The following is a 72,089-nucleotide window of genomic DNA, read 5'->3' as shown; positions in this document are numbered from 1 at the left end:
GCTGAACACTGGGTTAATTAAAAGGCATGATATAAATTTGATGAGAGGATGAGAGAAAGGAAAGTGCAGGGTATAACGGTGGTAGTTGGGGGAAGCATGATATAAATCCTCATTTTTAAAGTATGAAGCCAACAATATTCCAAACTTAAGTGAAATAGGAAATAACACAATACTCATGCCATCTAGGAAAATAGAAGTAAATATCCAAAGAAAGAGCCTCACATGTCAAAATATAATTACCTGTCAAAAGTGCAAATGAGGAAGAGGGACAAGGGACTATTTGATTAAAAACTATAGCCATATGATCAATTAAATATAGTTCTATTTTTTAAAAAATAAAGAGAAACTGAGCAAACCAGGATCTGGCTAGGTAAAAGAAAGGCAGTTCTGTTCAATCCTGTTATACTTAAAGTAAAAGTTTTGGGAAAGATGGATCCAGCTCGAAATGATGCCTCAACAGCATGAAAGAAGAAATGACTCAGCAATGAGTCTGGTGAGTGGCTAGACCCTAAGAATTTCAGCCTGGCCAGAGCATTGAGTCGGGAACTAACATTAGCAAGGGGATGGGAGGGCAGATTCCAATCTGAGGGGTTTGCCAACCCTGGCTTTTCAGCTGCCATCTAATCTGTGGCTCCTGTGGATGCTGATATCTTAGAGCCACGCACTGACCATAAACTTAACCATAAAACCTCTGAAATTAGACTGGCAGACCCCTCACTTCACCTATCATCCTTATGTTTTGTGTGGTCTCTCTGCCCCCAAACTCAGAAATTAATTGTAAAACTACCCAGATTCCAGCAGGATGAATTCTCAGCCATAACAAAACTTCTACACCAAAGTCAGGGCCCTGACATGGAAGGAGTAGAACCCTGAGACTTGGAGTGAGGATATCTGGGTAGACACACTTAACAATCCTCAAATTTCAAATGTCCCTGAATCCTTTGGGCCTATAAAAGTGGTCATTTCCCCAATTAGAAGGTAGCAGCCACCCCTTGTTTAAAAAGACTGCAGAATCTTCAGTGGAGGCAGGTACTTTAACAGCAGTCCCCAACCATTTTGGCACCAGGGACCAGTGCTCCTATGAGAATCTAATGCCTGATGATCTGAGGTAGAGCTGAGGTGGTGATGCTAGCGCTGGGGAGTGGCTGTAAATACAAATGAAGTTTCGCTCACTCACCCACTGTTTACTTCCTGCTGTGTGGCCTAGTTTCTAAAAGACCACAGACCAGTACCAGTCCCTGGCCCAGAGGTTGGGGACCCCTGCATTATAGGACAATGCTCACCTTCCCATATCCTATCTTGGACCAAGAATGAGGGTCAAATCTCTGCATGACCGAACTGGAGAAGTTCAATCCTGCTGAGGGATGAGAAGGATTATACACTGAAGGGGCTGCAGGAGCTGGCAAAGGTATACCAACAAGAAAGGCAAAAATGTGACTGAACATGGATCTTGAAGATGCTGTATTCAAGGGCAGTAGCATATAAATCTGGATAAGAGAATTCATCAATATGGGGATACTTTTCTGTGACATGAGAAATATCATGCTGATAAGGCCCCAGGGGCTCTTTCCTAATCTCCTGTTGGAATGGATCCTAGAAGCCTAGAAAATGTAATGGTCCACAATAGATGAAGAAAAGATATCAGATCTACTGTGGCAGACTGTGGAGGAATGATTAAAAGACTCAGGGCATGCTAGAATGGATTTATTATAACACATTATACCAGAAACCTACTATATTCCTTGCAAAAGCCCAGATATTATGCTGGTTATCAAGACAACATGAAGTCTGCTGGTGAAGGACTATCACAGGCGTAATTAAGAAGCTTAGCAGTTGCTCTCCTCTAAGGGATCCTAACAGGGGCTGTTTTAATACTGGCTTCCTTACTAGCCATCGGGATCATAAAACCTCAAAATAGCAGAGGCCTGGTAGCAGCCCTTAATTGCCAGAGGCTGGGTGGTCATAATTAGCATCATGGGCAGCAGTCAGAATGGAAGTCTGTGATGGCTGACTTATACGGATTGATAGAACATGGTGTTAACTGAGGCAAGCTATATGAATAGCCAAGAGAGTATTGCTTAGTATTGAAAGAGATCAAGCATGTATAAGCAGAAGGTTGAGATCAGCTGCCCCAAAAGAAAGTCACGATCCTTTGCCCAATTTTCAGACCCAAGTCAGTTTTCAGATCCAGAATTCACTGATTAAAAGAGGTGACACAAATCAGGGACAGTTTGAACATTAAAACAGTGATAGTAAGGGATTATTTAAGTAAAAATCCAATGGGGGCTACTGTGATATAAATAAGGGAGAAGGGAAAGCTCTATCAGTAGAAAGCCAACTGACAAATGTAGAAGGAATGAAATCAAAAGCACCATTTTACAAGTACCTTGATTAAGACAAGATTCACCAATGATTGCTAAAATGGTAAATGCAAGTTTGATAAGAATAGGAGATAATATTCACATAGTCTTAAGTATCACTCCCTCCCCAAAAATATTTATTAATCACAGCGTATACACAACAGTAACCTGGCAAGTACTACTTTAGCCAAATTTCAAACTTAACATTGCCAATAATGGGACTAATCTATAGCACGTGACTCTTGCTATGATGCAGCTTGAATCCGACCATGAGGCAGATGAACCCAAATTGAGAGACACTCTACAAAATAATTGGTCTGTGCTCTTCAAAACTGTTGATTTCATGAACTATAAATATAGACTCAGGAACTGTTGTAGGTTAAAGGAGACCACAGAGATATCATAACTGAATGCCATGCATGACTTTGGATATTCTTTTACTCTCAAGAATGTTATTGGAACAATGGGTAAAATTTGAAGAAGTTCTATAAGGTCTCGTTTCTCAATGCTAATTTCCTGATTTTGATGACTGTATAACAGCTATTTAAGAAATTCCTTGTTTTTAGAAAATTCACACAGAAGTGTTTAGAAATGAGAATCATGCTGCAACTTAGTCTTAAACAGTTCAGGAAAAAATGTGTGTATATATCTATTCATCTGATAAAAGGATATAGCAAATGTAGTAAAATGTTAACATATGGGGGATCTGGTTAAAAGATATCTAGGAATTTTTTGTACTATTCTTGCAATTTTTCTGTAAATTTTAAATACTATAACAGTTATGTGTCTATAGACACACATATATGTATGTCTATGTGCATATATTATATATATATGTATGTATGTATGTATGTATATAGCAGTGATTCCCAGAGTCCTTCCTAAAAGATATCTGTGGGTCATTTACACAGATAACCACATATTGGAGGGAAGAGAGAACCCAGATCTTTAAAGGGCTGCTGTACACAGGGTCTGGGTGAAACTGATACCCAGAAAACCAAATCACCATTCTGACTTCCTGTTAGAGTAGAGGTATTTGGGATTTCTGATTTAATGCTACCCATCTCAACGTCTATCTACTGGGTCCCCGGAGCTACCTACTAGTCATTTCTCCAGTTCCTAAATGTCTAAGTAGAATGCACGTACTTACCAATCTACAAAACTGTTACGTTGGACATTGGCTCCTTAAACAGAAAAATTGTAGGAAAGCTCAAATGGGAGCCTGCCTCTAAAGCTACCCTCACCTTTAGTCAAAATAATAAAATTGAAAAACCATATTGCTTCCCTATTTATAGTCTCATTTAATTCACCCAAATGGCCCTACAAAAATCATGTTGGGTAGCAGTGAACTATTATAAACTTAATCAAATAGTGACCTCAATTGCAGTTGATGTGCCAGATGTGGTTATCTTTACCAGAGAAGATTAACACAGGCTGTAGAACGTGGCATGCAGCTATTGCTCTGGCTAATGCATTCTTTCTCATACCTATGAGGATGGTAGACCAGAAGCAGGTTGCATTCCTACGTGTTAGACAACAACATACTTTCATGATCTTGTCCCAGATTGTTAATTCTCCTGCTCTCTGTCACATCGTAGTCCCAAAGCAACCTAGATCAATGAGACATTCTGCAGAACATCACACCGATCTATTATGTTGATGATATCATGTTAATCAGACCTGATAAGCTAGACTGGCAGTATCTTTGATGTCTTCATAAGGTATAGGGTTCCATGGGTGGAAAATAAATTCTACAAAGATTCAGATTCCTGCTACCTCCATTGAGTCTAATGCTCTGGAATATTCTAGGACATCACCTCCAGAGTAAAGGACAACTCATTATACCTTGTACCCCCTTCCACTGAGGAATAAATAATGCTTGATAGACTTCTCTGGATTTTGTGGGTAGTATTGTTCATACTTATGAACACTGCTCTGACTCATTTATCAAGTGATTTTGAAATCTTCCTGTTTTGAATTAGACCCAGAAAAAGGGAGAGATCACTAGCTAATTCAGACTGCAGTAAAAGCAGCTCTGACAAGTGGGCCATGCTATTTGGCAGATTAAATGGAATTAGAAGTGGGAAAAGGTATCTTGTGAAGTTTAGGGCAAACTCCAAGAGGAGAGTCATAACACAGATCATAGGGTTCTGAATGTATAGGGTATAAAGGGAATTATACAACATTTGAGAAATAGCTCCTAACAGGCTAGAGACATCTTACCATGAGATATCAAGTGACCATGTACCATAAATCCCCACCATGACCCACATAGGCTCAGAAGCAATCCACCATGAGATTCAAGTTCACACTTTGGATCAGGCTCAAACAGGTCTAGAGATCACAAATAAGATGCAAGAACAGGTGGCCCAGATTCCCAGACACCTACCACTATAGCACTGATGCCTTTTGCTTGGCTCACAACTATGACATTCTGGGGGTGTTCTCTATGATCAGAGCTCACAAAAGGAACACATAAGCTTAATGCTTGGGCTCAGATCGCTCAGAAATGAGAGTTTGGATTATCCTACCAAATAAGCCATCTAGACCACTAGAAGTGATAGCTGAGGGTCAGAAGTCTCTAGAATGAATAGTAAAGGAGGGAGATGATGTGTGTTAGTTGTGAATTCGGGCCCAGCAGCATCAGTGAGACTATACTTTTCCCACGAACTCTCCTCTGAATGTTTTTCTAGAAACAGTGACCAACCAAAATCCTGGAGAATCTATTTTTTTAGCTAGATGAACTTCATGTGAGAAGTAGTAAATCTGAATAGGGTGGACTATAGTAGACATTGTCACTGTCCCATTCAAATTTGATTACTGGGCTGTGTACTCATTCCCTCAGCAGCTATTACAAGTATTTGCTGATATTAGCTCATAGGCACCCATTTTATGGAAACTGGCCCTCAGCCAAGGAGAACTATCTTGCCTAGAAGGCTATGACCCTCATCTATTTACCTCTACCAATATTGCTAAAGATTAATAGGGTATGAGGTACAAAACAGTGTCATTTATAACCATTCCTCACCTACCCTGTGAATAAGCTACAATTTCCCTGAAATTACATTCCTTGATTTGCCCCTTTCTCTTCCTCATTCCACTCCTCTGCTCTTCTACAGTTTTCCCCTGAAGAATACTCTTTAATAAAACATGTGCACCTGAATCCTTGTCTCAGGCTCTGCTTCTAGGGTAGCCAACCTAAGACATCTGGGATACTGATATGATTCCAAATTTGAAAATCTGTGGACAGCACAAATTTTTGCTTCCAATTTTTATGCAGGTTTTACCGTAGTTAAGATGTTAGCTGTTGAACAGCATTAGTTTATGGTTTCTCCCAGTGCTATTTGCATATTTTTAAGTGAACTTAAAATCAAACAAGCCAAAGATGGGGTTGAACTCGACTAACATGCCAGAGTTGTCGAGTCACATTTCCTTTTGTTTATCTGTGAGGCAATGGTGAAAAGATGATAGGAGAATAAGGTCAAAGAGTTTCCATACACCATTCTCATCTCCTCCATCACTTCTATCCTGAAGCTCCAATGAGTGTATCCATCTTATTCTCAAGAGTTTCTGTTAACATGACAAAAGACTTTGAGAGGGATTTGGAACAAAAATTAAAATGGAGCAAAATGGATTGGGGCAGACTAAGACAAGGAAAAGGAGACCAGTGGAGAGCCTGTTACATGTAAGAGGCTAGATGTGAAGTAGCAAAAGAATAGACATGAGTTATTTTAAGTGAATATAACCCAAATGTTCTCAGACTCTACCATCCTGTGGGCACCATTAACCTTAAGACAACATTAATATCTCAATTTCCCTGAATCATCACCGTACCAGCTAGTGCAAATCTCATCTTCCCCATTCATTCCTGGACAACCACTGCCTAAAGGGAGCCTCATACATGCTCAGGAACAAGCGTGCTCATGTCCTTTTGCCTCAGTCTCCTCTTGCTGTTGGCTTCCTATACACCACAGGAGGATGCTGCTACAACACTGTCAACCTGAGGCTCCCAGAAAGCCAACTACTTACTGTTCCCAAAGCTTCAAAAAATTTGTGGTGACAAAGAGTGCTCCTTGATTCCCAGCTGAAATCACACCAGAGCCACACAGTGTTTGAGAGGCACTGAGGAGACTAATACTTTCCCAACCCCAATTTGTTCTTCATGAAGGTTTGGCACAAAGAACACTGATGAAGATTTTTAGAGTCGTCAGTAATGTTGATTCATATACCACCATCTCATTCTTTGACTAAAGTAGTCCCCCCTTATCTGAGGGGTTGCTTTCTGCAGTTTCAGTTACCCATGGTCAACTATGGTCCAAAAATATTAAATGAAAAATTCCAGAAATAAACAATTCATAAGTTTTAAATCGCATGCTTTTCCGAGTAGTGTGACAAAACATGCCATCTGCTCCATCCTACAAGGAATGTGAATCCCTTTGTCCAGCGTATCTACACTATATATGCTCTCCACCTGTTAGTCACTTAGTAGCCATCTCCATTATCAGTTGGACTGTCATGGTATTGTAGCACTTGTATTCAAGGAACCCTTCCAGCAGCCTAACACTACATCACAAGGCCTACATCATTCACCTCGCTTCACCTCATCACTCAGGCATTGTATCATGTCACATCATCACACAAAGTGTTAAGTATAGTATGAAATATTTTGAGAGAGATGACATTCACATAACTTTAATTATAGTATATTGTTACAATTATTCTACTTTATTATTAGTTGCTATTAATCTTTTATTGTGCCTAATTTATCAGTTAAACTTCATCAGATGTTTATATGTATATATAAAACAGAATATATATCTCTGCTGTTTCAGGCATCCACTGGGAGTCCTACAATATATTGCCCCCGTTTAAGGGGGAAAGCACTGTATTTCCTATGGATATATGTTGCCTAACCAACTGGACTGGACATTCCTTCAGGGGAACCTACTTTTTTCTGTATTTTCTATAGTATATGTAGTGGTGCAAGGCATATTGATCATGCTAAAAACAATCCCAGTTGAGTAATTAAATCGAGACCTGAATGAGGTTCCCAAGTCACTGCCTAAAGAAACTTCCATTCCATATGTGATAGCACAAGTGACTTTACATGTAAGTGGAATCTTAATTTGATCATATGATCATCTATTATTTTAGGTGGCTATAGTGTGCTGGCACTCAAGACCTTTGACAGAGTTAAGCTTGAAATATAAAGTGTCTGAGACTAATGGTCAAAACAATAGAATGACCCTTGGACCTACACTGTCAGTAGGTACACAACCTACTTGTTACAACCTACTTGTTGTTACAACCCAACAAGAAAATAGTCCATCAAAAGAGGATAAGCCATGGGAAACAGAAAAAGGGAGTTGCAGAGGCGCATGTTTGCAGTTTTCACTCGTAGCCCTCAGATACCTGGAAAAGGAACCCCATATCATGTTTTAAAACTAAACCAAAGTTTGTTTTTTTACACATACACACAAGTCCTAAGAAGAAAGCAAATGAAAATATGCTATTTCATCCAGTGGCTGATTAGGCCAGATGGTGACAGTAAATTGCTAAACAGCAACAACTATGCAACAACTATGAGACAACTACTTTATAAAAGATATTCAGTGAGGTACTTTGTTTCCCCAAAGAGGTATACAATACCAAGCAACATAAAACATGCTCACTAATAGCTACAAAAGCATAGTTGTGATAGTTCCTTGAAATTTATAACATAGTGTAATGGGAAATTAAGACAAAGAATAAAATGGAGATAATATTTAATTTCGTGTTGAACAGATAAGGACAGATTTTTCTCCTGAATTGTTTTTCAGATATACTCTAGTTTCTAGATCGAGACTAGGGAAGAACAAATCCATGACCACGACTGGATCAACGGTTCAAAAAGACAAATCCAGCTGATAGCAGGCCAAGGGTGTCATTGTTATACGAAAGAAAGAAAAGAAAGAAAGAAAGAAAAGAAAGAAAGAAAAGAAAGAAAGAAAGAAAGAAAGAAAGAAAGAAAGAAAGAAAGAAAAAAGAAAGAAAGAAAGAAAGAAAGAAAAGAAAGAAAGAAAGAAAAAGAAAGAAAAGCAAGGACATACGCAAAGAACATAAAGCAAGAAGAAACGACAAGAAATACACTCCTCCCTCCCCCCCTCCCCTCCCTCCCTCCCCCGCCCTCCCCCCTCCCTCCACTCCACTCCCTCCCTCCGCCCACCCTCCCTCCCCGCCCCTCCGCCATCCCTCCCCACCCTCCCTCCCCTCCCTCCCCCCCTACCTCCCCCCCTCCCTCCCTCACCGCCCTCCCCCCTCCTCCCGCCCTCCCCCCTCCCTCCACCCCCCCCACCCCCGAAAGAAAGAAAGAAAGAAAGAAAGAAAAAGAAAAGAAAAAAAAAAAAACAGTGTCCGCATGGGAATGAAAGTTCAGAGCTTCACAAGAGAAAATCTGGAGGCAAATCAGCTCCTTCCACTGGTGCAGTACCAAACCCTACACTAAGCAACCTTGAAAGTCCTTCAATTGAGGGGATGGCCTTCAAAGCAGGAGGTTCAGCACAGGCAGTTAAATGCAAAAGTTGTGCTCCCTTGATTTTGCAGCCTTAGAAAACTGGGCCATTCCATTACTACTAATAATGTAGGCAGAGAAACAAAGACAAGAACACTTTGCTTTTAAAAAAAAAAAAATTCCCACAGGAAAGCTGCTTTGCTCAGGGTAGGTAGAAGCACAAAGAATTGCAAGAAAACAGTCACATCCTCTAACACTTTTATCTCCTTGCTGCCTCGCAATTTTCACAGGTAGAGTGCGAAGAGTGAAAATTCTCATGGAAGCCCAAGAATAAGCAGGCACGTGTCTACAGTGTCATGTCTTGGCGCTTTGGTAACAGAACCTCTGAAGAGTTGCCCCGTGAGAGAGCAGGCTGCCCAAACCAGGAGGGTTTGGGAGAGTGCTCTTACCTTTTCATGTGTCTTCATGCGGATCTTATTTCTAGTTGGTTCTCTGGGCTTCCTCAGGCTGCCAAGAGGAAGAGGAAAGTTGCTATATTATTTGAAGCCAAAGGAATATTGTGGTTTAAAAATAAGAGCAAGCTTAATAGCGACTTTCTACTACCCTCTTACTCCAGTATCTCAACATGACAGTCCATTACTGTTGATGCCAATCCAGTGACAGGCAGCATATCTTTCTCACTCACTCCAGCAAGGGCTCCTCCAGCTTCTAGAAATAGCTTCCTAATCTTAAACCAAATTTCAACTCTCAGGGATTCTGAGAAAATAGTAATAAAAGACAAGAGGAAAGAGGATGATTGTATAGGAAATTATCTCCCTGAGCAGAGATAAGGATTTCACTAACTACAGAGCAGTATGAAAGAAAGAAAAGAAAGAAAAGAAAGAAAAGAAAGAAAAGAAAGAAAAGAAAGAAAAGAAAGAAAAGAAAGAAAAGAAAGGAAAGAAAGGAAAGAAAGAAGAAAAAAACCTAAATTCAAAATAAATACACGTATTTGGAAATATTGCAAAGAATTTCTGATTTTCAGGTCTAGTAAACTAAAACATATAGAAAACTAACATTAACAAAAATGATTTAATAGAGATCTATGTGTGTACAAACTATTCTTCAGAAAATAGTCTCAAATACTTCTAGAACAAAATTTATTCATGTACTAAAAGAAATTCTTTTAAGACTTATAATATGCAATAATACTGGAAATAAGTAAAAACAAAAAAAAATGTGTATATTTGTATATGTATAGTCACTTAAATATTTTGACCAAAAAAATAATTCTTGATTCAGGAAAAACACAAAAGCCTAGAGACTATTCGGAAATAATGAAAATATTAGTCACTAACAGCAAGCATTCAATTGTTTCCTGTATGTTGAATACTTTAACTGCTTTACATGTAATCTTCCACTATCAGGTAGATGCTGTTATCTCCATTTTTCAGGTAAAACTGGGGCACATAGAGGTTGAATGACTTCCCCAAGGTCACATAGGAAGTAAGAGGCAGAGTCAGAATCTGTGTCAAGAGAACCTGGTTCTAAGGCTCACACCCTTAATCACTATACTATATAACTTCATACAAAAATCCACAGGAATGGTCAAAGCCATTAAGAGGCAAATTCGTACCCATAATAGCTTTTAATATTTTAAAAATAGATTTGTTAACACAAGATTGCAATATGATGGCAGACTAGTAAATGTCTCCTTCTGCACTCTACATCTGGGGGCAGGGAATGGAAACGGTGATGCCACCCATTGATGTCCCAATGTCTGTGTTGATTGTGTGGAGCGGAGATATGCAGACCCACATAGATACATAGGCACGAGGTAAGGATTGGCAGGAATCGTGGCTTTGACTAGCAATGCTTTGAGTATTATGGTGTGTGCACACACTGAGTAAACATTAAATTTTAAGTGATTCCATCTCTAACAATTTTGATTCCAGTAATTTGTGAAACTGCTGTAAATGGGGGCTTCTAAGATGAAGTGTTAAGGGCCCAGGCTGTGATGTCAGAATTTGGTTTGAGGCTATGGCTTAAAGTTAAGAGATGTGGATAAGTTAACAGTAGACCAGGCACATTCATGAGGAGGGATAAAAATCAAAAGAAGGTATCTAGGATGTAGCCCAGAGTGACCCACAGAAAATACAGAAGAGCTGATAAGAAGGAGGTCCAGATATAAAGTCAAGGGTATACAGCTGGGTCCCTACAGAGGAAGACGATCAGACAGAAACCACATTTGAAGAGATAATGTCTGAGAATTTTCTATAACCCAATCCAGGTTCAATAAGCTCAATGAATTCCATACTTTAAAATAAAAAGTTCATACCTAGACACCTCATAGTAAAACTACAGAAAACCAAAGACAAGAAGGATACTCCTAAATAAAGTCTGAGAAAAATTAACATTTTCTTAAAAGAAGTGTTGGGCTGACAGCAACAAGAAAGAAAACAGAATCTTTTCTTTTGGGGTGTTAAAGATTATTGTTCACCTAGTGAAAATACTTTAAGTATCAAGGTGAAATAAAGACATTTTAAGAAAACAAAAATAGAGTTTGCCACCCAAATACAGGAAAATCTAACAGATGCCCTTCAGGTAGAAGCAAATATGATCCAAAATTAAAGATCAGGGTTGAGAGAAGGACTTGTGAGTTTATCTAAACAAACATTATATACATAAACTAGGTCTTGCAAGTTTAAATATAGAAAGGTCGTTGCAGAAGAGAGTAAAGTTAACTTTAGACTTTGATAAATGTTCTAATTTTTAGGATAACATCTAAAAAGGAATGAAAAAAAGTATAATGTCTAAACTAGTAGAGGGAAAATAAAGTTATAAAAAAATTTTTTACATGTACATGAAAGTGCAACAGAATAAGTAAAAAGCACAAAATAAGATGTTAGATTTAAACCCAAATGAAACACATCACACTTATTTTAATTGAAATGTACAAAAGTGAGGAAAAGCTCCATGAGCTACTATAGGGTGATTTTCAGAATATATTTTTAAGTGAAAAATACACAAAAAATTCTATGTCATTTTTTGTATAAAAGTCAGAATACATGCATTTATTTTTGTAAAATTAAACAGAAAGGATAAATGAGAAACAAAATCAGTGGCCTACAGGGGTGGAGGAGGTTGGTATCCATGGAGCAGAAGGGATAGAGAAGGGAATGAGACTTCTAAGTATACCCTTTTATACAGTTTTGACTTTTCAACCATGTTAATGTTTTATGCATGCAAAAAATAAATTGAAACAAGAATGTAGAAAACTCTAAGACTGAATGCAAATAGAAACAAAAGAAACCAACCATAGCTTCATTCACATTGATATATAATCACACAGAAGGAAAAATTAAATTTCTGAACACAGTACCCTAACAATACACCCTCAATAGAATACAGTTTAGTCTAAGGGGGAAAAAAATGCAAAGGACTTCTACAGAGATTTTGAAGAGATCGAAAAGGAAGGGCAGTCTGCTGCTAAAAAGGTTGTGACCCAGAAGAAATTTTAGGGTAAATGGACTGCTCCAGCTCCCAAATGTTCAACCCCAGATCACAGACTAGTCTGTAGGCTAGTCGGCGGTTCCCTTCTAAAAACTGGAGCACTCAGCCTGCCACTGAAGACTGGTCCCCAGCTAATGGCAATATTAACATAAATAGGAGCTTCCAGTCAAGATGGCAGAGTAGGTAAACACTGTGCTCGTCTTCCTACAACCACCTAAAAATTACAACTACATAACAACCATCATTGACAATTGCCTAAAATCTAGCTGAACAGAAGTCCTATATCTAAGGATATATAGAAGAAGCCACCTAGTAGGAGGGGCAGAGACACAGAACAGGCTGGCCTCCAACCCACATGTGGTAGTTAAAAATCAGAAGGGCTTTCTAGGCTGCAGAGGTCCCCCCTGAGGAGTAAGAGATCTCAGCCCCACACCAGGCTTCCCAACCCAGGGTTCCAATGCTAGAAAGAGAAGTCCTCATAACTCTAGCTGTGAAAACTGAATTGTCTGGCTTCAGGGTAAGGGCTGGAGGAGCAGCTTACTCCCTGACAGAAGTGCTGGCAAAGCCATTGTTCCTTTGTTAAGCCCTCCCTCACACCCAGCATGCAGGCACAGGCAGGAACCATGTTTGAGTCTCCATCAACCTGGCTCACACTGATCACCTTGACCTGGTGATTCCCTGAGACCCCATCTCACCCAACTTGCAGGCCCACCCAAGCCACTTCCAGTGGCTTTTCCATATAGACAGCCTGTCTTGGTTCATGCCGTAGACTTTCCTAAAATCTCTTGAAAGTTCACAAATTCGAAACAAGAAACATCTGGTCTTGACATGCCCCGTACCTCTCGCTAAGCAGCCCCGAGCCTGGCACTAGCAGCAGCTGGCCTCAGTTCACAGCTTAGCCTCTCCCAGGCTTCTCTAAGCCCAGAACAAGTGGCAATCATGTGCAAATCATCTTCGAATCTTCTGCAAGTGGTCCTGGGCAGGGCACAAGTAGTTTACTTTGGCCTTCACTAGAGCCTCTTCCCCAAGAGGTCTCAGAACCAACACACCCGGTAGCCAGCTCCAGACCATACCAAAGCACCATCCAACCACCTCCACAAAAGACATATGCAAAAAGCAGACTGGGCATGCACCAAAGTCCCTCTAAAGCAAATCCTGCTCAGTAGGGTCAGACTCTACACAATAGCTCCTCCATTGTAGTCACTAGCCAGTCTTCACAACCAATCAGCCTGAGGGCTACTTCCTTTCATTGATGTTCCAACAGCAATCAAGGCTCAACTGCAACAAAACCCACACAAGGGACGCAGCTAGAGCACCCGGCTCAGGCATCCAGGGAGATGCACCACTGGGCCCCACAGGACACCTACTACATAAGGCTACCATTCTACCAAAACTGGAGACATAGCAGCCCTACTTAGTACACAGAAGCAAACACAAGGAGGCAGCCAAAATGGGGAGAAAGAAATATGTCCAAATGAAAGAAAAGAACAAAGTTCTAGAAGAACAACTAAAAATGGAGACAAGCAATCTGCCAGATGCAAAGTTCAAAACACTGGTTAAAAAGATGCTCAACGATCTCCGTGAAAATTTCAACGAAGAAATAGGAAACAAAAATGGAGATAGAAAACAAAGTGCCAGTCAGAAATGAACACGATAACTGAAGTACACATTAGAGGGAATCAACAGATTAGACAGAGAGGATTAAATCAGCTTTTTAGAAGATAAGGTAGCAGAAAACACCCGATTAGAACACCAAAAAGAAAAAGTTCCAAAGTGAAGGTAGTTTAAGGGGCTTCTGGAACAACAGCGAGCATATCAACATTGCATTATAGGGGTACCAGAAGGAAAAGAGAGAGCAAAGAATGAAAACCTATTTCAAGAAATAATGACTGAAAACTTCACAACCCAGTTAAGGAAATAGATATACAAGCCCAGGAAGCACAGAGTTCCAAACAAGAGGAACTCAAAGAGACCCACACCAAGACACATCGAAATGAAAATTCCAAAGGTTAAAGACAAAGAGAAACTTAAAAGCAGTAAGAGAAAAGCAGTTAGTTCCCTACAAAGGAGTTTCCCTAAGAATGTCACCTGATTACTCAACAGAAACTTTGCAGGCCAGAAGGGATTGACAGAAAATATTCAAAGTGATGAAAAGCAAGGAGCTACAACCAAGATTACTCTACCCAGCAAAGCTACTATTTCGAATCAAAGAACAGATAAAGAGCTTCCTAGACAAAAAGCTAAAGGAGTTCATCACCACCAAACCAGTATTATAAGAAACGTTAAAAAAAGACTTCTTTATGAAAAAAAAGGTAAAAAATGTAAGTAATAAAATGGCAAAAACTACATATCTATCAACGATTACTTTAAATGTAATAGATTAAATGCTCCAATCAAAAGATATAGGGTGGCTGAATGGATATGATAACAAGATCTTAACATATGCTACCTACAAAAGACTCACTTCAGATGGAAAGACACACAGACTGAAAGTAAAAGAATGGGAAAAAATATATTTCATAGCAATGGAAACAAACAAAAAGCTGTGGTGACAATGCTTATACCAGACAAAACAGGCTTTAAAAACAAAGGCTATAACAAGAAAGAAAGAAGAACCCAGTAATTCCACTTGCGGGTATTTAGTCAAAGAAACTCAAAATGCTAATTCAAAAAGACATATGTATCCATATGTTCATTCCAGCATTATTTACAATAACCAAGATAAGAAGCAACCTAAGTATTCATCAATAGATGAATGTATAAAGCAAAAGTGATACATATATGCAATGGAACATTACTCAGCCATAAAAATCAATGAAATCTTATGATCCAAATGATATGAATAGATCTAGAGGATATTATGTTATGTAAAATAAGTCAGACAGAAAAAGACAAATATCATATTTTTTTCACTTATATGTGGAATCTTAAAATCAAAATAAACAAAACAGCAACAAACTCAGATCTAGAGAACATTTTGATGGTGGCCAGATGGGAGGGGCACTGGGGAGATGGGCGCAGGGGGAAGGATTTAGAGGTGCAAACTGATTACAAAATAGTCATGGGGAAGTAAAGTACAGCATAAGGAATATAGTCAATAATATAATAACTATGTGTGGTGTCGGATTGGTACTAGATTTACCAGGGTGATCACTTCATAAGTTATATAAATGTCTAGTTAATATGTTGTATACCAGAAACTAATATGATATTGTATGTTAACTGTAATTGAAATTTTTTTAATTTTTAAAAAAGGAAACAGTCTATGGCCATGCTACCCTGAACAAGCATGATCCCGTCTGATCTCAGAAGCTAAGCAGAGTCAAGCCTGGTTAGTATCTGGATGGGAGACCATCTAGGAAGACCAGGCACTGTAGGCATAAAAAATAAAAAATAAGGGATTGTAAGCTGACAAAGTCCTTGCAATATGTGAGGTCAACCAAGGGTTGCCTCGCCTAAAAAAAAAAAGAAAAAGAAAAAGAAAAAGCTGCAAAGAAACCTTAAACTTGACTTAGTAAGTCTGTTGCTAATGAAGCAATCTCATGAGTTTGAAATCACAGGACTGAGAAAATCGTTGGGAACCCAGGATCTCACTGTGGGAGAAGAGAGGTACAAATATCAAAAGTGAGCAGGAGAGAAAAACCCTGTGGTGTTAGAATGAAATTAGAGACATCTTCAGTATAAACTCAAAATTTCTTAGCTCTTTCCATAGAAAATGCCTCGAAGCAATTACGTCTCTGCCAAGGAGCAGTTCTAGTCTCCAGATCTCAGTTTTGAATACTGTTCCTCATTGTAAAGGAACATTATGATGTCTTGGAGAAATGACTGATTTCAGGGCTGAGACATGGGAAGTAAAAAGGAAGCCTAGAAGGTTTTGTTGTACTAGAAAGTAAAGAAATACTCGAAAACTAACAGGTACCATCAAAGGAATCAGGATCTCTTTACACAGGAGTGCGAAAGAGCTCACAATGGCCAAATCTAGGATGACTTAAACTTCAAAGTGAATAATATCGAGAATAGGTTATAACACTGAATAAACAAAATAATTCATGAATCCATCCTGATTTTAAATATTTATTTTAACAGGGTGGGGCAAGAGAGAAGGAAAAGCTTTTCTTTAGAGTAGAATGCCTACTAATAAGTGAAGGATAATAGAAATAGCAAGTCATTATTTTACAACAAGAAAAATCACCAATGGATGATAAAATTTGGGGTAAGAGCTTGTTGGGGAGCGTAATGTGGGGAAATCTGACAGACGCTCACCTTAACCAAGTGATCAAACTTATTGGTAATAATGGGACAAAATGTATCATGTGCCCCTAACATACCACACTGAGAACACACTGTCATTTTCTGGACAGAATGTTTACCTGGACCTAATCGTGAACAAGGAAGGAGTCAGACAAATGCAAATAGGGGGATGCACTGCAAAAAAACTGAGCTGGATTTTTTTTTTTTAAAGAAAAAAAGTAAAAGGAAAAAAAGAAAAAAGAAAAAGAAAAAAGAGGCTTGGGACCTATTCTACATTACATGAAAACTAAATGCAGTTCATGACCCTTGGTTGGATCCTGCATGGAGAAAATATTTTTAAAGACCTTTTTGGAATAATTGGGACTCTCCAAATGTGGCCTTTGTGTTAGATGATAATATTGTATCACTGCTAAAATTTCAGAAGGGATAATTATATTGTGGTAGGAGAATGTCCAAGAGAATGTCCATGTTCTTAAGAGAAAAAGGCTCAATTTTAATCCAGTTCAAAAGTAGCTTTGGGTATACATGTGCATATATTTGTGAATTTTAGGTACATATACATATGCATTTGTATAGATAATACAAATCATATCGAGAATGTAGCAGAGTATTAATGATTGGTGAGTCTAATTGGTGTTTATTCTTCTAAATTTTCTGTAGATTCAAAATTCTTCAAAACAAAAAGTTGGGGAAAATTTGGCTGAAACGCTTATTCATTTAAAAGACAAAAATTTTTATACTAGGTTAAAAGTCCAACTATATGCAATACATAAGAAAGCCACATTTAAACCTAAGGATACTAAAAGATTGAAAACATTAAAATAAGCTCAGATGGCTCTATAAATATTAGACAAGACAAATTTTAAACAAAAATATTACCAGAGATTTATCTCTAAATGACTTTTCAAAAATTTCAAAGAAGATGTTTTAAATTCCATGTCTGTCTACTAAAATGGCTTCAATATATAAACCAAAATTGACACAACTACTAGGAGGAATAGACAAATCCACATTCATAGTGAGAGATTTTAACATAAATCTCAATTATTGATCGAGAAAGGAGCCCAAGTAGCATTCAAATGAGAGGAGGTAAATTCCAATTTAGCACCATAAACACCTTTGGAAACACTATAGGATGTTCTCTTGCCAAAGAAAATGAGTCCAAAAGAAAGACACGAAACACACAAAAAAAATGACAACCAAGAAAACAAAGCCAAACAACAACAAAAAAACTCAAAATTTTTCACTACAAAAAACAAAACAAAAACAAACAAATAAGAACATCTGAGATTATCTTAATGTGAGAGGTAGATGAAATAGAGGAAGAAGTATAAACATGATTATTTTGTGCAGAAGAAAGCTACAGATTCTGATTAACTCTGGAGGATAGAAACATTATCTCTAGAGGATGGATACATGTCGAAAATGTAACATTAATTACTAAAATCTACAGCGTAACATTTCTGAACCTCTAGAGTAAGAAAGTGGGGGAGAGATAAGAACAAAAGCAAACAAAAAATTAATCAAAGACAGGAAAGGAACAAAACAAGAAAATAAGAAGCATTGTAAAATATGGCATGTCAACCCAAACACACCAGAGATAATAGTTTGTGTGAAGGAGAAAAAAAAGCTATGGGCTGTTTACAAGAATATCCCTAAAATAAAATGACTATAAAAAGTTGAAAATTTATTGTTAAAGATACACATACCAGAAAAACGCTAACTAAAAGATGAATAAAACAATATTAATCTCAGACAAAACAGAGTCCAAGGTGACAATCACTAAGTGAAAACAAAGAGGGATATTTCTACTTTTGAAAAGTTACAATCTACAAAAATCATTATAGTCATGAAGAGTTGTACATTATCCCCAGAATTTCAAAATGCATAAAGACCTTGTAAAAAAAAAACATAAAAGGAAAATCCATAAATCCAATAGGTCTGACACCCTTGGAATCCACTCTCATACATATTCTCCAGGTTTCTCCTGATGTATTAGCAAAGTCTTACAATTTTGCTGTGTAAGTTATTTCTTCCCAGGTTATAGTAGATCCTGTCCCTGAGGCACACTGAGAATTGACCCTACTTATAGGACTATTACTGGTAACAATTACTGGTAACTGGCCTTGAGAATGATCCCCTTTTAAGGCATCTACCACCACATGAGATAATCACAGTGTTTTCAAGCAAAGGAAGGTGTGTCTCTTCCAACATCAGAAGGCGAGCTTCCACTGGCCAGGAAAGCTCAGGGTGAGTTGGGATCTCAAGATTAAGTTTTATCAAAATCTAACCAGACATTCCCATTCCAAGTTTCAGAATCCCATTCTTTCCCAATGTCCTTAACTTTAACATAAGAAACAGCAACTCTGTAAATTTAGCAATCATAATTCAACAACCTACACAAGTAAATTTTGAATCTGATTTCAACAATATCAGTCCTGTGGCTACTGACATTCTACAGTCAGACCATAATGAGCTGAATTAAAGGGCCTGAGCTTATCGTTTCCTCTGTAGATACTTTAGTATATGCAGGACAACCCACCCCACGTCTCAGTCCCTGTAGTCATCATTACTGCCATAAGAGTCAGGCTCAGCAGTCACTTGCGAGTCTGAGGCATTTGTTCCCATTGACCTTGCATTCCAATTAACCACAGGTGATAGCTTGAGTAATTATGACACCATAGATTACCAGCATCCCATTTTCCATTGGCAAAGAACTGAGCCCTGCACTTGAGCCCAGTCTAATCCCTGAACACCATTTTTGGGTTGATGTGTTGTGTGTTTGGGGGAGGGGAAGAGGAGGGAAGGAGAAATTATCTTCTGGGACCATTCCTGGTACCACTTCTGTATCAGTCAGGGTCCTGGTGGTAGACAGTAATGACACAGGAATTTCAACATGAATGGTTAATATGAAGATTTCCAAGGGAGTCTATACTAACAGATAAAGAATATGCTGGAGCTGAGGAAGAGCAGCCAAAGGAGGAACAAATTTAGAAGGGTGGCCCCTTTCCCGGGCTGAGGTTCACATCTCCTTCCCGAGGACGAGGCTGCAGCCCTCCGGATGGTGGAGAAGCACTCTAGGCGCCCAGGGCCACTGCTGGTCCAAAGTGGGTGAGTGGAGGCTGGTGGTCAGCAAGCCTCCCCGTGGGTGCCGCAGGCAGAACACATGAGCTGGAGACTGGCAATAAAACTTGCCAGAGGGTAATAGGGCCACTCAGTGTCCTCTACATATTCCACAGGTGACCCTGGGGCAAGCAGAATAGGAGCAAACTACAGACAGGAAGAATCAGCTTTCTTCCTGCAACGCCCCTCCAGCGACCTGTACTGACAAAGTTCATCATGTGCCGATGGCAGAGGAGAAATGTTTACAGCATCTAGCTCCATTATTAAGGCAATGAAGGGCGGATTTGGAGCTGAGAGGCAGTAAATTGGTAATTTTCTGACTTATTTACTTTCCATTGCACCCCCTTTTCCTCCAACCAGCTCCACAGCTGTCCAGGGCTCTTTACCTGGAACAGTATCCTGAACCCTCAATTAACACTGGAGCTGAGCCCCGGGCAGTGTTGCCTGTCGACCTTTATTTGGAGCACGGTAGTCTAAGGACGACCTGGGAGAAACCGTGGATGTCCTGCATTTGTATTTCCCTGAATCCTCCTTGGGCAGCATTGACCCCAACTCTTCCTTGACAGTTTCAGCGATCACTCCAGTCTCCACTCAGTACTGAGCTGTGCTGTTGTCATTCACGTTTGCCCATTTACCTGACAGTGACTCCTAAAGCCACAAATAACCAAGCAGCTCTCTCAATATCCATATTTAATACAAATATCCCGGTGCATTTGTCCTGTGGGCACTAAAACCTCTAAGCTAGCAGAGCCCAGACTCATGGTACAGGAAATGCTAAGCAGATTATCATACAATCATGAGAGTGGAGGCAAAAGGGTACAGAGGTGGAAACTGAAGCACAGACGCCTTCCAGAGGTTGCAGTTAGAAACGGCTGACCTGTAATTTAAAACCACCCCTGACCCCAAAGTTCACATGATTTCCTAAATACTACTTCACCTCCCTACCATTTGCCGAGCTGCTACAAAGTATTGGTGGTCGAGTCACACCCAAGCAACCAGTGCTCTCTCGGCATCTAAGAGAATTGCCCACCTCTCACAAATACACAGCACCCAGAGCGGTGCTCAGCTGCTCACAGCATTCCGTGCCCGTTTGTGCTGTTTATCACCCCAAAAGCAGCACCGTTTACCCAAGCATGTCCAAAGTGCCTCACCTGTGCAGCTAGAGTTTCCTTCCTTTATCTCAGAGTTGTACCTTTTCCAAGCCTGAAAATATACAGCAAGACCTAGCTCTTGGGTCCAGACCTTAGGCAGAGTATTGCCACACTTCCTACATAGTCTGGACAGAGGGCATAGTCTGGCTCACGTGTGGTGAGAGTGGTCTTGCAGAAAAAAAAGCATGCCGGAGACGAGTGGAAGGAATTTAAGCTTGCGGGGGAGGAACGGCTGACCTTTAAGGACGCGCCAAGCCCGAGCGTGACTATTTAGAAAAGGAGCAGCAGCTGTGAAGGAGCTCAGCCCTTACAGGCAGTTAGATGTCAGTAATGCCTCTCCTTCAAGAGATGGTGGGGCGTGGCTAGCATAGCCTCGAAACATCTATGATGCCCTCTACCTCCAAGGCATGCTACTGGGAGCGGGAGAAACACCTGGCTGGGAGACCTGGGGGAAATACTAACTAGTACCTACAGTAAATGCAGAGATCTTATTTCTAAGAAGCAGCTGGTCATAATCTAATAGAGAAAGAAATGGCCATGATGTAATTATTCTCCCTGAAGATGAAACTTCATAATAATATCACTAACATTTGGATAGGTCACCCCCCAAAACCAGGCTGTGATGTGGGTTTTAGAGACATTAGCTAATTGGTATAGCTCAAAGTGCTCAGCCCGGGTCAGGCATTACTCATCCACTCATTCTGTTTTACCAACGAGTCAAGTGAGTTACGAGGCAGGGCTCACCTTGGGAAATAATGTGAAATGAGCAGAGGTGCCTTCAGCTGCTGCCACCCAGCAGAGTGCTACCCCCTTCACCCCTTCCTCCAAGCTCCCTCAGCCCAGGCTTCATCCTGCTCTGCTTTCCCTTGACCGAAACTCACTTCCTGCGTCTCATGTTCCCAGAGCCAGGATGTCAGGTGGCGAACCTCATTCACAAATCAGCGCACACGTGAAGAGGCAAGGAGGCAGCCTACCGCTATTTATGTATATTTTTTTTAGTAAAACATAGCTATCACCTCCTGTTTAAGTGAGACTAATTGCAATTACTTCACTTCTGCTTTTAACAAAGACCAAATGAGTGAACGTGACCCTGTGTCATCTGGAGGGTTCTGCCCTGACCACATCCCCTTCTGAGAGAAACAGCCCTATAGGGAACTATGAGGCTCCTTCTCCCCTCCATCCACACATTGGTGAGCACCTGACCACAGGGCAGTCAGTTCAGACTTCCAGTCTGGCCCAAACAGACAAACTTTGCAAATCATATTTTTCTAGGAACTGGAAAACTGAAAGCAGCTGGAATGTCATATTACTGGAAAGTGACATAGCAAAGTCACATAGCTAGGTTGTCATGGTCCAAAAAAAAAAAAAACTCTTCAGCCGAGAGAAGGAGTAGGGTGAGAGAGAGAAAGAGGTGGATGGCCACCCTGAGAGTTTCCCCAGTCCCTGGCTGCTCTCTTGACTTCCACTACTAGTCCAGTGAGGCGGCCACTGTTCTTGGCCTATTCTTGGCTGTCCATGCTTTTCCTCTTGAATCCAGACACTATGAGAGCATTATCTAGAGGATGAGCATGGTGGCCGGCTAGTTAGCAGCAGAACTTGGTGCAAAATCCTGTCCTCCAAATCAAAACTGACATGTCTGTCCTCAAAAACGGCAACGATTATGAAAACACTTGACAACTGTAAGGCAGAGGCCCCACTCATCAGAATGGAAGTCTGTCCTGTCAGATGCCAGCAGGTATGTACTGGTGGCAGTTTAAGTCAGGAAAGTTATGGCAGTTGGAGGAAGGCCATCAAAAACGGCTTCACGCCCTTCCATAAATAAGATAATGCTCAAAAGCTCGCTATAAATTTTCGAGGGAGAGTCTTTGAATTATTCCAACGCAGACTTGGCTCCTCAAGCTGCACACCCTGCCAGACAAAGGAATCACCCTGGTCTGGCACACAAACCAAATCCTTGAGCAGGACTAAAGGAATCATTTCAAATTTCGGTTGCTCTGTATCCACATGAGTTAGAATGGGTCAGGGTGTGGCCATCTGAGCAGGAATGAAAATCTCCCTGAAGCTCATGCAGGGGATTTTGTAGGTCTCTGTAAATAAAGGAACACAGTTCTGGGGGCGATGGAGAACGACACAGGCATGCCACCTCCCCAGTGGGGGAGCAAACCCTCACTCCTTCGAACAACCCCTATTGAGCACTCAGGCTCCACCAGTGATGTTCCAACATTTTTGCACACCCCGAATGAAATTTGTAAAAATAGGTACCCCTTGCATATCTTTAAGCTGATATCTCAATTTTTCGTCTTAAACTTTTGCAAAGAATACAATTTTCAGTTAAATATCCACATTTTAAAATAAAACTGTTCCATTACTCTCTTAAACATAAAAATAGAACTGGAGAGTGAGATAGAATATGACCGAAGGGTAAGATGGAAGTTACATTAGGAGTGAAAATCTTTAAGGAGCTGAGATCTAAATGACCCATCATCATCCAGACAAAGCACAGGAGGGAAAACACTCCAGGCAGAAGGAACAAGGGCAAAGGCCCTGAGGCAGGAACAAGCTTGAGTTGTTTTGAAGAACAGAAAAATGCTAGTGTAGTGGGAACGTAGCAAACAAGGCAAAAAGCAGTAAGACATAAGCTACAGGTGGCGAGAAGGGAGTAGGCGGGGCTGGAACTTGTAGAACTCAGGAGACCATTTGTGTTAATTATCTTCTTTTTGCCCTTTCACACTCTCAATCCTTATGGCCCTGCTCTAAGCCACCATTGGCATCTCTGCCAATGGGCTCAGTTGACTGATGATTTCTACATGTGCTTAGCTTAGGCTGTGAGCTCCAGCAGGTCTGAAGAGGGAAAAGTAGAGGATGGGGTGTTTATTCCCTGGCTGCCTTCTTGCAGGGTCCCATAGGCCAGCTGGGTTCCTCCTGCCAGGGAGCCTCTCTACCCAGCCTCTGTTTCTGGTTATGCTTCTTTCTCCTCATGCCTTGGGTACTATAGGATCTCTTATGGCTTCCCTATACCCTCCCAACTTTGGTAAAAAGTTCCTTTAGTTGACTCTCCTCCAATTATCCTAATTGGTGGGTGCCATCTTTTGCTTCCTGGGATCCCGGCTGGTACATGATAAAGTGCTTACATTCTAGTGGCAGTATTCTTAGACCCTTTGATATTCGTTTTCCATCTTGTGAAGCAACATCATGGATCTTTTTGTTTGCTTTTAGCTTTTGTTTCCAAGTGCCTATTACAGTGTTATAAGAAATGCATAGTGACTATATACGTGACACATGACAGAGCTAAGTGATACTTGAGAGACAACTGGTCCACTGAGAACAAAATGCAGTTGGAGGCCACGAAGTTCAAGAATCAAGCATGTTCCCATGCACAACCCTCTCTGGGGAATGCAGCCAGTCACAGCAAACTCCATTTCCCTCTCAGGTTAAAAACTTTCTCTTCGCCCTAGTATTAGTTGGAAAACTTTAAGCCATAACCATATTTAGTCATATTTGGGGTAGGGGGAGTGGCAGAGCAAAGGCTAAAAAGAAAAACAAAGAATGTATATGTACTTACATAGCTGCGATCAGTCTACTCCTAACATACTTGTCTGGGAAAGCCTCAGTCAGTGGTCACGTGACACACAAAGCAAAACAAAACCCTTTCCCTTCTCTTGGGTGGACACTGGCTGCTTTCATTCATCTCAATCCAAGAATCACCAAGTCAAGTCGTGGCTTTGTCACACTGTGGGAGCCCAAGTGGCTGCAAGGCCACTGCATGGGAGAATCCGTCCATGCTAATCACTGCAAGTCACAGCCAGTCTTGTTTTCTTAGGCATGTTTCCTTCATCAAGATAAGATAAATTTACTGACAAAAGGAAATTTACAGATAACCCGGAGGGGAAGGAGAAGATAAGAGTGAATTGCCCAATTTAAAACAGGCAGGAACCTGGGCAGAGGAGAAAGTTACCCTGACCTTAAAAGCTGAGCCAGGTTCCCAGCACCCTGAGCGGCTAGCTGCTCAGAGACCAGAAACTCTGATCTGGTACAATATATTATAACCAGACGTTCTGCTCACACCTTCTGAGGAAGCCAAGAAAGGCCTAGGAAAAAAAGGCAGAAAAAGCTCATGAAAATAAGATGCAAAGAGGAAAGGATGCAGAGGTTGGTTAAAAATAAAACGTATCAGATGAGAATTAAGTCCTGAGAATGTTATCTCTCCCCACAGGAGGATGGAAAAAAAAAATAGGCATGTCAAGGAGAACGCAGGCCACAGGGTGAATAAGCATAAAAATAGGAGGAAATGACCGAGCAAACGTGCGTGCCAGCCAGTCACGCAGGCGGACAGCCTTTCTTGAGGTGCCGACTTTCCAGGCCAAGCAGATAACTCTGCAGGGACACATAAGAAACTAGCCAAGGGGCTATTTTGGTGGAGACATTTTTCCCTCCATACATTTCTCAAACTGTTTGCTCTTTGTTTTTCCCTGTGCATTTACTGCTTTTCAGAAAAAATAAAGGGCTTTGGGAAAGGTTCTTGGGGAATTCCTACTTCCTAGCATTTTTATAGCAGGTAACCTGGCCCCCAGTGAATTTTTCAAATTCCAGATAGTCAGCAAATACTTAAGCCCTTCCAAGCTGCTTGCTAGTTCTTCCCTCATACTCACCCAGCCCTCTGCCCTGGGAACAGCTACCCATGCCCACTCGCCACTCCCACCCCCACGGCCCCCACAGCTTTTCTAAGATCTGACCTAGTTAGGGCTGCTCCATAAGCTTTCCTCAAAACAGTCCTACCACACCCAGATCCTGTTCTTTTTTAACTCCCTGGAAGCTCACAAGTGATAAATGAAATGCTCCTTCCATTCCTCTGTCCCAATTCACCTTCTGCGTCTCCATCCACTAGGCATCCATCATAAGGGATATACTCTTTTCCCCTAAAGAAATAGGCACAAAGACTACTTGTTAAATTAATTTTTAATAACCCAGTGTCTATCTGCTCCTAAAATAATGAATTTATCTCCACAACTGCTCTTAAATTTGTATGCGAAATTGTCTGATCTTTGATCAACTTAGAAAAACAGGATTCAAGGAAGAAATCTGGTGCTTGCTCAGTGCTCACAGTCTCTCACAGTATTTCAGTTGGCAAAACACTGCATTTTAAAGAAATTAAAATGACGTCCTCCTGCAAGCCACCTACAAAAGATTAGGTAGAGATCACCCAAGTGCCTTTAAGAATTAAAAATGTTTGTAAGTCTCCACTCAATGTCACTCAGAGATGATAAAAGTATTCCCTAAGATGACAGGGCCTTGCTCGGTCTCTTCTCTTAGTTGCCATTTATCAGATGTTTCCATTTGTCAATTACAGAACTCCACTGACATTGCAGTTCTAACTCAAGCCCAAACTGGTAAGTTAGGTGTACCGAGAAAAGAAATCTGTGTCCTTTCCTCCTCTCATATTGCATCGACCTAGGGACATGAGGGTGGCTGTTTGCACACTGTCTAAATGTCCCAGTGCACTGTGGTCTGCTGGGACGCCTCCAAATTGCACCCAGGAAATCCAAATCTGTTTTCGCTTCCAGATGGCCCACAGTGTTGAACTCTGCCACGTGGGTGACAGCACCCCGACACAGCTCATGCCCAGCATGAGCCCAAGAAGCCACTGTTGGACATAGACGTTCCTCCATGATCCTAGGAGGCAGGCAGGAAAGATACCGTTGCAAAGCTAAGAGAAAATTCAACTATGAAGTTGGTGTTTTCTGCTCGTGTGGCTTACATTGAAAAACTGACATTCCTTTAGGATGCTGGGCATGAGCCCCTTGTTGATAACCAAAACATTATGTAAAAAATCAAGTAGCAAGGATTTAAAGCACCCTGTCTCCCAACTCCACCAAATTCCAAACTCCAACTCCAAAAAATTTCAGCTCTTTGTTTGGCATCTCCTCTGCAGGTAGGAGACACTAAATGCAACAAAGCCTGAGAAGCTGGAAGTCTTGATTCAAATCCTGGTGCTACCCCATCCTTGGTAACTTTTGACAAGCCAATCAAGCGCTTCCAAGTACAGTTCCTCATCTATAAAGAGGAAGAGCTATCTCAGTGGCTGCAAAGAATAAACATGTAAGCACATAGCACAGGCATGGCATAGAGGTATTCTCTGAGTACTTCGAGTCATTTTACCAATTGTTTTATATCATGGCTCTTTAACCTCTGAACTTGGCCTTGCAAATGTAAAAAGATAGGCCATGGTAAATCCAGCCTCTTAAAGGGCCTAACCTATCAATGTGGTAAGACAGCAACATATTAAAAGTCACTTTTGGACAGGAGTAGTTTGGGTCTTTAATATAAACCTGGTGCTTTTTCCAGTGGTCTCAACTTTATCCAATGGAGTTCACTATGGCCAGCTTCATCTTGAAAAGAACTATTTATTTCCACTCTGTTTTGACAATAGTTTCTAACCACCTCTCTAATCAGTATTCTTGTCATGCCATTCGAAAGATTCAAGACTGAAGCTAAGTAATTTTGTATTATTTTCATTTGAAATAACTTTAGCAAGAACATCGCTCGTGCTTGTCCTCACAGTTATCAAATATAAAAGTACCTGACATGTCCAAACTCCTATTTTATACGAACTGCTGACCCAGCATGGCATTTCCCGTCATTGCTTTCTAAAACACAGGAAATTTCAAGACTAAATGGCCAAAAGAAATTAGGATGACCCAGCCCCTAAAAAACCCGAGTTATTTAAAGTAGGAAAAACAAAATCACTTCTGAATGGATAATTCGTGATTCAGACAGCCTAGCATTTAATTGGTATTAACTACCCTACTGAAGATCTATTTAATGCATTTAGGTAAGACTTTTTATTTCCATGAAATTGGATCCTTAGTTCAAAATTTAATCTCCTGCTAAGGACTCTGCATTATATAGGTGACATAACAATGAGGTAGGCTTTTACTATTCCATTGCCAGGAATATAAGGGAAATTGATCAGATTATTTGCCAAATAATACTGCTTCAGCAGGGCTAAGTCCTCCCCTAAGTGGGCTGTCAAAGAAAGAGAGAAGCAAGATAGCAGACACTATACTTGTATTTTCCAGGTTAATCTTCTAGGACTTAAATTCAAGCATGGAAAAAAATCAATGCATTAAAAGTTGATTTGGTGTATAGTTTATTAGTTTATAGGACATTCATCTGGAAGAAATAAGCAAGGCCTAAGAGGTCTGATCTTTTCGCAAGTCAAAATATAGACTGAGATGAAAGATATAAGATAGACCATTGGAATGACATTATATTCCTTCAGAATATAGTCAGTCATTCTCATGACATTAGTAATCATGGGGGAAAAAACTTAATTACAATTTTATAGAAAACAGAATTCCTAATAAACAATCTTCTTTCTCTCTTAATAAAGTTTTTCAAAATTGTTTCAAAGGAGGAATGTGCTCCATCCTACGTGAAGCTAATAGTATGTTACACCTACAGTCCCAATACACTGAAGGGCAGAATTCTTTGTTCAATTTTCAGATTCATAGTGGTCAATGACCTATTCAAACAGGTAAACAAATATGAAATGATGCAATGACCAATGCTTTCTAAACTATTAGCTTAAATTTATAAGTCAACAATGAAAGACGTGTGTGCAAAAATTCTAGTGAGACCTTCCCGCCAAAGGTGAAGGAAATTAATCAAACCATTGAAATGCTAAGGTAGGAGAGTGAGTTTATTCAACAAATATTTTACTGAGCCCTTGCTGTGTGCCAGGCACTATTTTAAGTGCTGGGAATACATTCCATTGATTAAAAACATACAAAATCCCTGTCTTCTTTGTGCTTACACTCTAGAGGAAGGATAAAAGACAATAATCATAATAAATTACATAGTAAGTTAGAAGGTGATCAGTACTATAAAAATAAAAGAGAGAGAGAGAGAGAGTAATGATGAGAATGCAGGTAAGTCTTGTTTGGAAATTTTCTAAAACCATAGAAGGAAAAAACTAAGCTTCTTTCTTGGAAAGTCTATATATCTGCAAATGACAAAATATTTCTGCCTCTTTAATGTCCATGAGATTTTTCAAGCAAGAAATTAAGGGGATTTTTAAAATATGAAAATGGAATTGAAAACCAGGAAGGGTAACTTTCATAAAACAGGCACTGATAAGAGTTCTTTAGGCAGTGGATTCTGCGCTTACAGTGTAGTGGAACCCTCCACAGTTTTAGCAAATTGATGATTCTGGCCACACTGCCAAACACAGTGGAGAGTCAAGTCTGTTGAAAAAGGGAACTAGGGGTAGAAAATGTGAAAGAACTCACACGGCTTTTCAAGACATTTGTTTTATTTCCATTTCCTTTTTAAAATATAGCACCCTGTTTTTTTTCCATTTTCTTATTTTCTAAAGAAGGATGAGCTCATTAGAAAAGAAAACTGAAAAATGAGAGTGCCCACATTCCCTCTCCATTCTCGAACTGCTCAAGGTGCGCACATTTGTGGTCCATCAGTACACCCAGGTCTTCTAACACCGTCATCATCATCAGAGGCTGCTGACTCTAAATGACCTGGCAGAATTTTTTCCCCTTGATTTAAACACAAATTCCATTCCAACAGAGCAACCAAAACAATTAATGTCCAGTTCTTGCCTCTAAGGGATTAGGTTCTCCAAGTAAGAAGTGAAAATAGAAAATAAATGATGTCATCTTTAATCAGGAGGTCATATTTTCAGCAAAACGGGGCAGAGGCAGAAGGTCCAGTTTACGGGACCAGAAAAAAGGAGTGTCTACCCACAGGACACTTATAAATTGATGACCATGACAGCAGCCCTTTCTAGAGGTAATAATGTCATTATGTCGTGATAATTCTCCAGAACGCCAACAGCCCTGGATTAAGAACATCTGGAAACTGTTCAAATGACACAAATCTCCGTTTCTTGCTGTTAAGTCTTCAAAGATGCCTCTCTATGACATCTGTCACCTTTTTTTTTTTTTTTTTTTTTTTTTTTGTCTTTGCAAACCTCCTTCTTTCAAATTAGGAGGTGTACATAAAGTGCAAGTAAGATTCATTCCCTCGCCCATGCTTCCGGGCTCTCGTTTTGATAGTATTACCAAATCTATTAGTTAAATCACTGGCCAGTGAGGTTGTCTGCAGGTATTTTTGGCATTAGCAAATGAGTTCATCTGGCAAAGACAGTGTCTGCAGGTAGATACAGTCTTGGCAAGAAAACACAGAGTACCATTCGCAAGACAGGGATATGAATGATGCAAGCAGCAGGGGGGTTTCTTGTCACCGTGTCACTGAAGAGGCCTTCTTTAGATCTCAACTCTTAAAGGGATTCATGAACCGTTGCTAAAATGAATAAAGGCCAGTGATTTCAGAGACGGTCAGTCTTCAGTGAGTGCAGATTCTGTTTTCCCTGGGTTGGGGACAGAAAATAAAATGAAATGGGTAAGGAGCTAGATCTGATCAATGTCATGTCACAAATGTCATCCAAAAAGCCTCCAGTAAACACTTCCCACCTTACAGAACAAAGCTGAGCGGTGTGCCTCCTGATAGGGCTTAGCAAAATGTGTTTTTGTAGGTGTTCGATACATATATAGTACAAATGGGTCATGAGTTAGGCAATGTTACATATGTCATTACTGCAGGATTTCTTAGATTAATTTTTCTTGATTAATATGCCAGTGAACACTGTGACTCTTTGAGAGAGGAACAGAGTATGTAACACTTCCCACATTTTAGGGGCCAGAAATTTACCTTCTCACAAACTGCCTTGGCATGAGCGACAAGACTAGTGTTCTCAATGCCTTACAATACCAGTTAGAAGGGACAGGAATGGTGTTAAGTCATATTCACTTTATAGAACATGAGTCCAGTTTTTATACTGAGAGTCGCAGTCCCACACCAATATAATAAATTAACCATGATGGCTGGGTTCCAGTGTATTTCCTTTGCAATGTACCAAAATCATGGGCAAAATTTAACGTTATATTTGATGGGTGAACATTAATGATAAAAAGTCAACAATCTCCCATCTATTAGAAACTGTCATGCAATCAGTGGGCATTCACAAAGGATGCCCTTTGCATTTTTTTTCTGATTTTTTTCCAGCAGAGCTAAGGCCAGGGTTTCAGGATGAAGCCCATCAAGATGCCATTATATATGAAGCTAAGCCGCAGCTGAGAGTGAACAGAGTAGATTAGAATATATATAAAAATTTTGAATAAAAGTCATGGATTGATTTGATGGAAAGTCACAGAAAATTCTCAAACACATACTAGTTAAATTCCTGAATTTCTTTTTGGCTTCTGCCCTTTCATCAGCATCAAAGTACCAAACAGTCATAGCATATCTGTAAAAGATAAGCAGATAGTTAAAAGAAAAGAGGTTAAAAAATACTACCAAAAAATGAAAAGATACTTACTAGAAATCTCATTTCTGAGTCCTCTGTAAAGCCAACATTTAAAGTTTTCCCCTAGTATTAGAAGTCCATCCCAATTTTAATTTAAAATAAACTTCTCTGGTTTCAATTCTATTTAAATGTGATAGAACACGGAAGGAATTCCAAGTATGCACCAGGCATTAGAGTGGGCAATGGAAAATCAAATGATCATATGAATATATCTGCCTCTTCCTCAAGGAGCTCATGCTCTAGCTAAGGAGACAGGCGATTTAACAAATAGTATAACAGGCCAAGATAACCTACGCAGAAAAGACCAAATGGGAATCATTCTGCTAAAGACTGGGAGACCCAAGTTGTTGGGGAGAACACAGAGAAGAAGAGGTGGTATCTAAGTGAAGCTGCAAATAATAACTTACTTAAATGACAGGACGCTTAAAACTCTTGGCTTTCTTCCTTTAGTTCGGGACACTGAGGCAAAGATGCAACAGAAGGATGATGCCTTCGAGCTCTCTACTGCATTCTCATTAATTTGCTTTATCCTATCTACAGGCTAGACTGGAATAGGAATCCTTTCATGCCCAAGTTTTCAAAAGTTTCATTTTATGATTATTATTAGCTACTGGAATTTCTATAGCACTCGACTTTTTTCAAGGGCTTCCTTCCCATCAACATCTGCTAACATTCCCCTTGTGACTCCGGCCATCAAGGGACTGAGGAATAACAAAAGAATTCTGGAACAAATGACAGGATCCAATCATAGAACCCTATCAAACCAGCCACAGGCAGGCTTTGGAGGTTGAATTTGTGACCTGGTCACCTAGGGCACATTCCAATTTGACATTTAATAAGCAACTCTGTGTGGGCTCGGATCTGTGATTTCTAGAAGGGGACACTTAAAAATCTTAACCACTTTACACATGTGATTTTAATTTAATTAGGCGTTGTAGGGGTTAGTAATTATCCTTCAACCTAAGTTCTCACCCTCTGCCCCCAATTGCTATTCCCAGTTCAAGCTGTGCCCACAGCACTCCAGTACTGTCTGGTTGACAGCTTTGGCCGTAAGCAAAGGCCAAGGAGAGGCAGAACCCCAAATCAAGATTATATCAAGGTTTTCTAGATTAATACTAAACAACACTTGGTTATTCAGTTACCCTGAAAATCTCTCCAAGCGTGAGCTAAGGAAAGGATTTTTAAGAATCCAGCTGTTGGGATATGATCAGTACAGTGAGCCCAAACCAATTTTACGCTAAGGAAAGTGTAAAAAGGAATAGAAGTCAGAACAAATTCCTCTTTCTTTTCTGCAGATTCTTTCTCTGCTTGCAACTGGCAACTCGTAAACTCATCCAGAGTTAATCAGACAGAATTCCTGATGTGTGGCAGCCAACATTCTCTAGAATTAGTTCAACCTTCGGTTTTTTAAAGGAGGGATGTGGATGAAAGGAGAAAAGAGAAAATCACTCTGGGAAATTTGGAATCCAATACACTCACCTAACTGAAAATTATTCATTAATAGTTTAAAGTGACGCTAGGTTTTGTATACTAAAGAATACAAAATTTCATCTTTAATTTTTGACTCTGAACAGGTTTGCTATCAGCTTTGGAGTGTAGTTGCTCCCTCGTATGCAAAGTACATAAGTTTAGAGAATTCTCTGGGTACTGAGGTTTGAACAAGAATCTTCTCAAGAGGCATCATGGCCTAGGCTGTTACCTGGTCGCAAAGGAAGGTTGGACTTCATGGGGGTTCCTTCGGTCTGACCAGAAGAACAAGAGTCTGTCAAAAATGGGCTCCACATCTGCTACAAATGACTTCCCTTCTGGAAATATCCGCAGGACCCCACCATGTATCTGAGGGCCACAAAAAAGGTACATTATTTCCTGGCGTCACACGTAGTTAATTAACAATGATATTTCAGACAAAGGCATCTCCAACCTCCACTCCAAGTATATACTGCCCCCAAATAGTTACTTCGGCCTCATACTTTATATTCATTTTTATTCCAGACTTAGCTAGAAATATCTCCCTATTCACCACATCCCAAAGGACGCCTTCCCACCCCCGCAATCGTGAAGCCCATGGACACGAAATAGAGTCTTATTAGATCATATAATACAGAATTGCCAATATTCAACTGATTTTGACCTATACACAAAACCCCAGCAATTTCACATGACTTTACTCTCTCTCCTATAACACCACCTTCCATGATTTTAAAAGACAGCAGACAGATACATTCTAGTCATTTTACCAAACGGGGAGAAGGGACAAGCCTTGCCACTGATTCACTGATTTCCCAGGTTTAGTTCTTCTGACCCCAGATAAAATATCCTAGCTTTATGATGGCCAGTGTCTGCCCTAACGAACAGGAGATGGAAATGCAAAAGGTTCAAAAGCCAAATAAGCCTGAAAAGTTATCTGACCTCTCAGACTCCTAAATCATCCTTCACTTTCTGAAAGCACACAAATTCTAGACAAATGTTTGTAAGCGTGGAACCAGACTTCATATCTCTATCTATCTATATGTTCAGAAATACAAAAATAAGCCATACAGCCTTTGGCATTCATAGACCATAGTAAGCAAGCAGCCACCAATGAGATATATCACCCAGAGAGAGGATTGTGTGGGAAACCTTGCTCGAGGGTGGTTTTATATCCTACAGTTCTATTTTTGTAGAATTTTCTCAGTATTGCTGCTGGAAGGGAAAAGTGTACATCTTATTCTACACTTAAGAGTCCCATCAGCTCTGGACTAGACTAACCCTAAAATAATCCTAATCCTAAAATAATAAATTACTTTCTCTTCATCAATCACTTCTCCCATATCCTAATAACTAATAATGACCCTACCTACTGCCCAACAAATTATCTTCATATCCATTATTTTCATCCCATCAACTTTAGTACTAATACTGAGGGAGGGGAGGAAAACATGAAACAAAAAAGATTCATCAGTGGGAATTATGAACTCTCCAAACTCTCCTCTAAGTCATGTGAATTTTTTCTTCTAGTTTCTCACCACATACTCTATGCTCATTACTCCAACATACCTTGGAATCCCAATTCTTGTTCAGATAGTAGATGCAGGTGATGCAGCGGCCGTCACCGTTGGGGTTGTCTACATGCCGAACATAACCTGTTCCATTTCCTGGGTAGCAAGCCACCATTGCCTATGGAGAAATCCCAAGAAAGCTGGTTAACAAAACTGAGATGATCTTCTCACACTGGTGAACAGCTGAGTAATACAGAATCCTTCAGTACTATGAGACATTTATAGGAAGCTGCTGGCATCTTAATTGCATGTACAGTACATAAAATTAGATTCTTCAGTATATAAGATTTAATGGCCAAGTCATACCTATGGCTCACCCCAGTAGAAAGTGATTCAACAATATTTCCACAGTCGTAGAACATTTTAGACAGTAACCCATCTACGTCAGCATTAAGATGCTCCTCCTTTTTTCAGCCCTCCCTTTTGAAAATGCAGGTTGTAGGTTCCCACCCTAGACCTGCAAAATCAGAATCACTAGGTTTGGAGTTTAACGTTTATGACCGTTTAACATGTGTTCCTGAATCACCAAATCACCTGCTGTCCTAGAACAGGGGCTCAAGATACTTGCATTTATAAAGAAGCAGGAACCAATCACCAAGGAAGAAAAGGTCGGGCTTGCTCAATAAAATGCTTAGGAAAGAAGGAAGAGGGAAGGGTCAATGGGAAGCTGTGTTCCAACTTGTTCATATACAGCAGCAGTTCCCATTCTTTTTGGCACCAAGGACCGGTGCTCCTATGAGAATCTAATGCCTGATGAGTTGAGGTGGAGCTGAGGTGGTGATGCTAGCGCTGGGGAGTGGCTGCAAATGCAGATGAAGCTTCACTCGCTCGCCCGCCGCTCACCTTCTGCTGTGCAGCTCAGTTCCTAACAGGCCACAGACAGGTACTGGTCTGTATAATGCAGGATGGGGACCCCTGGAGATGACACAGTCAGGCCTGGTTCATGAATAAAACCACAGACACATCTTAATGTGTTTCTCAGTGCCTGCCATCTTCTTACTGATAATTATCAAATCAGATGATAATCTGAAGTTCTCTTCCTTTGTCCAAGTGCCGCCTTTATCATCCAGGTGGAAGAATAAAGCCATACTAAAAATCCCACTGAAAATTAATATTAGAGAATTCTTATTATGAAGGTGACAAACCAGTAATTGTTCCATGGAGAGACTATAGCAAGGAGTAGAAAAACATAGGCAAAGTGCAAAAATGCTAGTTCTTTTCACAGGACATTGCCACAATTCTAAAACGTTTTTACAGGGATGAGATATATGCAGGGAAGATATAGGAATTGGCAACATAAGATGAGGAAAAGGACATTTTTCTTTGTTTGGTCACCGACGTATTCTTAATGCCTAGAACAGTGCCTGAAACAGAAGGTGTCTGTTTGAAATCTGCATATAAATAAATGAATGAATTAGTGAATGACTCCTCTAAAGAATAAGTTTACATTTCAGTAAACTTATTAAATCAAAAGAGATTTCTGTCATTTTAAAAACCTATCTTCAAATATACATGTAGCGATCCAGTTGGAATTTTGCTTTATAAATGGCAGGGTTGTTTCACTGCAAAAATGATCAGTCAGGTAGAGGCCCAAACCAATACACTAGTGTAGCTCAATGAATCAATGTGGGTGCCAAGTCACTCCCAGTGGTAGCACAAAGATGTGAATGAGGCATGTCACTTTAAAGACTTCACCACACATTGCATGCCGACCTCATAAAACACCGTAGCTCTAGAACAATAATAAGGCTGAATGGTAACTTGGCATTGCAATGGTCCTAAAGCTTAAATCGCCAGATCTATCAAACTTCATATCCCCATGAAGCTAGCAATCCCCACACCTGGCTTCTGAACATTGAAAATGTCAATTCGATGTCACCTTGGAGCTAAAGTTAGGCCATTAACCTGAACATCTTTCAGAAGGTGAAATTTTGAGGCTACTGCAATCAAGATTTAACAAATGATGTTACCACCAAACAAAGAATGGCTTAGGGATAGGTGATGGGTAGCAGACAGAAATGATGGGTCTAGCTGGGGAAGAAGAGATAAATGAAGTCACTTATATTGACAAGGGAATTACCCATCCCTGGAAGCAGTTATTAGGATGTATTAAGAGCTACCATTGAGCCAATAATGAAAGTAATTTAAGCCACAAATAATTATAGGCTGGATTCCCTACCATCTCGGCCTCTCCCCACTGTGAAGCCCTGGAAAGAAAAAGCTACATAATGCTACATAAACATGTTCTCAAACAGCTCAACTCGTAGGAAAAGGTCAGTGGTCTGGAAGCCTGCCATCTAGTTCACTCTGCAACTAATTGTGTGATTCCAGGCTCAGTTTCTCTTCTCTAAAGAGAGGCTTGGGTTATATGGCCTTGACAGTCCAAGAAGATATAAAGACTCAATCTAAGCATCAACCACCGAAAAAGCAACAAACAGTTCTTCAGAGCATTATGAAGTAGGTATCTACCTCAGGACTCAATTTAGATTAAAATATTGGGGAAAAAAGCACATAGAGAGAGAGAAAGAGCTAGCACATTCCAGGGGACTTAATATTTGGACAAAACCTCTTAATATCAACAAAGCATCTGACTTCTTAAGGGAAAGAAACAGAGAGTATCTCTGGCCAGAGAGAACTTTTACTCTCTTTCTCCTGGGTCCTGAAGCCAGGGCATCAAGTTTGAAACAATGGAAGGAAATCATCATGGGCCTCAGTGGGCCTGTTGAAGCTACATAAAGCCAATTTTATCAGTGTTCTCTGGCCAACAGCCATGGGAGATGGGTCTTGGCTTGGGTACATTCCCAATTATTTGTTGGTATTTGGCACAGTCTAAAACCAGGAGGCTAAGGATGCACTCAGAGGCAAGGAGTCATGTCAGTAACTAGCCACTCATTTCTGTGCCAATTTGTGCACAGGGCAGAAACAAACCCCGGAAACTGATTGGATCGACAGAGTTGCTATCTAAATCTCATCAAGCCCAAGAAGAGGTTTAGAGTGTATAAAGGAGGAGAATGCTTCAGAACAGGGCCAGAGTACTTAATAATCATGTGACAAATATGCCAAGTAATGACACTAAACACAAATCAGGAAGATGTCTCATTTACTCTAGACTTTTTGTTTGCCAAAACTTCCTGACCGGATTAATATTTGAAATGTTAGTGTGATCTACAAAAGCACATAAAGTATAGTCTTACAGTTCTATTGTCGGATGTACAGATAAATCCCCATGTCCCCTTGTGCATTTGCCATTCTTCCCTCTGACCTCACCATGGACCCCCTCCCTCCCACCATCCCAGGGGCCTCTCCATAGCTCTGTAGCTAAAGGAAAAAGAGCAGAGGGATGAACCCCTCCCAGGCTTTCACTCTGGCTCTTGACCAAAGATATGTGCTCTAGACACTGAGGCGGCCACGTTCAGGCAGGAAACGTGTACGTATTCTTTGAAGATATACACAGATATACAGAACTTTAACAGCCAAATCCAAGTAACAAAATCTGCTCCCCAAATGCTACACATGGAAAAGAAAACAGTGGTTCTGTTAGAGTTCTTGGTAAGCTGACTTCATAAAAAAACATATCTCAGCAATCCCAAAGGTAAAGTTGAAAAATGAAAGTCCGAGATTTCCATTCCAAAGCCTAAACAGAGTGCTCCTGATTGAAACCAACCACGGCTTGCGTGCACGTATAAACCACTTCAAAAAACTGGTGTTGGCGACCTCCAGTGTCCATTCAGCAATGATGATTATTTTCGACCCACAGGTGGCAAGGGGGCACATCTGCCTCACCCCAGCCTCTAGTTAGACTCACCACTTTTCTAATAACAATCAACAACTCAGATTTTTACAGAAACGTAGTTTGTATCGCTCATGACTTTGGAGTCAGATTCATTAGTATGACTCGAAGTTATAGTAAAGTGGCATTTTATGTAAATTTTAACTTACCAAATCGAAATATTAATCAAGTCTGGCTTTATTTGCAAAATTGGTAATAAATGGGAATCCACTTTTTAAAATTTGTCAAGAATAGTATAACTTCAAGGCCTGTCTGGATGCGTGACCTTTAAGCTGATAGTTTGGTCCACAGCCAAATGCTAGACCTCTAACCACCAAGCAGAAATACCAGCCAATTTTTGTAAGGATTTGTTTTGAACTATGAATGGTCTCGAGCAGAGCATACTTTGAATAAAATACAACCCAAATATAAAATAACCTGTATATAACCTCTCTACATCTCAGTTTCCTCATCTGTAAAATGGGTTTACGAGGATCAAAGAACATGTTCCATGTAAAACACTGAGCACAAGGCCTGGCACACACTATCCTGCTTAATATTAGCTACTTTTAAAGCTGATGATATGCACGTTTGTGTTCCCCTCAAGTGGGGCTTCACAATGTCTCCCCTTCAGACATCTGATTCAACTTAAGTGCTCTGTAGTTCCAAACCAGGGCTAGCAAACTCAAACAGCTTTTGGCACTTGTGACTAACATAAATGATAGAAGCCAAGTAGGTACGTATGTGTCAGAACTCTGGAGTGCGTGCTCTGCTGCCTACACCAGGGAATCTGCCGTCCTTTGCAATGAGAAGCCAGTGTATTACAAAACCTTCAGATTTTAGGAGAATAGCAGACAACCAAACTGGATTTGCATGTAAACTCTCCCGAGTATGATTTACCCCAATTTTTTAAATTACTGCCACAAAAAAAAAAAAAATACATCAGCCGTATTTTGAGATCACTGAGGTCTCCTAAGAAGTTGAGCTACCCTGCATTAGCTCCCGAGCTGTAAGTGGGCACCCTCCCCGTCTCTCTTCACCAGGCTGATTTGTATCCTGCGCAAAGGCACAGCCTCGCCCTTCAGTGCCATCCGCATTCCACAAGCCTCCACCACACCCTCCAGTCAGGTCCTTCCGCTCTGGACAGAGCGATGGGGACCCAGGATCCATCCCCTCTTCACCATAAGGCACTAATTACTCGGAGAATTGCATGGGAAAAGAGCTGAGAAGAAACAGACAAGGCTATACACCTACTTTAGTGTGGAAAAACGTCAAGCGACACATCATAGTGCAGAATGTAATAGCTGAAGTTTTCTGTCCAGAAATGAGTCTAATTTATGTTCTGGTCACCATAGCCTAGGTGACAAACATGCCAATGTTTCTAGTCAGCTGTGAGTGGAGGTGCTAAAGGCCATACTCCTGGGTAATTTTCCTGGTGGTTTGTGTTCAGCACATATTTTAACACATACATTTAATGTGGACAGTGAGCAAGGTAGCCACGTGGTTGTACACTTTATGTCCCAGATTCATAAAGGCACCTGCTGAGGAAGGGACCCCATCTGGTGATTCATCTCCGGGGGAGGGGGTGTTAACAACTAGAACAGAGGCACTACACATGCTTAGCAGCAGCTTTAAAACTGAAGTTTTCCCATTTTTTAAAGAAACCAAAATTAAAAAATCTTTAAGTATTCAAACTGCTATACTATACACAGGCACACCCCAGGAAAGGCTGGAGAGAAAAACCGGAAGAGGCATGATCTTTGCAAGTTGTGCTCTTTAAAAAAAAAAAAAAAAAATCTAAAGATAAATTAAGCCAAAATGTCATTCTCCATTATGTTCTATTTATGACAAGGAGTGAAAGAAGAGAACTCCAAAAAATTCTCTGCAAAGGCAAGTAACTTAAATCCAGAGGATGTGGAAAGCAAACTGGAATTACTGCTTTAGCCTTTCCTCAGCTTCCTTATTCAGGGGTATGTCATCTTCAAGGACACTGTTGTCACTTAAATTCCTACAGTATAATATTCACAAGGCATCTTTACAAGATGATGGTAACTGTGCAAAGCTTTCTCAAAGCGTTTCAAGAAAATGTCACTGAACAAAGTTCACATTGCTGCTAGTCCCATCCTTTATATAAAATTGAACAAAAAAAGTAAGTTCTCAGTATGAACAATGCACAAATCTAAAAAGTACTTTAAGATTCTTATTTATTTGTTCTAACTTCATCTAGATTGGCATAAAGAAATTAGTTGTAGGTAAGGTAGGTGCTTAGAGAAAAAGGGAACTTTGTGCAATCTGTCACTAGTTATCTTGGCATCTTCTGACATCTACCTTATTGGTTAAGAGTCTCTAGTTTAAAAGACTAATGTAACAAAAATGAGGGGCAAATAGGAAACGTGCTTTTGGTGGGTAACAACATGAGCTGTGTCCAGGTACCACATTCCCTTTCTCAAAGTTTCAACGTCTGACAATTCAGAAGATTCAGAACACCAGACAGTCAAGTACCTGTCAGAGAAGCACAGCGGGTGTCTAGGGGTAGCATCCTCATGTTCAGCGTTGTTTCACTATAACGTTGATAAGATGTGTAGAAACTTAACTCTTGTTTACATCATTAGCATATGGTAAAATGGGTTTCATTACATGCAGTTTTGCTTACAGTCTGAGAACCTACTGACAGAGTTAAGTGAGAACTTACCGTATAATCATTCCAACAAACCCAAAGTTACTCATTAAAATGTTTTCTGCTATTTTTTTCTATACTGAAAACTATTTCTGCCTTCCTCATTTGCCATAAATCCACATTAAAAACTCCTCTCTGAACTAAATACCCAGACCACTGCTTCATATACATAACCTCATCTCCAACTCAGAATAATAATCATGCTCCCATGCCTGAATTTTGTTGTAAGGCAGGAACTTCAGCAACGCTTAAAATGAAAAGTAAAAAGTTACGACTGACTCTCAGTGGCTCTGGTGAAGTGGTTCCGCCAGCACCTCCTGGTCAGGTGACAGCATGCTGCCTGGAAGGGCAGGAAATATACCATCTTCACCTGAAAACCTGTCCTGAGGTAGATCCTTTCATCAGTGCCCTTGTTTTTCTCAACTATGAACTTGGTCCTAGCTTCAGGATCGTCTAAATCACCATCAACAATTACCAAGACTCTGGGATCTTCTATTTCACTCTGCTAGCTCAGCGAAAATAGCTCCTTGAAATTCTGTCATTAAAGAGCTGGGCTCCTACCCCCCACCCTCAGAAATAAACTGGTGCACGCGCATGCGCGCGCGCACACACACAAGTCTGCATAAAATTACTGAGTATTCACAGGCTTGTAAAGTCTAACTGTACTAGATCAAGATTCTATTCCAAGGGATCCTGGACTTGGTGCATGAACTTAAGTGAATCACCCTCCCCCAAGAAGTCCCCGAGACATTCAGAGGCTAGGAATTTAAGAGACTATTGCCATTCCTTCTGAATTGTGGTTAATTCCTCTCCTTGGAGGGGATTCAACCAGAGCCCCACAATTAAGCACAGTAAACAGGCTCGGGAACATCGACATATCAAAACAGGCTGCTTGGGTTTGGGAAGGCAGCCCTTCCCGCGGGAGGCCTGGCTCTTGGCCAGCAGGGTGACGGCTGAGTGACAGGGCTACGTGCGCTGCGTGAGGGTGGCAGTCAGCCCACACCCGAGCACACCACCCAGCCGACCGCGGAGGGAACTGGCACAGGAGAACCCTCCCCCATCACTACCCCAGTCACCAGAGAAACATTTTGAATAAGGGCTTCCTTGCAATTATGAAATCGGTAAAAATCAGCCAGGCTCAGGGTTAAAAACATGAAGAGAGGCATTTAACCATATCCATTCTGACACTTTCCCCCAAATCCTAACAGCTGCCATTTCCTGAGGACCCATGTAGGCCCGGTAGCACTTTACACTTATCATCTCAATTAATTTCCTGGTTACAGGGAGGAAGGTGAGCAGCATCCTGTGCCCTGAGTCACAACGCTTACGTTCTCATAAGTCATAACCCCGAAGTTATCATATGGGCCTAGAAGTTATCTTATTTGTATAGAAAAACAAATTCATGAGTAATTCTTAAGGCAACACGAGAATAGAGAATCACAATATTTAACTTCCTTCAATGTGAGAAACAGCCTTCACAGAAAAATAAAAGTTAACATGTAACTCTCCAAAGGCTCCAAGAGTTATAGAAAAAAAGAATATGACTACAGGAATGTCAGAGTACAGTCATCTTTAAAATCTCATCTGAAATGAATCCCAAATACTTTAGGGAATCCATGATAACTTAAATATAATCAGTAAGGCAAGATTTTATTAATAGGTAATAAACCAAAAAAAAGGTTACCAATCAAAACATATTATGAAAAATGCCTAGAAGCAACATTTGAGAGAAACCATAAAAACAACTTTGTCTGCAGTTCTCAATGAATTTTAAGAATATTAACTTGGGACACTGCAACCATGCTGCAAAAAAACAAAGTTAAAGAACTTTCTAGGAAACCAGATCTGATATTGACATTTCCACTTCAGCACTTGGATAAACATATCTGCCAAATGGAAGAAATGACACAAAGTTCATCAGCTAGAATTAAAACTCATGAAATTCAGTAGGCACATTTATTCACTGAACAAACATACGTACAGTGCTTACTATGTGCCTGACACTGGTTCACATGCTTCGCAATATTACGTCATTCAATATTTGCTCTAATCCCATGAGGCAGGAACCATTGCTACCTCCATTTTACAGATGAGGAAACTGAGGCACAAGGAAGTTAGGTAACTTGTCTTTTCGAGCCCAGGTAAGTCTGGCTGCAGAGTGGGAGGCCTTAATCATAAAATCGTGCTCTACCAGGACAGCTTATCTGATGTCTAACATTAACCAATTCATCCCATTTGCGGGGAACTAAGAACTTCAGGTTCTACTCAAAGTGTCTGACTCCCTCTCATCCTCACCTATCTACCTTTTTCATAATGATAGAAAAATCACAAAATGCAATATCAAAAATATGAAAAATGAGGGTGCTTGGAATTGAGTCTAAAGCTCCAGGGGTGAGGAGAGAGGAGGTGGAGTTAAGAAAAATAAGAAGTAAAGAAGCTTGAATCCTGCAGCAAAGCACTAGTTGTCCAAGTTGTCTTTGCTTCTGTTATTCCCACTGCTCAATCCCACTACATACTCTCTGCAGCCCCTGCAGGGCCCATATCTGCTTCAAATGCACTGGTTAACAGTCTGCCCAAGTCTTATTCCAGGCTGCTCCTCCCGCATCAGATTCTATAGAGGGAAGACAGCCTCCACAGGACCTTTCCTTATTAGCTCAGGTCAACATCAGCCAAGGTTTTCAGACTTGTTTCAAAGTCGGAAGATAAATAACTAATACAAAAGTGTATTTCCCTTGGGAAGGCAAGGGATGAGATAAATTTTCCTCATTTAGGTGCAAAGCTTATTTAGAAGACATCTTAGCTATCTACTACCACGTCAATTAGCATTCACTGAATACAGAACATGCTAAAATTATGTTAATTAGGATACAACAAATATAGACTCACTGTGGCTTACAGGAGGGGTGAGACCCAGAAGACCTTCTAGAGGGTAGAAAGTAAAAAGCTCCCCTGAGAGAAATGTATAAACTATTTTAGGAAGCAGCAGGGGGACTAGAAATAAACGTGTGCCTGGCTGTGAGTCTAGGGGGCAGGAATGGTTAATTTAATTGCCCCAAGTTCCTCCAAGATAGATATAAGCTCCCTTTTACAAACGTAGAAACTGAGAGTCAGACACAAAAAGTAACTTACAGGACATTATAGACCCAAGCATGGTCTTTCCACTGCTAAATACTACTTTTAAAATATCAGGAAAAAAATTAGTAACTCAAAACAGGTGCTATTATTTCCAGAGCAACTGTGATTGAAATTGTCTTCCTTCAACTCCAAGATGATGCAGCAAAGGATTCTCAGATGATTCTCATGGCTTACCAAACACAGGCACAAACTCTTAACTGGGAAATCAAAGCTTTCCGTGCAGAAGTAGGAAAAGGCAAGTGGTAGCTACTCTCTGACCTCTCCTTGGTCAGACCACTGATTCCAGTCAAGGTGGATTCAACTGTAGGCTATTCCCAAGAAAGAGCCCCACACCTGTGCCTTCTCAGGCCTCCCTCAGGCTGCCATCTTATCCTAGAGGGCCAGAAACCACCGTAGGCTTCTATGTGGTGTTCACATAATAGATGTTCAATACGGAGAATCATCTGCACGCAAGGCACTATTTTCCAGTTTGGGCTTATCCAAAATCACTATGATCCTTTCTTGCTCTTCTGGTGCCTTCAGTTCACACTTCTTGCAAGACTATTAGATACACAGAGGAAAGCAATACTCTACAGTCATTAACGAAGATTTTTCTCCTCCATTCAACACAACAGGAAAGAGTTCCAAATTCCACTCCAATTCTGGTCGTGGAAAATTAACTTTATTGGTACACATAGGAAAACACGCATGGGTATGATTAACATGTGAAGGTGTGGGGTTTTTCTCAAAAAATATTCCAAATGAACTAACCACACATGCATTTTTTTTGTTTGTTTTAGCAACGAAGAAGCTCAGATCTGATCAATTGAATAAACTCTTGTTTTTCTCTGTAATAGAGCAACTGTAGGAAGATATAGCACCACCCCCATCTTACTAATTTTACCTGGTGGTTCTCAAATGTTAGCATGAATGAGAATCACCTGGAGGATAGTGCTCTGTGTGCAGACGATTCTCCGTATTGAACATCTATTATGTGAACACCACATAGAAGCCTACGGTGGTTTCTGGCCCTCTAGGATAAGATGGCAGCCTGAGGGAGGCCTGAGAAGGCACAGGTGTGGGGCTCTTTCTTGGGGAGAAGTCCAAGATTTACAATTACAGCAAGTTTCCCGGTGATGACAGCCACACTTTGAGAACCACGGCAATTTTGTGGCAAAATCAAGCGTTAGAGGTAATGCCTCAACCTAAATGATAAGAAGCACAGGGGAATGAGTCAGTTGCACTATGTAATTCGGGGAACAGGAGGTGGTGGGCAGAGTGGAATGCAAGAGGAATTCCTAGGGCAGTTTCTGGCACAGGTTTGGCAGTGTGCTTCCTAAAGCTGGCAGGAAACACTCCGAATGTAACTCTGTAACATTACTGAGGATTACTGTCATGTCAGCGCTGGGGTGTGACTGTTGGTAGAGTCAGCTCTCTTTGGGAATCCAATGAGAGGCACTGAAAGCACCTACTTGCCCTCTCAAATGAAAATTTAGTCTCAGTTTTCATTTAATTTCTTATAATCCTTGAGGTAGACATGTATTATTGCCTCCATGTTATAAATGAAGAAAATCAGGCTCAGAGAATGACTTGTCCAAGATCACAGTGAGATCAAGAAAAAAAAAAGTGAAATGTCCATGGCTAGTGGCTGGCAGATATTGACTAAATTAAGTTAAAATATGCAAATAAAAATTTAACTCATGCCTACAGAAGTGGAAATTGAGGTCCTGAGATGCTGCTGCTTGCTAGGGGCTGAGCTAGGACCGGAAGACAGCCAGGACTCAAGCCTCACAGCCCATGGGCTCCTCTTGCTTCCCTGAGCCAGCCCTGTATGTATGAGCTACCGGAATCCAGGTGTGACTTTCTGGGGCCACGCACAAAATTCCAAAACTGAGGGGGAAATCTTTACAAAGCCAAAGTCCCTCCTTTGAGATGGTCCTCATAGCATGTTAGTGTAATAAAATATTTAAACACTTTGACATCGAATTAGAGACCATGCTGTAAAACCTTTTTCTTTTTTTACACTCCAACATCCTGTGAAATCAAAGTTCATCTTGAAGATGAAATTTAGTCAACAAGCACCTATGAATTGTAAAGGATGGTTCGAGGCACTAAAAATATATCTTAAACTTAATAATCTCTGCCCGCAAGGAATATTTAAGCAAGTGCGGGGCAGGGTAAGCAGCCGAAGAAATAAACGTACTGGGGTGTCTGGATTGAGCCACCCACAGGTTCTAGGGAGCAGAGGGGAAGACTGCATGAGGAAAGCACTAAGATGGATTTTGAGGAGTGGAAGACAATGGGGAAGGTTCAAATGCCTGGCAAATCCGGTTCTACAATTTCAGGGATTGAGAGAGAAGGAAGATCAGAGAGCAGGAGATTAAGTGTAGAAAGGTCAATGGGACAGGTGGGGTCAGATGTGGAGGGACTTAAATAGCACACTAAGCGGCACACAGCATGTACAGTAGACAATGGGGAGAGGGAACAGTCGGTTTGGGGTTGTTGTTTTTTTTAAGCATGGAGACTGCATGATTAGAGTTGGATTTTGGACGATTTGCACTTTGACAAAAAGCACATTAAAACAGATTACAGGGAGAATGAGAACCAAAGGCAGGTCATTTATGGTTAAACTAAGTCTCTTTAAAATTCTTTCCTCCTCAAGTATTTCTACTATGAAAGAAAAACAAAATTTAGTTTACCAAAAAAACAAACAAACAAACAAACTTGAAGTTCCACAGTGAACCTAAAAAACAAACAAAAAAAAGCCATAACAGCATAAAATAGGCCATATTTTGACCAATAATATTGCATGTTCCTGCCTGAATCTTCAATATTTCACATTTCAAAAAGGTTTTATTTACTCTAATCATTCAACTTAACCTATAAACCCATACAAATAGGAAATAAGACATCAAAAAACAAACAAACAAACAAACAAAAAGACTCATTGTCAATTTTGTGTGGGGTATTGATTTCTGAGTAATAGTCCCTCAGGCCTGACTAGCTAGATGATTATAAATGGGAGGGAAAATGGAGGGAGGGGTACAGGCAGATTCTTTGTTCTATGTGTCTGGAGAACACAGAGGAAGCTCAAAAAGATGTTCAGACTATCTGAAAACAGTATATCTTTACTACTTCTAAGCAATACTCGAACAGAAGTGTAGTACCCTGAATGCTTCAGAATAACTTCGAGTTCCCCTAGAGAACCAAAAATAGATGTCACTGACACCTGGAATTAAGTATTTCATTTTGTCTTCTTCCCACTGGCAAATAATCAAGACTACTATCATATTCTTTGATTCTTTGTCTTGGAATTTTTTTTTTATATGATAATAGTATTTTGGCCTCCTTTTGGAAGGAAAAACAATATTTAATATGAGATAGGTACATTCATACCAGGAATTTAAAAACGTTGACCATTGCATCTCCTAAAGAATCAGATTGTCTTGACTTAATACGAACATATTAACATTGTACTAAACATGGAGGACACTCAGTAAGTAGGTACGGAATGACTCCAACACAAGATCTGAAAGCCTGCATTACACAACTGCAAACCAATGCGTCTGTAAGGCTGGGATTGGGTTGGGGCAGGGGGTGAAAAATATACAGTCACAACCAGCTCACCAAAAACAAACACAGGAACTCATCCACAAATCCCAATACCAAAAGAAGATACAAAATTAAGGTAAGTGCCATACTTGTTTAAGATTGAAATAACCAAGGGAAACGGTGTACAAATCCTATGGATAATGAACCTAGCTAACTAATCTCACTTGGCAAACAGACACAGCTCTGAATCTAAGCCAAATCAACAGCTCCTGGCAATCTGCCAAAGCCGAATTCCTTAGTCTGGCATCAAAAAATGATTTGTCTGTCGCATTTACAATTCCAGTGCCTCTGGATGCAGCTACCCGCTGGGCACCCCTGGCAGTTGCCCAGCAGAACACATCTGAACTATCATTACTGTCAGAACATGTGCATTTGACAAACACTAGAGAAAAACAACACCCATTTCTTGGAGCAATATTAGTTAACAGCTACAAAGTGCTGCTACAAAGGAATTATCAAGTCTGTTGCTGTAATAATTAAACAAGAATTAATAACCTTCCCTATACTGCTAACTTGCAAGCTGCTCCTTAGTATTCAATAGGCACAGGTTAAATGTCACTTAATTTACCTGAGGCCGCAAAGGTGAGTCAAAAGCAGAGGTCTTGCCAAACTAAGCAAACACAGCCACAGGCAAGTTGCCCTCTGAGCTTTATAATGAAATGCCAAATGCAGGGGTTCCTAGAGATGTTTCTCAGATGTGCTCTGCCCGGTTTGAGATAAACTCCACCCTCACCTTTAAGCTTCATCAGAAAAGTCTTCCATATACGGTATGTCTTCAGACGGGAGTTGAAACATGCGGGGCTGCTTGTTATTTACAAAATCTGAAGTTTTTCTAGCCAGAGTCAGGAATCAGGAAAGAACTTACAAATTTGCTTTGGGCTGAATGAAGACAGAAAGGGAGTTAATTCATGATACCCAGAAATCGAATGTACAGATAGGCTACATAATTTGTCGAATAAATCTCAAATAAAATGCTGATGCGGCTGAATTAACCTACCAACGCTGTGTCCCAATTTACCTAACTTATAGAGGAACCTGAGCCAAGCGAGCCCCTTTCCATTAAAGTACCTTTTTAGCTTAGCCCCAAGACCCACCCTAATCCCTTCTCAGGGACTGCACAAGACCTCATCTCTCCAAATATAAAAACTGCTAAATGATTGAGGAATTGGATAGATGTGATTTCTGATATCTTTCTAGCTCTAAAAACTTGTATCATTAAAATCCTGTATAGTTTTGGTCACTTATTTTGGTCACTTAATTTTAAGTAAATAGAGAAATTGGAGAAAGCCCAAAGAAGAGAAATGAAAATGACTAATCAGTGTAAAAGTAGATGTTTAACTAGAAAAGGAGAAAAAAAGTTGGTGACAACTATTCCACGCCACTAAACTTTCAACTTCTTTTTGTGGTTTTATAATCACTTTCCACCTTCCCTCCCCTATCCACTTAAAGGTCTACCACAGTACAAGACATTTAATGATTTGTCAATGAATAAATTGAATTGATACCCCGATTTCCCATTCCACTGCAAGCAAATAAAGTTGTGATAGAATGAATGGCCAGTGGCCCAAAATTGAACAAAAAAAAATTATAAAGTACACACGCACACACCAACTACCTCTTTTCTTTGTTCCCAAGTGTCTTTCAACAAAACAGACAACGAACACTATGGAAACCACCCAACAGGGGAATTTGCTTCGCTGTCACTGAGGCTGTATTCTGTAAATTATTTCCCTGGATTTCCTTCCTCCAAGAGCTGTTATTTTTAAATACAAAACCTTTTATAGGAATCCCTTAGAGAAAGATGTTCCAGCGTTTCAAACTCAGTGACTCCTCCCCCTAAAATATCTCATTCACAGACTTTTAAGATTTTAATTGCAAACACACCATTTACGGTGTCTAGTCCTCAAACCCTATGCTTTAAGAATGGTACCTCTCATGGGTTCTGGCAACCATTATTTGTGCCATATGCTTCTACATGCTCCACTAGCAACTCCAACCAAGGCTGAAGCATCCCCCGAGCCAAGGCAAGACCATGATACTTTCTCTCAAAGAAGGAAAACGGAGATTCGAGAATGTTGGTCCAACATCTGTTGATCTCAAACTGAAGCTGAGCTGGTCACTGTGGGTAGCCATTTTGAGCCATATGCACAGAAAAGCAGCAAAAGCTGAACAGAGAGTAGGGAGGGGAAGAAATAAAGGGCACCAGCAGAGAAGCAGAGATGGAGACCATAAAGCACCAAAGAAAAGAACTAACATACCAGCTCTCAGGGATGTTAAGGACTTCTGGTTCCTAGTACACGGCTCCCGTCTTCTGTGAACCAGAGCTATATTTCCTGCACTTGGGTCCTGAGAGAGATCCTGATCTTCGAAATACATTATCCTATTTTTGCTTAGTTTGTAACCGTGAAATGTTCCACTGAGTAATGAACATTCCTGACATCATATGAGAAAGGTGGGCCAAAACTGTTATTGCTAAACAGCAAAGGAACAAACCTACCACTATGCAACACATTTTTTTTTAATTCATAGCTTATTGCTGCTTCATCACTTCTCTGCATTGTTTTCAGGGGAAGCTTGATCTGTCTGTTCACAACGCAACTCCCATAACCCCTACTCCAGCCAGGGATCCTAACAACCAACCTTGTTAACAAATACTTTTCCTGCCAATAACAGTAGGAAAACATTAGCACAGCACTCCACTTTCTTCTTCAAATGTACTTAACTGACCCACTTCAACATTTGGGTTTTGTCCTTTTCTTTTTCAGGCTTGAGAATCAATCAAGTGTGAACCAGACGATCCTACAGTTCAAAAGTATAAGTGAATGTAAGCCCCATGAGGCAGGGATTATGCCTGTTCACCTTTGTATCTCTAAGCCCTGCACAGTACCCCACGCTGAGTAAGCACTTGCTGAAGAAATTAAAGGATGAAAAGAAGGACCATCACACTCAAGAACACAAACTCTGGAGTTGAACAGAACTGGGTTAGAATCCCAAAGCTTCCATTTACAGCCTTGGAACATTTATGAAGGCCCAACATCCTGCTGAGAATTTCATGTACATTATTTTAATGCTCCTTCCTCTGAAAAGCTTTACGATGTTATTATCCCTCATCTTACACTTGGTGAAAAAGGAGCAACTTGCCTAAAGCCACAAGGTTAGTAACCCCCAGCCTAAGCTCCTAACCTTTGTGATAAACTTTTTCTTACCATTGACTTTGTGACCTTGGGCAAATGACTTAATCACTCAATTTGATAAAGATTGTGGTTCTGAAGACTAAGTCAGACAGATCGCGTTTGTGAAGTATTCATTAGCACAGTGCCAGACAGGGCAAACTGCTCACCGAAAGGCAGCTATTATTATTATAGTTACTAACTAGTGAGTCTACAGTGAGATGCTTCAAGCAAAAGGACTCTTGGTTCTATAAATTACACATTCTCTGGAAAAGAGCCATTTTCATGATCTAGGCAGCCAAAGCAAAAGGAGCAAATTATAAAACCATTATTTTGGATGTGGTCTAAATTCTCCAAAAGGGAGTAAAGAAACCTTTTGACAGCCTGAAAGCAATGATCATGCTTGAAGTTAGGGGGCGCCATATTGCTGTACTACATTACAGGAAACCACCGTCTCCAGAGGGTCTTCAGCACCCTAGGACTTTACTCCAACAAAGTCGAGGTGGATAAATTTTGACCTGTAATAACTTTTTTTGGCAGGGAGGGGGAACTCTTTAATATTTCTTTCCATACTCTTGCACAATTTCAATTTCAGTTCCAGTATCCTTTCCTATTTTATTCCTAAAGCTATTGTTATTGCTTCATTGAGATAAAGGGCATTATTACATTATTTGGTGACCTTTTAAAATCCAGGGGAAAAAAGTATTTAATTAGGATCAAGACATGAATAAGCATAACCCCAAGAAATTTAAAGTACCTAAGAAACAACTAGTAATGTATGTATTGGCCGTTGTTGAAAATAGGTGATGGGAGCTCATTATACTGGCCTCTATATATATTTGAAAATGTTCATAATAAAAAGTTACAAATAAACTCTTTAAACGAACATACATATTCTGCCTTTTAAAAGTTCAGTTCTTGCTGAAAACCTACTTGATGCAGTAGGAAACTGGGTCTTATATCACTACTCTGGGAAGCAGCAAACAGTAAAGCACGCAGTTGAAGGATGAGAAGTAAAGCTAAAGTGGGACTAAATCATATAGAAATGGAATGTGTTTCTGCAATACTCTAATAAGAAACTTCAAACAAGGGACCCAAGGCCACAGACATTACTAAAGAGATTTCTTTACATACAAGCAAATCAAACTTTAAAGTTTTTTTTACTATAATTGTTTGTTCAAGCCTCGTTTGCATTTGGTTCTAATTGAGCATGGAATATCCCAATCTAGAGGTGATTTTTCTAAAGGGCAGAAATGAAGAGCTTTGTGCCAAAACAGCCAAAGGTGAGCTGGAAAATCTAGGCAGATGTCTCTTCAGTGGCAAAAGTTGAATTTTCTCTTTTCCATTCATAGTCACCTCTGTTAACTGAAAGAGTTAGCTGAAAAGCTATTTGTTCTAACCAGAATATAATCCAAACTGAAAAATCACATCTATAGATCTTTCTTTCCTTACCCAGACACAGTGCTTTTCATTAAATTTGTGGAGTTAAATTCTAGCCTAAAACTTTACCACTGTTAAATCAAAGCTAAGTAAGAATACTTAATGTTCAAATACATTACTGATCTCTTTCTATCAATTCTGACCCTCCTCAGAGCAAATTCCATTCCTAACATCTAAGTTTAACAGAAAGTTTAAAAAACTGCTCTTCCGGGTCGAAGCTACAAGCACCTTTGCAATACTAAAGCCAGACATTCCCCTCTCCATCCCACCCCAGAAACAGGCGAGGTACAGAAATGAGACTAATCAAGGCAGCTTTCTAATTCACCACCAAAAGGATAGAGAAAAAGGGAAAAAAAAAAACACTTTAATGTCAATCTTCGACTAAATCCAGCTAATGCTGAATTTTCCCCAAATCAAAGTAAAAATTAGAAAGCATTTTCCAAGATTTACTTTTTTGTATCCATTTGACAACGATGCTTTCAGATAGTTTATTCAATCTCCTCCTGTTCTGAAAGCTGTATGGCAATCCTCTTCTCTGCTCCATTTGCCCACTTCGACTCTTTCATCTCTATACATTTCAAGTCTTCACCACTTGCCCTGTATGAAGAGTGTTCCTCTCAGCTTATGGGGCTAAAAAGACGACTATGGTACGTTTTATCACAGGATCAACCTTAAATTGAGAAATACTACCTATATGGTTAAAGAATGGTCCATAGATGAATGTTCACCTTTTTTCTCACTCTACTATGTTTTGCCTCACTGTGTTCAAAGTTTCCTACAGTTCTGAGTGCCTCCTGACCAGTCCAAAATAAAAGAAATGCAAATCATGCTCTGAACTGCCACTGAAAAACTGGCTGAATTATCATTTGTAGAAAAGGCTGAGTAGCTACACTACCCCCAAAGTAATGTACATGCACCAATGTCATGGTACTACACTTTCCCATATTTCTACCTAAATGTTTCCAAGATAAATTGCCACCGAGGGAGTCATTGCAAGCTATGGGCACAAAAACCTGATTTGTTCCCGGTGGTAATTGACTACCCTCCCCTGATCACTTAACTGGTTGTTTGAAGTGAATTTCCCTATCGACTGATAGTTAGGAAAGGGAAGCTATGGTGCAGGCTCAGCACCTGGAATTTTCACAATTAAGTCGATGGACTTAAGTGTCCTGGGCGCAGCAAACCAAAGGCAGCACTAAAAAGTGAAGAGGAACTAAACTCTTCCCACACCTGCCAAATTCCACAAACCAAGAGCCACATTGCAAAATTGCAACTATCTCCCGATTCTTTAAGAGTATTTTTCTAGGAATCCTCGCTGAAATCACGGCTGGGCAATATGCGGTGGTTTTAAAGTAGACATTAAAGATCATTAGTTCACACGTGTTTTGGATCAGACACAATGTTTCTAATAACCTGTCTGTCGTTTGACCTTTGAGAACCTGCATGTCTTAAAATTAGACTCAAAAGCCACAGCTTGTCCAGCTTGCAGCACCCATCAGAGCTATTCTTTTAAAGTTAACAGAAGGTCATTATAATTATACACCTGAGTCCCTCAGCCCTCGGCATGGATTTTCGCTGGGAGTTGGGGTGAAGCGGGGTGTGTGGGGGGTGGGGGGGGAGGGGTGAAACCAGACTGACTTCTTTTTTGCTCCTTGGTTAAAAACTAAGTTCGCTTGTAGCTCTGAGAAGGCGACAGACAACGGACTCCGAATGTCCCTAGTCCCCGGTCCCCGCGGGCTGCAGTAGCGGCAGCGCGCCCGCATTCCTCCTACCTTGGACCTCTCCTTGACGTAGTATTTGCCCAGTCGACTCCCGCAGTACAGCACCAGCTTGTCGATGAGGGACAGGAGGAAGCTGATGGCTTCGCAACCCTCCTCGTTGCCCCCAATCCACGTGATCTGGTCTCCCCGCAGGTGCCGTTTGGAGACGCCGGCGCGCGGCCCCGCCAGCTGGCCGTCCCGCAGTACTCCGTTGCTGTGCAGCTGCTTGACGCGCTCCAGGACGCAGTCGCCGACCACCTCGCCCAGGAAGTTGTCCAGGTAACAGAAGCCGACCTCGTGCAAACAGGGCACGATGTACTCCAGGGCGATTTTCTCCAAATCCAGCCTCATGATGTGTGCCAGGGGCATCTCGCCCGCAAAGCAGAGCTGGGGGACCCCCAGCGTGCACCCAGAAAGAGAGCGAGAGCGATCAACGCGCGCGCGCGCAGCCGAGGCGCAGGGAGTGGCCCGGGGTTCAGCTACCTGCGGCAGTCACGGTCCCCGAGCCACCGCAGCGCCAGGGAAAAGGGAAAGTTGCTCGAAACTCTGGGGAGCAAGGATCCCAGTCAGGGAGCTGCAGGAGTTGTGCGGAGCTCCACCACCCAGCGACGGACTGGCCCAGTGAAAAGTCGGAGGGCTCCTTTTGGAGACGCGCAACTACCAATGGTGTGGCGGCGGCCCCAGGCGGGGAAAGGCTGAGGTCCAGCCCGGCTGCTGGCCAACTCCACGCGTCACGGGCCCCGCCCAGGCTCCGCCCTGGGACCGCCTCCAAGACAGCCCTTCTCCCCGGCCCGACACCCCTGCCGGGTCCGCAGCTCCACGAAGGAGCCCTGCGGGCGGCGCGCCAGGCTCCTTAGTTTCTCACTAGGGGAGGGGCGGGAGAAGGACTGGTTTCAGAACGCTACGATTTGCATATGTTTTGCATAAAATCTCAGAACAAACTTGAAAACCTGCATCCCAACTCTGAAAATGTAAGTGGAATCAACAGCATAGTTTACTGCCACATTCTGGGCTGGTCACCTCACAGGCTTTGAACAAAGTAATAAACCAAGGAATAAGTTATTTGTATTAAACATTGATCTCGTTCTAGCTTTTCCTGGTGCCTTTCCTTATTCCCTTTTCCTCCCTGTTTGACACACGTCATAAGGTTCAAGCCACCTGACTGGGAGGAATCCAGTTTTAACTAAAATTAGCAAACATTTCCCTCACCCCTACTGTGTTCAAGGTCCTCTGTGCTCAATGAAAGGGTATGTGCACAATAAAGAAATGTTGGGTCATATCTGATTGAACCTGAAAATACTGTGTATTTTCTTTGCTGGTTGTTTTCATCCACTTATCTTTCAAGCTTACTAAAATATGATGTTCCGAAAGTCTGCCTTCAAAATTAATCGCTTGCTCATGGAACAGCCAAGATAGACTGTATTCTAGGTCTCACTCACATCTCTCTATTACCAGGAGTACACTTACATGGGAGGGATGAACATTGCCTAGAAGATTTTTTAGTCGTCCAAAGGTAAGCTGACTGCTTTACGGGTTTTTTAATTCTCTTTCCTAATGAACACCACAGATCAAAATCAGGGGAAAAAAAGATTAATAAATTCCATGTAAAGCCATTTCCATATTTTTAATTTTACGTTAGCTTGTTCTCGGGTTCTTTAAGTTGATCGAAATAATGTGCGGGTTTTACAGGTTATCGTTTATTTTGTGCACGACCCCTACAGTTTTCTCACTTTTATTCTCCGTCCGATAGCCCTCCCCTCTGCATCTGAGGGAAGAAATATGAAGGGAGGAATGCAACGAAGTCCAGGCCAAGAACAAGGAGAATAGGAGAGGGATGCCGCTGCCACAGGATGGAAATCGGCAGACAGAGGAATGTTCAAGAGGAGCCATCAGTGGGAAACTTTGGTAAAACTTCTAATTATATTGAGAGGAGTTTCTCTGCCAAGAAATGGTAATTAATTGGCACCATCGATATGACCTTTGAGCAGGAGGTAAACTAGGGTAAAGGCTTGTCTTGGCCAGTCTCAAGGAGCTGTCTAAATTCTCACAATGATGCTAAGAGTACATCCTTGGACCTCCAACGCCCAGCAGCTAGAAGTGCCTAATAATGCAGGCCCAGACAGGCAGTGGCTTTTGGGTTTTGCAGCTTTAGGGACTGTTGTAAACCTCAGAAGTAGATGTCTCTGAAGAGCGCCAGAATTTTAAACAGGGAAAAATGACAGATAAACCTTGGTAGCGAGCTGAAAATTTTCTAGCTGAAGGTTCTTTGTAGACACTCCTAGGAATAATTAGGAGGGCAATTACACAGGACTAGAAATCTGAAGTAACAGGGAGAAGAGATATGTGTGTGTTACGTGCCATTTATTTGGCACTGAATCCTGGCAACCCTATGGATAAATAATGTCCACAGTGTCCTGTCCTCGACAACCCTGCACAGCTCCTCTAGACTCATGCAGAGATGAGTAAAATACAGAAAATCACATACCCACCTCTCAGAATGAATATGTTGACCCAACACTTTAAATCCCAAGACTGGGTAAAATTGGCTTACTATTCAAATAATATTTCAATAATTTTAAAGTAAAGTTCTAACTAGTCTAGTTGTAACCGGCATAATAGTCCATGACTAAATTCTGGTGACTAATAGCCTTAAGCTGTGCTAGATTGCTTTGGTTCCAAAGTGTGGGCAGTTTAGAAGGGCATTCAATCCCTTGCTGCCATCCCTGCTTGGCAAGGACACCGATTAATCAATCAAGGGCTTCCCAATCAACTTGGGGCTGCCAGCGCTGCACTTGGCTGAGGAGCCTGAGATACCGTGACTGGCAAAAAGCACAGTGTGTGATTACATGGAGGGTGCAGACAGACTGGAGCCGTGAACGGGCTCTGAGCCTGAGCATCGGAATGGCAAACCCCAAGCTAATTGTTCAAGTGCATTTGTTGTTATTTGTCCATTAATTTATGTCATTGTAATAATGAATACTAAAATACATTTCATATTAACAAATTCATTTCCCCGTAATTTAATTGCAACACCATCTTTCAGTGTATATCTGCAGTACAGATGAAGTCATTTTCAACTATGCAGATAAGACAGGGAGAAAAGAAGGATGTTAGATTTTTGGCATTTGAACAGAAAGGGATCCTAGTCATCACAAAATCCAAATTCATTTTGTTACAGATGAGAAAACCGGGGCTCAGGAGGGCTAGATATTTGGTATCTTTCACACATAAGGTCGCTGGTGAGTGGAAGAGTAAACCTGGAACGCTCTGTCTTCTCAACTAGAATAAAGGGAGCATTCACTCTTGTCCTATTTTTGTATATATGTTTATTTTTATGGGATAAAGTTTATTTTTGTATATATGTTTATTTTTATGGTATAAAGTTTATTTTTGTATATATGTTTATTTTTATGGGATAAAACATAAAATTAACCCTTTTAAACTGAATCGGTTGTACAACCACTGCCTCTCAAAACATGTTTACCACTTGAGGAGAAAACCCTGTCCAATTAAGCAGTTACTCCCTAATTCCCCAACCCTGATAATCACTAATCTGCTTTCAGTCACTATGGATTTACCCATTCCCTATAAGTAGGATCATAGGATATGTGACCTTTCGTGTCTGGTTTATTTCATTTAGTAAAATGTTTCCCAGATTCATCCAGGTTGTATCTTGCATCAGTACTTTGTTTCTTTGTATGGCTGAGTAATATTCCATTGCATGGATAGATTTCATTTGTTTATTCATTCGTAAGCTAATAGACATTTGAGTTGTTTCCACCTTGTGGTTATTGAGTACCTGCTTTCAATTCTCTTGAATATTTACTTAGGAGTGGAATTGCTAGGTCATAAGGTAATTCTATGTTTAACTTTTCGAGGAACTGCCAGATTATTTTCCAAAAGGCTGCACCAGTTTACATTCCCACTAATAATATGGGAGAAAGCCATCATAGCCTTTTTTATTTCTCATGAAAACTGTCTACATCTCTTCTGCCCCTTCAGTGTCCTGCCATACTCGAGGCTGCCTCCCTGAGTAGTCTTTCTGTGTTTTCGCCTTGCCGTATCAACAGATTATCATTACATTGTATGACTTCAGTGTGGGCAAGGGCCATCTTATTTATTAATTTATCAAACAAATACTTTGTAACACCATATTCTAGGCACAGTGCTAAAAGTCGTACAAACATTACTTCAATTCGTTTTTATGGCATTGCCAAGCAATAGGTACTAGTATTATTCCCCATTGTGAAGATGATAAAAAAGAGGCATAGAGCGGCTAAGGAATTTGTCCAAGATCACATAATGAGAGAGTAGTACAGTGATGGACAAAATCTGAAAGATTCCAATCCAATGTGGTAAGATCAGGGGAAAAAAATTATTTTGAGCCACTGGCTTGGCGTGGCAATGTATACACACTCTCTCTCTCTCTCACTCACTTTCTCTCTCTCTCTCTCTCTCTCTCTCTCCTTCTCTCTTCATTATAACACTCTCACCTGCAATGACAATTTTAAGTTTCCTTACTTAACGATAGTTGATGCGAAAGCGAGATAAGCAAAGCTTACCATAAATTAGCTGACTATCTTAAGAAGAGTCTTCTAAACACAAATTAAGATTTACTCTTTTTTCCAATCCAATCACAGCCTAGTGTTTCCGGGAATCACACATTCCAATGACGTATAGTCTATAGAAAGTAGTCATTGGTAATGAACCACACCTCGGTCTGCTGGATTGCGTGGCTCACTCCTCAGGACACAAGTGCATTTAATTTAAAGGGAGCTGGTGAAACAACGGGACAGCGCTTGAAGGGAATTTATGCGTGAGTCCTCTGCCACGAACTGGGCATAGCAGGGAACTGAGAGGGGCATGACTTTGTAGAAAGAGGCATCTGATTATGTCCCATTCCTTGTGGAGTCCAGCCATCTTCCTTCTTTCTAAATCTAAAATAGATAGCAAAGAAAGTGACTTTCTATATTGGTTCTTAATTATTTCTAAGCATATAGACAAGTTTAGGCATCTCTCATTAGATCTCTGATAAGTCTGGCCATGTACAGATTCTGGGAAGTGTAAAATGTCAGGAATATTCATTAATATTTTCCAATTCAACCCTTATTTAAACTTAAAATATCTAAAAAGCATTTGCTATGGCTAAAAACATGACAAAAACATGGCATTGATCATAAAAACACAATGTCAGGTTTATATTAATGTGGAATATTTGAAAGAACCTTTAATTCTCAATTTTATAAAGCCTTTTACAAAGTTTTTTCCATTCATTAGAATTTCACATCTTAATGTGTCTTATTTAAAATAAGCTTTTTATTTCAAAATAGTTTTTGATTTACAGGGATGTTCATAAGATTTATACAGAGTTTCCCTTATCGATATGTGACATTAGCATGGTACGTATGTCACAATTTATGAACAAATATTGATACATTATTAACTAATGTCCTATTGCATTCAAATTTCCTTTGTTTTTACCTAATGGCCTTCTTCTTTTCCAGTATCCTGGTGAAATTGCACGGTGGTTAAAGTTAGTTCATAATGTTTTCAGGAAAGTATGTGCCAAGTCAGTCTTTTCAGCCCTTTAGCTCCTGCAGAGAGCTTCCCCAGTGTAGGAAGGAATGGATGCTGACAGAACATGGTCCTTCCCTTCCTAACAGCCCACTGTGGTGGCTGAGCCTTGGTGGCACCACTGGGATGGGAGGCCCTCTCTGTATAGCCAGGGGTCTCGGGTTCAGGTTCTGATCCCTCTCCCCTCTCTGGCCTGGTGCCAGGAGTGCTCCAAAGCCTGGGTTTACTCCCCCAACAGACCTCTACTTTTGTCCACATATTTGTCTCCTCCCTAGCTGCAGAGAAGGAGCTTGGTTGATCTAAGGCAATGGGTCTCAAAGTTCAGCATCCATCAGAATCACCTGGCAAGCAAAGCAAATTGCTGACCCCAGAGTATCTGAACCAGTAGGTCTGGGTGGGGCCATAAATTTGCATCTCTAACAGTTTCCCAAGAGCAGCTTCTGCTGGTGGGGGGAGGGGGACATACTTTAAGATCTGCTTTTCTAGGCCAATCAGTTCATGGCATTATCCTGGTGACTGTTAGTCTGGGAATGGGGAGATGACCTAAACCAGCCTAATCCAGTGGTTCCCTGCCTTGGTTGAACACTATAATCACTTGGGAGCTTCAAAAAACTACCTCCAGCTGAGCCCCCCACCCAGACTAATAAATTAATATTTCTAGATGTAAAGCCTAGGTATCAACAGTTAAGAAATAAACTAGTAAATAAATAAACACACACACAAAAGAAAAATGAAACAATAGCAATAAATAACTAATTTAAAAAGCACTTCTGGTGATTTTAATGTACAGCAGTACTGAGAACCACTGGTCTGCACGAACAGAAAAAAAGAATTTATACCAAAGGGAGAGGTCTCTATTTTCTTTCCTGCTGAATGTGGAGAAAGGAAGCAGGCAGCTCTGTGGCCTCTGGCACCCATCTAGTCACCATGAAGGGAGCCAGTCTCTGGATAAAGCCAACACTAAGAAAGGCGGGACCGGGTGTTGAAAGGACTTGGGACCTTGATGACATCACTGAGCGGCTTATCTCACTATTCTGGGATCCTGTCCTACCTCTGGACTTCCAGTTATGTGAGATAATACCTTTCTTCATTTTTAAAGCCAATTTAGGTCACAGTTTTCAGCTACTAGTAGTCAAAACCATCCTAACATAACATCAAAGAAACGGTCCCCCTGTGGCCATAATAAATAGGTCTACTCTTAAAGGCACCTTGTCTCCATGTCACCCCTTCTACATACATCAGAGGATCAGCTTTCTCATCAGAAGTCTGGCTCATGGAGAGAGACAGGGCAGCAGGACGGTTATGGTGCAGCCGGTGGCTAAAGCTCCTCTCCGCCTCTGGACTGTGTGTTTCCAACTCTAAGATTCTACAAAGAGTGTTTTCTTCTCCCTGACAAAGGAAATGAACAGGATAGGAAAAGACCTGGCATTTTACCTACGTTTAAAATAATTAGTTTTCTCTTTCTACCTAAGCAAATAATCTCATACTAGTCAAACTGGAGGTTATAATTGTATTCTTTATAAACTGTTTTCTTAAATTGCAAATTCATTTTTAAGCAATAATTCCTTTTTTATATTTATAATAGGAAAATGTTAGCAGACCATAAATATTCAACACTGGGAGCTAGCTGGAACAAAATAAATGTCCAGAAAATGTTTTATTGCAGAAATTTAGTACAATGGGTTACAAAACTGATGCAGAGTAAAGGTCCATTTTTGAGAGAGAAAGACCCCAAGCTGTTATTGATGATTGTTTCTTGGAAGTGAGAATACGGCAGTATTTAATGTTCTGTTTGTATGTATTTTCTAATTTTTTCTCTAATAGGCACATATTACTTTTGTAGAAAGAAAGAAATATATATTTTTCAAGATTATGGGATTCATCGGCTTGTTGGCGCTAAGTACCATTCCCACTATTCTGTGCACTGCTTTGTTGGATGTGGCTGGAATCCTGTGACTTGCCTTTCCCAGACTCCCTTGCCAGCTGGCCGAGTTAAATGCTGCCAGTGGGAAGCACTGGTGGGAAACTGGATGAAACGAGGGAGACCCCCTGTAAAAAAAAAAAAAGCTTCTGGCAGTAGCTGTGGCAGGGAATAGCAACAGCATCAGCGACTGGGGCATTGGGCAGTTGCAGCAGCATCAGCAGCTTCACACAGCGTCGGTTGCCAGGTACATTACCACTGCTTTTTATCTCCCCAGCCTCACGAGTGTTCCTGACTTCCTGCAGTTGCTCACCTCTAGGTTACCACGCCTTCCCCTCTTTGTTTCTCCAACCTTCCCGACATTTTTGTAAATACTAGTCATCAAAAACATTCTAACATTCTAATTTCCTTAGGTTAAATTCCTTCTGTTTGAAATACTTAGAATGATTTCTATTTTCCCAACGGGACACTGGCTGTTATGCCTATGTACTCTCAGCGGTTCCTACATCAAATTCACCCAGAACTCCTCTCAATTCTACTGCCAGTTGTAACTGTAGCCACTCCTCCCTATCTCCACTGCCACCACCAGTCCAGACCACCATCATCTCCCTTGCGCCACATAACGATGGTCTTCTCTCAAGTCTCCCTACTTTTACACTTGTCCCACGTCAGTCCATTCTCTACGCAGAAGGCAGAGCAACCTTCCTTAGGCACAGATAAGATGGTGTCACTCTCCTTTGTAAAACTGCTGCACTTAAAATAAAATTCGAACTCATTAACGTGGCGCATGGAGCCTCGTCTTCTTCATTCACTGTGATCCAGTCACTCTGCTTTTCTTTCGGTGCTTGAAACAACCGAGCTCTTTCCTACGTCAGTGATGCTGCATATAGTATCTTCCCCTTGGAATACACTTTTCCCTATAACGTAGCTTCTTCTAGTCATTTCCTACATGTTATTTCTTCAAAAAAGCCCTCCTCGTCATGCTATCAAAAGTAGGCATTGCCCACCTCAGCTTTTTGTCTACTTCCCTGATGGTACCTATCAAAACTTGGCTTATTTGTTCATATAAATGAGTCTGTTTTATGTCTACTTTTCCCAAAGTCTGAGGGCAGGCATGTGTTCACTATAGTATTTCCAGCACCCAGCACAGTGACTGACGCAAATAATATGTTCACTATACACTGAACAAATGTGCTGTATACTTAGCTGTGTTTCTATCTTTATGCGCAGAAATCAAGAAAGTCAGATTTATTTCAATAAATTCTTAATTGTTGGATGTTTAAATTATGTTTCCCTAGAGACTAAGCCAAAAGTTAATGAAAATCTGAAAAGTAGAAAGAAAAAAAATAAACATTTTAGAAAAACAGACCAAATCGTTAAAAGATAAAGAGCTGAAAAGTCTTCCCATGACATAGTAGTAAAATGTTCTACCAAATCTGATTTGGTTCAGATTCTTCTGTTGACATATTTGCTTTTGCCTAAATTTATTTATTCCATTCGCTAGTTATCCAAGCCAGATTCTGAGTCACTTTTAAAGCTATGTGTGGGACAAGCAGAGAATTTCACTTTGGATCAGATCTCATTCTTGAAACACTGTTGGCTTTTGAGTTCTTGTACTCTTTAGTTAAGCATTCGTTCATTGAGTCGGTCAGTCAACCAGTATCTTGTTGCATGTTTTCCATGTGCCAGACTCTGTACCACATTCAGGATACGGAGGTAAACAAATAAGGCAGACAGAATTCCTGGGCTTCTGAGGCCTACATGCAAAAGGGAGACAGATAGCCAACAAGCAGGCACATAAATAAGCACAGTAATTTCAGGTAGTGATTAAGTGCTGTAAAAAAAAAAAATACAACAGCGGAATGTGGCAAGTGCTAGAAGGGCACCATCAAGTCACTGGTGGGAAAAACCTTGCTGAGACCAAGAGTTACAAAACAGGAGCCATCTACGGCCATACCACCCTGAATGTGCCCGATCTCACCTGATCTCGGAAGCTAAGCAGGGTTGGGCCTGGTTAGTGCTTGGATGGGAGACCACCTTGGAACATCAGGTGCTGTAGACAAAAAAAAAAAAAACCCAGGATCCAGCAGGGCCACATTGAGACTTTAGAGGCCTTAGATACTGCAAGATAATGATATCCTCCCTCCTTCTCTCCATTACCCACGCCCCCCCCCCCCACCCCAACTCCCAGGTAATTTAAAATAGATAAAAACAACCAAGGCTTAAAACAAGTGCAAAGATTGTTAATAAATTTCTGATCCTCCCACCTCCCAACCTCACTCCCATCCCCACTCCGATGACAACTACTTGAACATTTTTTGGGAAATATCTAAAATCGAATTCATTCCAAAATATTTTCTCATTGTTAGGGCTCTTTCTTTGCTGGTTCTCCAAATACATGTTTAATCAATTTACTGAGTTATCTCATACTTGGAGCCATCTATGCAAAAGCCTGAGAACTTGGTACATATAGCCCGTGGGCCAAACAGTTTTATTGGAGCATGGCCGTGCCCATTCTATGTGTATTGTCTGTCTTCTTTCACACTTGCACAGACCTGAGAGTAACTTTAACTTTGTTTTACTAGAGCCCATCATTGCAGTACAACAACACAGTAGACCCGGGTCGGGCAAAACCTAAAATATTATGTAGCCCATTACAGAAAAATTTTGTTAGACCCTGGGGTTATTTATGTATTCATTCATTCATTCATTTGTTATTCATTTATTTTTGAAATAAGATCAAGAGCTGTTGAGGACTTTTCAGCTGTGCAGGAAGCATGATCTCATTTTCTTTTTATAAAGATGACTTTGTAGCTGTGTAGAGAATGGTTGGGGCAGGAGGAGAATGGACATGGCAGAGACCAGGTAGGAACTCTGATGGGAGCTGGGGTGAGATGCTGGGGCTTGGACTTGCATGGGAGCAGTAAGCAACAAGTCTCATGAAGGGCCAACCCTTCCATAGTTCCAACAACACAGGTTTACTTTTCTCCTAAAAGGGCTTTAGGTGTCCTTCTGCACAGTGTCCAGTTCTTTCCAGTAGAAAAAAAATGCTTTGAGCCTTTCTGTCTGACTAATCTTATTCAAGAGGTCTTTAATGTGCTTTTGCCCAACTGCTGGCCTTTGCAGGAACTTCTAGAACTTTAGGGAATAAAAAAGAGGCTATATAATAAATCTGACAAGCTCAATGATGGAAAGTCACCTCACAGGGTGATCTGATTATAAATTCCTAACTGGGCATATCATGGTGGGTAGTCACACCTCAGGCCTAGAACTTCCCTAGTAGGTTTATCTTGGCCTTAAGCAATACCTGCCCTTATTCTTGTGCATCTGGGTTATTACATCTTTGAAATGCTGGACTCTTTGGAGGTGTAACCACATGATCTTTTTGCCCCTACACCATCCTTATTTACCGTAAATGTTAAATGTTAACTATCCTGTTTTCCAATCATGGAGATTTCTCTTCCTTGCTTTCCTCCGCTGTCTTAATTTACCTCCAAAGAATTTCATATAATCTTCCTTACATTCCCTCCTTTCATTCCAAATGTATAAAAAGAGCTGCACAACTACCGTTTTCTGGAGCATCTTCTCAATCCATTGAGATCTTGCCTCTGGGTATGTCCTCGGTCTGGCTCACGTACACTCATAAAATTTTCTGTAGGTTTGGACATTCTTACATTGACAGTTTGCCATTCCATTGAGTTCCCAGATGTGTATGTCCCCCAGAGCCTCTGCCAGCCATCAGAGCCATAAGTTGCATGTGGTGGATGCTGATGTTGTTCTCCAGCTTCACCTGATAACAAGCTGTGAGAACCCCAGGAGGGTAAAGGCAGAGTTCAGGTGTTGTGCCCCCTCTGCTCCTTATCACAAGGCAGAGTCTTCTGGGGCTTTGCTCATGTGCCTACCTGTAGGGTCTTTCTTGCTCAAGAGCTGAGGCTTTATCCAAAGCAGACCTGTGTCACTTTAGTGTGACCCACAGCAACCTGGCCTCTCTTCCCCAATTGGAGAGCTCCAAGTCTGCAGCTCGTCTGGTGGCTCTCTGGTTCCACTCTACACCTGCTTTCTTCTCCAGCATTGGCTCTTACTGGGAAGAGAAGAGGGTTGGGGCTGTGGATAGTGATGGAGGTTGGGGGTTATGACAAAATTTCCTTGATTGATCGAGAGTAGCTGGGTTTGGCCAAATCTGTTTTGTTCACTCTCGAGATATAACTGTATTCAAGGTTCAGTTCAATTTTTAAAAAATAAATTTCTTTCCTCAGGTCACTATGGATTTGAATTAGAATCTTCATTGTGGGGACTGCCCTAAGCCACTTTCGTTTTATAAGTCCGAAGACAAATCAGCTAAGACAGAACCTGAAAGTCACCACAAAATAATATTAATAATAAAGTAAGCTTTATAGAGTGTTTTTAGCTATTCGTATTTTTTACAAAGAAGGAAAGAAAGGAGGAAGAAGGAAGGGAGGGAGGGAAGGAGGGAGGGAGGGAGGGAGGGAGGAAGATTTAGGAGAGTAAACGAAATACAGTGGAGCCACTCCTCAGTCTGCCCCTTATTTTTCAAAATTTTCTGCTTCCTTCGCTTTTTTTTTTTCATGTGGTTTAAAAAGACCAAACACACTGAGTAATTTCACTTCTTGATTCATGTGCCAGTAATCTTTCCTGTCAGCCTGGTTTACTCCCCACCCTCAAAATTTCTCCTAACCTCCACAGCAGCATGTGTTTGCCTGACAATTGGCAAAAAGAAGTCGAACAGAAAGTTGAGTAGCCAGGTGAATTCTAAAAAGGTGAAAACTATTTAGAGGCTGTTTGCCTCCAAGAAGACTGATCAGCTTAGAGCATGATCTGGGAACTTCGGTATATTGCCATCTTCTTGTTAAACACAAGGTGAATAGTAGCTGTGTAGGAAAATGAAACAGCTCTGAAGTTAGGACGGTGGTCCGAGCCTCTCTGGGCACCTCAAGGGCTGAGAGAACTCAACTGATGAAAGCAAGGAGGTGCCGTGAAACGGATTTAGGCCACTTGGACTAGCTTCAGAGGTTAGTCTTCATCTGCGAGTAAGGATGGTTTGGGATTCCTACGGAGAAGTGTGTGTGCGGCGGTGAGGGCTGTGCAGGATTGGGGATTTGCGGGTTGAACACCGACCAACCAGGTAGTAGTGACCTCAAAGGGGTGGAGCACGTGAGAATCACCTGTGGAACTTTTCCAAACTCTCGCATTTGATCCATCCATGTCCCCCACTCACACTTCATATCCCACCACATCCTTCTTGTTCCCTCGGGTAGAATGAACCTCTTACTGACGAGTACGACCATCTCCCAGGTGTGTCAAGGCCAGGAGTGTGTATCCAGGTTTTGTGAACCCTGAAGATGATACGATTTGAGGGGCACCTCTTTAATGAAAAACTACAAAATAACAAATATAAAATGCCTGAAACCCAATACAAAATGCACTCGAAGAACTCCAATGCCACAAAGAGATCCCCCTCATTCTTTTTAATAACCGATATTGTTTTATTGCATGATTGCATTATAATTTATTTATTCATTACCCTGTTGATAGACCCATATATTGTTTCTGGCCTCTCACTATTGTGTAAAATACCCCCAGTGGTACCTTCGTATATATGTATCAATGTCCATGCTTGGGAGCATATCTGTAGGGCACATTTCTAGAAGTAAAAATCACTGGGTGAAAGGGTTTGTGCATCTGTAATTTTGATAAATACTATCAAATTACTTTATAGAAATTATTTCAGTTTACACTCCTACCAACAGGAGATGAGGGTACCCGGCCCCCATACCCTTGCTGATACAATATTATTACTGTTTTATCTTGACTAATCTGATAGATGAAACAGTCTCTCTTCCACCCCACCCCCACCCCCTCATCATAAGTGAGTCCGAGTTTGAGTACTTTTTCATGTTTGAGCAGTATATGTAGGTTGCTTGTTCGGTAAACCATTCATATCCTTTGCCCCCACTCCCCCCTTTTTTTTCCATTAGACCAATAACCCAATTGGTCTTTTTCTTATTGAATTGTAAAAAGCCTTTATATTTTATGGAAATTAGCCCTGTAATATGTAATATGCAAATATTTTTCCCAGCTTTTTAATTGGTCTTTAACTTGGCTTATAGCATTTTGCTATGAGAATTTTTAACGTTGTCGAATTCAGCCTTCCCAGAGAAGGTTATTTGCTGTGGTGGTTGGGAAAGGCTGCTCTAGAGAGACTTGAGCTGAAACCTGAAAGATCTCACGTGTATCTATTTGTGCATGTGTCTCATGCGAAGAGCAGGAGACAAGAGCTCTAGTCAGAAGGCTCTCAGGCAGGAACATGCTGGGTGTGTTAGAGGAACTGAAAGGAGCCCCAGCAAACAGAGCACACAAGAAACACCAGCACTAGACAGGGCCCAGATCAGGAAGGTTCTGAAGGCCAGGAAAGGAGCACAAGTTAGCCCGAGGGCCTCAGAGGGGAACCCGAATCAAAGGGGAAAATGATAGGACAGTAACTGTTGGTTCTACGTATTATTAGATGAACATTGTAATAATTATCACCATCCAGCATGTAATGGGCTCCAGGAATATTCATCAGGGTTTCTGTTCCTGAGTTTTTCAGGCAGAAGTATAACACAGCTGGGCAGAAACACTAGCAGAAACTCTAGCATTAGATAGGGCTTTGAGTAGGTGACATTTATTGTATATACCCCTGCTTTTCTCTTTCCTCATGGCTTCTCTCCTCCTTTTCCATTCTTAAATTTTTCTTTCTCCCTGTCTCTCTTCCGTCCTTCCTTCTTTCCCACCTCCCTTCTGTCTATTCTTCCTTCGTTTCTCCTCCTTCTTCCTCTCACTTCTCTCTCTTTTATCCTTTCCAATGTGATCATACTGCCAATGGTTTATTCTTGGCTCCACTGATAGCGTTAAAGGCCAAGGAGATATAATATTTACATGAAAATAACTTTCTATGTTCAGTGACACCTTATAACTAGGCCCTGCACGTACCTGGCACTGGAACCCTCTCTGACCCAGGAGTCCCTGAGGGTAGAAACTACATCTTTCTCCTCCCTTGTTATAGACTGGTGCAGACACACGGATCCACTGGGTGCTCAATAAACCCATGATATTAATATGCAGTCACAGGCTGTTTCTGCAAAATGACTAACTGCAGATGGCATGGTTTCCTCTTAACAGCTGAGTTCTAGGAACAGTGAGGACAAAGACTGTCAGGATCTGAGAGCATTCCCCATAGGTGAGGTAGAGTCCCAATTGTGGATGGGCTCGCTAAGTCAGAATGCAGTGGAGAAGGTGCCAAGGAGCAAGAAAAGAAAGAAAACATCCATGACATTTCTAGCATAAGAACATCTTCAAAACTCTAGGCTGACATTGTCACACAATACCAGATTTGGAGAGAGGCCAGGTTAGGATCTGAAACTGAGATGGGAAGACAACAACACAGAAAAGACAGATCAAACCGCTTTCAGAACCTAGCCAGAACAGAGGTAGCCCAGTAGGGGACTTGGGGAAGAGGGACAGAGAGGGGTTTACAGCAGTGAGAAACTTTGCTAGGTCAAATATCTTTTGCCTAGCTTAATTTCGCAGCAACTCTACAAGTTACAAATTATTGTTTTAGTTTTACAGTTGTGGAAACTGAGACTAAGAAAAGTCAAGTGATAGTGCTGGGATTTATACCCAGTCTGATTCCAACACCCCCCTACGTTTACTCCATTCAGAAAAAAAGTGAAGTCCCTCTGTTACCACAAAGACTTGGCCGGGCAGCCCAAGGAGAGACTGGAAGGTGCCCAGGTGAATGTATGATGTGCCTTTAGGTGAACTGGACCAGCAAATATGCTCTGCTCTCGGCAGAAGCAAGGAAAAGAGAGCCTCAGTTACAAGTTTTCTCACCTTCTCTCCCCAGCCAAGTCAACATCACGTTTGTTCTAGGGTCATCTTTTATTTAAACAATATCTTCATATCTTGATTCTTCAAAGGAAGACATCAATGTGCTTTGCTTGGATGCACAGATTTCTTTCCAATTTCTCGTGTTCCTGAGGCCACATTCTCTTGCTGCATTTCTCTTCTACATGTAGCAACTACACTAATTTGGCCTCGGAATCCTCCACAAAGAAGGAAAACACCAAATAGGAACATAAATCCTAAAATGCTTCTTTTTCACTCACCATGGATATAGTTGGAGATGGGAGTGGTCCTGCTTCAAACACATTGCAGCACAATTAGATACACGGGCCTGAGGAATCCTGAATTTTATGATTTGCTCTGTTTACATTACAAAATATATCAAACACAAGAACAAAGGCAAACACTTGCAAATGGGGAAGATGGGTAAGCAGCCAAGAAAATACTGGAAAACAGGAGTTGGTTTTCTGCTTTTAAGAAATTGATGAAAGCATTCCACATGACTCCTTGCCTACCATATAATTTTCTTATCAGTGGATACATAAAGTGTATCTCAGCGCTTTAAACTGTAGCTTTATGCCGTAGAGCTGGAACAAGTGCAAACAAGAAAGAAAAAAATTGTGGAACGTGGAAACTATTCTTTATGTAAATACCGAATTAGAGAATGCCAAAAACCAGTAGAAGATGACAGTGCCAGCTGACTTATGACTAGGCCCTCAACGAAGTTTCTGCTTTCTAAGGCTTTGCATTTCACCTTTGTCTTATCCACTATTAGCCATTGTAATTGCAGCTATGCCATTCACTTGGTAAGTGTGTGAGACTTCAAGCGAGTCACTTCCCTTCGCTGGGCCTCAGGATTCTCACCTACCAAGTGAGGGGCACAGGATTCTCCACATACCACCTTCCATGGTTCAGTGCAAACTGTACATCTCACAGCCTTTTCCCATTCCTTTTATGGTCTAAGCTAGAGCTGCTGGATTTTGGAATAACGCTAGCATTCTATAGGGGAAGGAGGTGCATCTGGTCTTCTGTATTTTTCTTGAAGTAATACACATACACTTTGTGCATTAAACACCCACTATCACCCAGACAAGTGTCCTTCTGCACCTTCTCCTTCAGGGGCAGGCAGGACTATTGGCTCCATAATATGATCACATGACTCAGGTATCACAAAAGCTAGTTATCTTGTGAACCAAAATACCATGACTCGATTTTATTTAAAATATTTTTTTTACGAGCAAAATACTTGCGTAATTACAAGCAAATCATCTCATATATAAAATCACGTGGAATTTAGTTCTTTTTTTGAGTTGCCTCATTTTTTTAGTTCACGATTATTTTCACTTGTCCTTTGACACCGATGATATTAATACGCAGTAAACTGTTAACCGAACCTACATTTCTGTAACTTTTGCTGTGCGCGTTTATGTGATGACCCCCGATGCTTAGTTAGAAAATGTGTAATCTCCTAAGAGCAGGTTTCCACAAGACAAACCACTCTTGAAAACAAATTAGAAGTTTTTGTCTTTAATTCTTGTTTTAGACTTGTTCTAAACATGCAAATTTATTTCCGAGTTGATTCAATCTGCCATCTCTAAATCTTTAGGGAGAATTACAGAAATGGAGATAAAATCTTGGTAATTTATGCAATTTTATCACTTCTACTGATCCCATAAAAAGACTCCATCTGTCAAATTATCTTCTTTTTTTTTTTAAAAAAAAAAAACCTTTTATAATTTTCTTTATATGGGAATGTTGAAAACGAGTAGTTTAAGTATCTGTGTCATGAAAACTATTGACGCTCCAATAAAATCTGTTCTTTCTAAATTATCTGTTCTTTAGCCTCTTTTGAAAGGAAACTTCGGCTTCTATCATTTGTTTATAATTTGCTTGTGCAGCTTGGGATTTATTGCTTTGGGTGAATATATTATGGCATGTTTGAGAAGTGTAGAATAAAATATTCTTCTGTTAACATATTCTGTGATTTGGATTCCAATCCATAATCAGTACATTTTTCTTTTTAAAATTCCTGCTATCTTGGTTTTATTGAAAGCACAAGTAGTAAGCATAAAAAGAGGAGAAACCTAGCTGAGTCCCATCTTTGGTCATATATTTTAGACCTCGTTTCTGTAATCACAGGTTGTGTGAACGACAATGCACCTGAGCGTCTGAGCTCCGTCACCACCACTGTGAATCTTCCGACTTCTAATCTTCATTGGGCTCTCACTATACTAATCTGTGTTAGCTCTCTCATTCTCTTAATGACTACACCAGATCTTCACTTTTAAGGCTCCACCTAGGATTGTGAGATAAAATACAGAATTCCCCATAAAATTTGAATTTCAGTTAAACAATGAATAATTGTTAGTTAATTCGTCTCATATTTAACATGTCTTCTATTTGTATCTGAGGAATCTGACAATCCTCCTCCCAACCTCCCTTTCTCTCACAGCCAACTTTGTCTCATGAGGGAGTCTTTAGCAAGAACTCCCTCAACTTCCTACCAGCTCCTCTTCAAATTGACCTCCCTTAGGACACCCTCTTACCTATCTTTCTCTCACCCCAGTGAGTAGCCTGTGCAAGACCAGCCTCCCCGTTGAGTTCTTGACCACCTCTTTCTTAGCCAACTCCTGTGTAGGAAGTCCTGACACAAAACTGCAGAGCCAGAGGCTATATTGCAGCATAAGTGCATCCTACAGAACCCAGAACTGGATACATGTGTTTATGGAGAAGAAGCAGGCTTGAAATATATGGAGCCAGAAGCTAGTCTATGGAAAACTCTTATGAAATTTATAGCTTCCATAGGAAAGAAACCTGATAGTTTTCCCAGATTTGACAACAGTCTTAAACGTCTACATGGCATCATT

The 72,089-nt window shown here is 40.8% G+C and overlaps 1 protein-coding gene, 2 long non-coding RNA genes, 1 other non-coding gene and 1 pseudogene across 5 annotated transcripts in view; 3 read left to right on the top strand and 2 right to left on the bottom strand.

The window, feature by feature from the left end:
- LOC107499460 overlaps positions 1-21,694 on the bottom strand; it is a 141,784-nt gene extending 120,090 nt beyond the window's left edge. For both annotated transcript variants that reach the window (XR_001594256.2, XR_004956278.1), the window contains exons 1-2: positions 20,868-21,694; positions 9,300-9,357 (exon numbers count right to left, since the gene is read on the bottom strand). This is a non-coding gene — a long non-coding RNA (uncharacterized LOC107499460). The remainder of the gene's footprint in view (positions 1-9,299; positions 9,358-20,867) is intronic.
- Positions 15,604-15,722, top strand: LOC118600529 (annotated as a pseudogene).
- Positions 21,695-28,548: 6,854 nt separating the features above from the next.
- EGLN3 (egl-9 family hypoxia inducible factor 3) lies at positions 28,549-54,519 on the bottom strand. Its single transcript, XM_016123652.2, has 5 exons — positions 53,838-54,519; positions 34,282-34,401; positions 32,945-33,081; positions 31,112-31,185; positions 28,549-30,249 (listed from the first exon to the last, which is right to left on the bottom strand). Exons 1-5 carry the CDS (start codon positions 54,192-54,194, stop codon positions 30,218-30,220), a joined length of 720 nt encoding a protein of 239 aa, XP_015979138.1. The 5' UTR covers positions 54,195-54,519; the 3' UTR covers positions 28,549-30,217.
- A 151-nt stretch (positions 54,520-54,670) lies between these two features.
- On the top strand, positions 54,671-57,113 carry LOC118600348. The gene is made up of 4 exons (XR_004949927.1): positions 54,671-54,796; positions 55,281-55,338; positions 55,576-55,730; positions 57,004-57,113. It is a non-coding gene; the product is annotated as an uncharacterized LOC118600348 (long non-coding RNA).
- A 6,150-nt stretch (positions 57,114-63,263) lies between these two features.
- On the top strand, positions 63,264-63,382 carry LOC118600843. Its single transcript, XR_004950125.1, has one exon. It is a non-coding gene; the product is annotated as a 5S ribosomal RNA (ribosomal RNA).
- The last annotated feature ends 8,707 nt before the right edge of the window (positions 63,383-72,089 follow it).

Source organism: Rousettus aegyptiacus, unplaced genomic scaffold (assembly GCF_014176215.1).
Source record: "Rousettus aegyptiacus isolate mRouAeg1 unplaced genomic scaffold, mRouAeg1.p scaffold_m13_p_3, whole genome shotgun sequence".
NCBI classification, from domain to species: domain Eukaryota; kingdom Metazoa; phylum Chordata; class Mammalia; order Chiroptera; family Pteropodidae; genus Rousettus; species Rousettus aegyptiacus.
Note: the sequence above shows the minus strand (reverse complement) of the source record. Positions and strands in the feature narration are given on the sequence as shown.

Bases quoted from the DNA above. Each gene is read 5' to 3' on its own strand.
- EGLN3 (XM_016123652.2), bottom strand. From the start codon at position 54,194: ATGCCCCTGGCACACATCATGAGGCTGGATTTGGAGAAAATCGCCCTG. The intron at 33,082-34,281 runs GTATGTTGGAGT...TGTGGCCCTCAG, and splicing joins ACAAGAATTGGGATTCCAAG to ATACATGGTGGGGTCCTGCG. The intron at 31,186-32,944 runs GTAACAGCCTAG...TATCTTTTACAG, and splicing joins CAACCTTCCTTTGCGACCAG to ATATGCTATGACTGTTTGGT.